Below are 72,089 nucleotides of genomic sequence, written 5' to 3'. Positions count from 1 at the left end.
ACTAAATTCCTGAATTACCATGGTTGACTGCTACTGTAGATATTTTCAAAAGTGATGGTCACCTTTACTTGGTGTTAGTAGACTTTGACTCAAATTGGTTTCAAATTGGCCTACTTCCTAACTTGACGTCCAGCACAGTCATTACAAAATTGAAGAGACATTTTTCTGTCCATGGTAGTTCGCACAAAGTCATGTCTGACATAGTTTACTAGTCAGAAGTTCAAGACCTTTGCTGAGTCTTGGTACTTTGTTTATGTTGCCAGTAATCCTGAGTATCTACTAGCCGATGGTTTAGCTGAACATGTAGCTTGGAATGTAAAGCACTTGTTGGAGAAATCCAAATGAGATGGTACTGATATTTTCTTTAACTTACTCAATCTCAGAAATATACCTCAATATACTCTAGAGAACTTGCTTGGCTCATCTGCTCAAAGATTAATGTCTAGACAAACATGAACAACTTTTCCAATCAGTAAACAATTCTTAGTACCAAATGCAAGGAATAACGGAGTGGTCAAGGCTCAGCTTACAAGGAAACGTTAGTCACAAAAGTTGTACTATGATAAGACCAATAAATCGCTTCAACCATTGTTACAAGGAGAAGTTGTAATAATGCAAACATTCAAAGGTTACGATCGTGATGGACATTTGGGAGGAACCGTGATCTTACATCATACAGTCTGAAGGAATGGATTACAGAAGGAATTGTAGGCATGTGTTACTCATCTCAGAACGAGTGCCACAGCAGATTGCTTGTCCCAATTACTTTAGTTTCCAGAGTGACTCATCAAAATTGTTTGAATTCAAAAGGGCAGTGCAGTTTCTTAAAAGAACTTTGATGTAAACTCGGATGTTCCAATATTTGATGAAACCCCAGAGACAGTCCCTGTTGCTAAACCCAGTCAGAATTTCTATGTAACTAGATCGGGTAGTATTTGCAAACCCAATCCTAAATACACAGCGACTTGGACTGTAAGTGTTTTGTTGAAATAATATCTAGCTCTTAAATATGCCTTTGTTCTTCTATTTTGCAATGTCAAACAAAATTAATGAGGGAGGATGTAGATCAGTGTGTATACTGAATCTATTCAGCCACTGTAGCTAGACAGCACATGCATATAAGTTACTGAGCACATGCAAGATCAGTGCCATTTTGTGTAGTCACTCAGTGTAAATGTTAGCTTGAATAGAGATGCACATGTGAGTGTGTTAGAAGTAACAAGTCAGTCAGTAAGCAAATGAAGTATATGTACAAGTTACAGCTCCTGATGTCTGTATTTATAATAAATAACTTAAACCCATACCCAACCTCACTGTCTGCTTTGAACACACAAGACATGTGACAAACATACCTCTCAACTGTACAGATTTTCTCAGAATATCCAGATTTTTGCCTCATACTTTTGGCCCATTTTTCATAAAGTTGTGGTTTTCTGACAAATCCTTGGCAAATCTTTGATGAGTAAGTTCTGAAAATAATGACAGACATTTCAGTTTTAGACTTTATACCCTTCAAAAAATGTATGCTAATGCAAAACCTGTTATTCTGTTAACATTTTAAGTTTGTAACAGCTATATTTAAAAATTGTCCCAATTTGTGGTCCTTTGTCTCCCCATTATTTATGACTTTGTCCAGATTTCTTGATCTAGAGAGGTATGGCAACAAGTACTATTCTCAAGCATTTGTTTTCTCAGTTTATTGGGAGCTACTACAGGAGTTGTGGTATTGTATGAGGAAGTCAGGAGTGTCAGAAAAGTATGTAAGAGTGGTACAGGATATGTACGAGGGTAGTGTGACAGCGGTGAGGTCTGCGGTGGGAGTGACGGATGCGTTTAAGGTGGAGGTGGGGTTACATCAAGGATTATCTCTGAGCCCTTTCTTATTTGCAGTGGTGATGGACAGGTTGACAGACGAGATCAGACAGGTGCCCCCGTGGACTATGATGTTTGCAGATGACATTGTGATCTGTAGTGAGAGTAGGGAACAGGTGGAGGAGACCCTGGAGGGATGGATATATGCTCTAGAGAGAAGAGGAATGAAGGTCAGCAGGACTAAGACAGAATATATGTGTGTGAATGAGAGGGAGGATAGAGGAATGGTGAGGATGCAAGGAGTAGAGGTGGCGAAGGTGGATGAGTTTAAATACTTGGGGTCAATAGTTCAGAGTAACGATGAGTGTGGAAGAGACGTGAAGAAGAGGGTACAGGCAGGATGGAGTGGGTGGAGAAGAGTGTCAGGAGTGATTGGTTCATAGGTTCATACTAGGCTATCTGCCCTGGGGCATTTATAAGCCTAGTCCGATTGTGTTTGGCTTACGCCACCCCTTGATTTGAGTATACTGTGCCCTTTTTAAAGTTTAGTTTACTGTGCCTCTGTCTAATAGTGACACGGAAGTAATCCCTGGGACAAACCTACGATCCCCCATCCACTCATCAAGATTCTTCTTGAAGAGAGTCAGTGAGGTGCTCTGCCTAACATGAATTGGAATTCATGCGAGTGAAGGGAGCCTCTGGGTTATGAATCTGTCCCTCCAGCATGTTCTATTTATTTCTGTGCTGAGGTTCAAGTCCCTCGAGCACGTGGCTCTAAGGGATTTAGATTTACTGAGGTGGAGCATGTCCATTAATTCTGGGTTGGACATAGCTTTATATGTCAGGCATAGACCACCTCGAAGTAGGCAGTATGCAACTGAGTAGAGCTGGAGTTTTTTTACCCGAGCAGCATATGGCATCTGTTTGAGTCCCTTGATCCTCCTGGTGAGGTACTTTTGGGGTCTTTCTAATTGCTGCAGGTGTCGGGTAAAGTACATCCCAAAGGGGGCATTGTATTCTATGATGGGTCTGATGAGGGATGAATAAAGGGGCACGATTACCTCTCTTGATCTAGATGTGAATCCTTTCATGATGAGGTGGGCTATGTAGAAGGTCTTTCTAACCACTTTGGCAATGTGGTTGTCAAAGGAGAGATTGCTATCAACTTGGGTCCCCAGATCCCTAATTACTTTCTCTGTACTTAATGGGTTACCGCCTATGTGGTAATTTGTGGGCACATTGTTTTTGCCAAAGGGTATGACTATACACTTTTTGGCATTTTGCTTTAGACCATGGCTCTGGCACCAGTTATCCGTCTCTGCGAGACCTTTTTGAAGGATGTTTGTGTCAGCTGGAGAGTCGATTATGGCGTCCAGTTTGCAGTCATCTGCGAACTTGGTGAGCCATAGTCCTCCCACGTTGGCCTGTACCTCAGAAAAGTAAATACCGAACAAGAGAGGTCCCAGGACAGAACCTTGTGGGACACCACTTGTGACCGGTTTCGAGTCTGACATGGCTCCAGCAATTCTAACCATGTGGCTTCTGTCCTTGAGCCAGTTTGCAATCCATCTAGTGACATAGGGGTTTATATTTAAGCTGGTGAGCTTATCTATAATTCCTGAGTGGGGTAATGTATCGAAGGCTTTTGCGAGGTCCAGGTAGGCTGTGTGGACCACCTTCCCCTCGTCAATGGCCTTGGTGACTGTTTCAAAGAAATCAACCAGGTTTAAGAGGCAGGATCTGCCCTTAACAAAGCCGAACTGGGTAGGATCTAGTGTCTGTAGGTCCCCAATATCTTTATTTATGAGGTCCATGATGATCCTTTCCATAGCTTTGCAGACCAAGCTAGTCAGGCTTATGGGGCGATAGTTTCCAGGATCTGTTGAGGCACCACCTTTATGGAGAGGGACCACTGTTGCTGTACGCCACTCTTTGGGCACATATCCTGTAGTAAGGCTGAGATTGAACAGTAGTTTTATGTTTGGGTTTAGCTCTTCTTGGAGTTCATGTAGGACGCAGCCCGGGACACCGTCTGGTCCCATTAATGCTGTGTTTTTTGCTTTGGAGAGGGCGGCTCTTACCCGAGCATCCGACATATCTAATGACATTAACCCAGAATACTTTCAATATGGTTGAAAACTGGCTCTCTAACCATTAACTGATATTAAACCCTAACAAAACAAAGTTGCTTCTTTTCTCCCCCACTTGTAAGTCTTTCTCACTACTCTTTAGAATAAAATCTAATAATGGAACCATTATCTCCCCAGATGCGCAAACCAAACTCTTAGGCATCACAATAGACAACACCCTCAAATTTGATATCCATGTCAATCAAACTATCAAAACCATTAACAAAAAACTTGGCTCCCTGTATAAGCTCAAACCTTTCCTTAGTCCATTTGCTAGGACTGCTATTGCTTGTTCCCATCTACTCTCCACTCTTCTCTATGCCTCCCCTCGACTTATTAATTTGAACAAATCCGCTCTTAGAAAAATCTCCAGCTGTTATAACCATATTGCTAGATTTGCAGCAGGCGTGGCCAATAGGACCCACCGTTGTCACAACCTAAATCTTCTGGGGTGGCTGGAATAGCCTAGCCTCTTCAGTACAACCAGCTTATAATTGCCCATAAAGTTCTCCAAAAGTCTTTTGGCTTTTCCCGGTTAGGGATCGCCACAGCAGAACTCTGGTCTGCTCATGATTGGCAGTGGATTTTTACAGTGCTGAGTTGCCAGCCCGACACCCAACCTTCAAAGAAGACACATAAAGTTCTCAACCACCCTAATATGCCTGCACTTAAAAATAGGGTCTTTATCATATGAGCAAATCACACAAATTGCGAACGCTTAAAATATCGAACATACCGGACCTCAAACTTCCTATTGCGGGGGGCTGTGTCCCCCACACCCCCCCACTAAATATATATTCCAACTCTGAGATCGCACTACAGTAAGGAAAGGGCAAATATCCCATTCTTCACTGTATCGCAATCTCAGAAAAAGCACTTTGAGGTCTGGTACGTTCAATATTATGAGCATTCACAATTTCTGCGATTCGCTCATATGACATAGACCCCTTAAAAATATCATCAACCCTTATAGCAATCCAAGGTCACTTCACTCTTCTAATAAACTACTGGTTCAAACATCCAAAATCAACAGCTCTGCTGGAGACACTCTGTTTGCTAACTCTGTTGGCAAAACTTGGAACTCTCTTCCTGCTGATCTTATTCTTGAACCCTCTCTTACTCAGTTAAAAAAAAAAAGCCTCAAGCTATACTTTAAAACTCACTGGCTATGTCCTTGTCCAAAACCAGACTAGATCCTCCTCTATAGTTTGTAATCGTGTTACATTCCCTAGACAGTTTGTCAACACTGTTTTAAAAATGTATGATTATATTACCTGCTTGCTCAACTGGAGCCTGTAAACTGTGTGTAACTTGTAATAATTTTATGATTTTTACTGTATGTTCTACCTTGGAGCTTTTCTCCCTGGGCCTACACTGAAAATGGACATGTATCCAGTCGGACTATCCCAGTCAACAAATGTAAAATAAAATAAATACTTCATAAGCAGTTGAATCTTATGCAAATGACCCAGATACAGTGATCCAACAAGCAGAAAGGCATCCGTGTAGACTCCATGTCAGTGTCCACAGTGTACAGGGAATTTTTCCACATACAGGAGCCTACACGGACAGAAGGGGATGTAAAAGTTCACATATATGGACATAACTCCCCAGAAAATTTTAGATCACAGATATATATGTGCAAAAGGTACATTGCGGATGCCTAAAAAAAGGAATGGAATATGTAAAATAATTTTTTTTTAATAATTTCTGCATGTTTACGCTATGCAGCGCAGTGTGCAAACATGCTTAACAGAGAAAAAAATAACATTTATAACATGGTTTTCACAAATATATTGTAGGACCTTGCATTGCATCCATACAATGGTGCATATGTGCTATCAACAAGATCATATGGCTATAAACCATGTAGTATCTAGGCTATCAGCACAATTATATATATGCAAATGAGGTAGATTTCCTGAATTGCTAAAAGGAACAACCATGTCCGGAAATCCACTTCGTGTAGGGTCCTACACAATGTTGATATTCCCAGAGGATGTGGATGACATCAGGGTGTGTGTCTCATGATATTTAGTATTTTTTCTTCCCCATGTGTATTTATGTGGCATGCCACATAGTTGAACATGTTCGCACGGACACACTACCCACATAGCAGTGACAATGTAGGCAGCAATCAATGAAAACCAGATATCTTCAATAAAATTTTTTGACTTTTGTATAAGCTATGCTGTATGCCACGGTGCATAGTGGTGCGGAGTGCACTAAAGTAGGGCCTGTAAATTATGTTAATTATATCCTGAGCAGGTGAAATGCTTCATAATTAAGCAATCCTACATGGTGGACCTGAAGGAGAACTGTATAAAATATGCATACACCCTACATTCTGATTTTCCCTCAATACTCTAGGCCATTGGAGTAAAGACTTAGGAATTTTAACTGGGATAATGCTAGGGGCTGCTGCAGGTCTGCTACATCTGCATGTGCTAGATACTGAAATCAATGCTGATGATGATAGGCCTAGACAGAGAAGAAGAGTGCTCAGGGTAACCTTCCAGGAGCTACATGAGCTGGAAATTGTAGAGCACTACAGGGTGGACAGGGACATACTACAAGAACTCACTGAGCTCTGCCGCCCTCAATTCAGAGCCAGAGCTAATGGAGGGGAACCCATTCCAGCAGAGATAAAGGTATGTGTACCGCTTAGGATACTAGCTACAGGTACTTTTCAAAGACCAACTGGGGAGATGATGTGGGTGTCACAGGCATCCGCATCTGTAATATTCCACCAATTTCTGGATGCTATGCTTCCACATGCCAGAGAACACATATATTTTCCCCTTACCCTGAAGTGAGGGCCAGCAATATGCAACAGTTCTACCACATAGCACACTACCCTGAAGTACTGGATGCCATAGATTATACTCATGTACACATCAAGGCACCACCTGGAGAGCAGGGTACACTCTACGTTAACCACAAGAGGTATCACTCCAAATACCAGGTCATGTGCAATGCCCAGGGGATTATCCTGAATGTGTGTGCTGGCAAGCCTAGCAGTTATCATGATTCCCATATCTGGCACACATCACAGCCATACCAGATGTTTGCAAGGGGGGGGGGCATCCCACAGGGCCATTTACCACGTGATGCTGGCTATGACCTGGAACCATGGATGATGACACGCATCAGAAATGCACACACACCCACAGAAGAATTTATTTATTTTTATTTATTTTATTTTACATTTGTTGACCAGGCTAGTCTAGCTGGATACATTTCCATTTTCAGTAGAGGCCCGGGGAGAAAAGCTCCACACAAATTTAACAAAAAGTCAAAAATAAACAAGCAAATAGACAAATCATCATAGATGAAAAGACAAAATAAAAAAAATAGTACCCAATAACAGGTATACACATGAAGAGTATCACATTTCTAAGAATAACATTATTAGCTGTAGTAACATCAAGAACAAGGCACAAAACAGAGAGCAAAATTGACTTATAATATTATATAGAACTAATCTTAGTAACAAAAGGAGAAAGAGAAACACTATAGTAGGAGAGGAGGAAGGGAAGTAGTTTAAGAAAAGTGAAGGAAAAGTTAAAAAGAGAAAAAAATGGATGAGAGAGATTAACATAGGGGAAAGAAGAAACAAAAAACTCTGAAAGGAGATAGCCTGATGCAGACTCAAAAAAGAGAGAGAGAAAGTAAAGTAATCGGAAAGTGCAGAAGAGGTTAAGAATTAGTCAGGTTTTGTACAGGAACAGAGCCAGTGGCTTTGGAAGTAATCTTTGATTTTATGTTTGAAGAGAGGCAGAGATGTGGTAAGTGTTATATCGCTGGGAAGTAGATTCCAGTTCCTTCCTACAGTATTATTGAATAGAGAGTCACCAGCAGAATTATTAGTCTTTGTTATGGTAGCCATAAGTTTACTGGAAGAGCGAAGGGAGTTTAGGTTGTTATAAGGGATTAAAAGTTTAGAGAGTGTAGGGGTTTTATTGGGTTGGTATAGAATTTTATGGGCTATAGTGAGTGGAGGGATTAACAGAAGGTTTTGTAGTTCTAGCCAGCCTAAAAGTTTCAGGTTAATACAGTGATGAGTTCTAAAAGGGTTACTAGTGGCAAAACGGGCAATGTTGTTGTAGCAAGTAGCCAGTTTGTTAAGGTGGGCTTTTTTAAGGTTAGTAAAAATTGGTGAGGCATAAAGAAGAGTTGACAAAAGATGGGAGTGGGCAATCTTGGCTCTGGATGAAGAGGTTAGGAAAGGTTTGATTCTATATAAGCTTCCTATTTTTCTATTGACTATTTTAATGGTGTTGTTGATATGCTGATCAAAGGAGAGGTTATTATCAATCGTTATTCCTAAAAGTTTTGTTGTTGGATCAGGAGTAATGAGAGTGGCATTATTTGAGGAGATGGTGAAGTCCAAGGGAGTGGACCGTGTGCTAGGAGAGAAAAGGAGAAGTTTAGTTTTTTTGGCATTGAGGAGGAGGTTACGTCTGGTGAACCAAGTTTCTACTGTGTTGAAGACAGTTTGAGTAATAGATGAAAGTTCATTAGTAGATTAAGCAGAGCAGATAAGGGTGGAGTCATCTGCATATTGAATGCAGGTTACTTGAGGGATGGCTGAGTGGAGATCATTGATGAACAGGGAGAAGAGAAGAGGTCCTAGAATGGAGCCTTGAGGTACACCGATGGAAACGGGTGTGAGTGAGGAAATTTGGTTTTCCCAACAAACTGCTTGATGTCTATTGCTAAGGTAGGATGTAAACCATTTTGTGGCAAGATTATCAAAGGAGAGGGATGTAAGAGTGTTAATTAAAATGGAGTGGTTGACCATATCAAAAGCTTTAGAGAGGTCGATGAAGAGCGCAGAAGAGAGAAGGTTGTCGTTGTGGTTCCTATTGATGGTATCTACAAATGATAGGAGAGCAGTGGTAGTACTATGATGTGGTCTAAAACCGTGCTGACAGTTTGCTATTATGTTATTTTGAGAGAGATACTGTAAAAGTTGTTGGTGAATACATTTTTCCATTATTTTTGCTAATGGAGAAAGAAGGGCAATTGGTCTATAGTTTGAGTACTCAATGGAATTCCCACCTTTATGTAGTGGGATAATATGGGATATTTTCCAGATGTCTGGGATGGTTCCCTCTTGGATTGTCCTGTTTATAAGTATAGATACTGGATATGCAATTTCTTTGGCAGCTTTTGGAGAAAAGTGAAGGAGATTGTCAGCAGAAGGGTACAAGGCTTCAGTTTGTGAATAAGTCTAGAGATGAAAGAGGTAGGAATAGGTTGTAGTTTAAAGTTATTAGAAAAGTGTCTTTGGTTTATTGGTGGGCAGGAGTTATTAGTGCTAAGTTGTCTGGCTAGCGATAGAATAGTGTCAGTAAAAAAAGAGTTGAAAGCATTTGCAGTAAGGTGGGGAGTGTCTGGGTCAGCATTAAGAGGGGTGGGAGTTTTGGATGTTCCTGGGGAAAGGAGTCTATTAATAGATGACCAAAACTGTTTGGGATTGTTATGATGAGTTTGTTGAAGTTTGCAGTAGAAGTTTTTTTTGTCAGTAATTATTGCTTTTTTAGTTGAGTTTCTAAGTTGGCGGAAATGAAGAAGATCGAGGGAATTTCTATGGCATCTCCATTTGGCCCAGACTTTATTTCTGGAGAGAATTTGCTTTTTAGTTTCCTTAGAGAGCCATGGGGCAATATTGGGTTTCATTTTGATGGTGCGTTCAAGAGCATGTTCGTCAAGAATGGATAAAAAAGTGGTATTAAAGTAAGATACTGCATTTTCAAGAGGAAGAGATTTTAAGGGGTTCCAGTTGCAATTGCTGAGTTCATTTTGAAATAGGTCTATATTGAAAAGTTTTGTAGAGCGTATTTTTTGAATGTTAGGGAGGTTTGGGAAATCATTTTTTTCTCTAGTGATATAGGTTAAAGAGTGATCACTTATATCATCAGGCAGGGTTCCTGCTTTGTAGGCCTGTTTGACTTTGTTTATGAGTATCCAGTCTAAAATACTCTCTTTATTGTTAGGCTTGTTGATTCTAGTGGTTGAAGTGATAGTCTGGGTGAAACCATATAGGTTCATATGAGAGGAAGGATAATCAGCATTGATAGTATTCCAGTCAACATTAATGTCACCTAGAATTATAGTTTCTTGGGGGTAAGTAGTAGATACCCAGCTAAGAAAGGGTTCTAGTATGGGTATATTGTTTCCTGGTGGTAAGTAGATGCAGATAATGTAAAGGGATTTTTTGGTGTTTATTTGGAGTTTTGTTATGATGGCTTCTACTTTGCAATCCAGGGTAGGATAAGCTGGAAGGATAGAAATATTTAGTTGATTCTTAAAAAGAATTGCTACTCCACCACCTTTACGTTTTGGTCGGTCAAGTCTTACTATATTATAGCCTTGGGGTATGATCTCAGTGTCTTTTGTATCTGGTTTGAGCCAGGTCTCTGTGAGGCAGAGAATGTCAAAAGAATGGATATCTAGGAGGGCATGTAATTGAGCTATGAATGTTAAGGTGTCCTATAAGAAGGGAGTCATTAATTTTAGGTCTATTGGTTTTGGGAGAGGGATAAGTTGGCCCAGGATTAGGGTGGATGTCTCCATCTTGTAATGTGGGAAGATTTGGTTTGGTTATTAAATGGTTCTTTGGAAAGATTTGTAGTTTTAGTTTCTTATTGGTAGGATGGATATACTTAAGGTGGGAGAGTCTGTGGTATTTAGGTAAGAGATAGTTGGGGTTAAAAGTAATGTTGGAGTGTAAAATAGGAGAAGTATGTGTGAGCGTTGAGGTGTGTTTGTTGGTGTAGATGGAGTGGACAGAAAGAGGATTTTCAAAGAAGGTAAGAAGGTGTGCAGAGAACAGAATGGTAAGGAGTAGAACTGTGAGTGTGAGCATAGTAAGGAAAGTGGGAGGCATAATTAGAGAGTATTAGAGTAGGAGTTAAGGAAGGCACTAGAAGTGGATAAGATGGGAGAAAGGATGTAAAACCTATAAGAGAGGGAGGAGTGGAAGAGGGTCAGTAAGAGGTAGTAAGAGGGTACAAAAGGGTAGTGTAAGTGGAAAAAATAAAAATGAAGTAGAAGACAAGTAGAGAGCTGTGAGGTCAGATATAAGGGAGGGAGATAGGATGGAAGAGGTAAGAGGGAAGGGGGGTGGTAAGGGGTGTGGTTAACAGTGGAGCGGGAAAAGCAGGGATAAGATAATTGGAAGGAAGAAATAGGGGGTGTGTTCAGAGAGGTATAAGATTAGGACCCCTGGGGGTGGGTGGGAATTGGGAGTAGGGAGAGGAGCAGAGTGAGCCAGGCAGCAGTAGAAACAACTGAAGGAGAGATGGGAAAGGAGACAATCAAAAATGCAGGTAAGTAAGGTAGGAGAGGTATATAATGAGAAGAAGAGGTAAAGTAGAGATCAGTGTCTCAGGGAGATGATATAAGTTTAGACAGGTTAAAATCAGTATTTGAACATACAGTGAATATAGAGGAGGAGCAGGTCTAAGTTAAGAAGGAAAGTAGGCAGTTAACAAGGATAGAACAAATCAGAGAGATAGGGGACAGACAGAGAGTGAGGCTAGGATAGAGGTTAAAGGGGAATAGGAAGTCAGAGTACTAATTTAACAGAAGAAAATGGCTAGTTTGAGCCAAAGGGGAACAGCAGAGGAAAAAAGAAACAGAGGGGAGGGAGCCACCTGTTAGATAGCACAGATAAAAATGAGGGAGAAGCAGAGAAAAATAAAATAAGACCAAGAAGGGGTGAGAGGGAAGGAGAGAAATTAATTAAAAGGAGGAGAGTATAGGATACAAAGGGTGGGAGAGGGGAGGCTAAGAAGGAGAGGTATTGGCTGCTAGACACTCGGTGACACAGGCGAACTATAAGACCCTTTTAGGAATACCAGAACAGGAGCCTGATCTACCAACAAAATCTATGCCCATAACCTACTTTCTTTCCTTGGTAGAGGGTACAGTATAGGACAGGCAGTTTCAAACACAGGAGGGTTGGCCAGGTTCTTCAGGCACCAGGAGGACTTAGAAGAAGACTGGATACAGTATAGTTGAGCTGGTAACTTTGGGGACAGGCAGAGAAAAATGAGAAAAAAAGATCAGAGTTAGCACAGGTATTAGCATGAGAGAAAATAAGCTCCAACAAAACAAGCAGTTAAAGGAACAAAATAATTACCAATCTAATACATTTACTCTACTTAACAGGTGAAAGAAGGTAGCACATTAATAAGCTTTAGCTCATTGCATTAATACAGTGATGTCAGTACATATAACAAAACAATATGCTGTAGAGTACATTGTATGAGATTTGTAAACCAGCTTCTCAGTTGTCCTTCATCATAAAAATAAACTCTAAAGTTTCAGTAAGTCAATAATGAGAAAAATAAAAACTAGTATAGTAGATAGAGCAGTAATTACAAACTATATTGTAAAAATACTAGGGTAGATAATGACAAAAAAGTGGCATTTAAAGGGGCATCAGCTGCATGTAAATAGTTACCGCTAAGAAGCCTTTAAAATCAGGGGTCTTCAGGTGCTATTTAACCCACCAAGAGATAAGCTGTTAATGTCGCTTAATTCCCCATATCTATTACTACAGTGCATCAGCGCGAGTGAATGGTGAGGGATAGTTAACATGACATTAGAGGTTTAAGGAAGCCAGAAGATGAGGGTATTTAAAGCCCTCCAAGAGATAAGCCGTTACTATCCATAGCCATAACGAGGCACATACACAAACTAGGAAAATCATAGAGCATGTGGGGTTTGGGCTTCTGAAGTCACTGTTCTGGTGCCTTGATATATCTGATGGTGCCCTACTTCAGCCACATATGCACAGATATTCACAGTATGTGCTATGCTACACAATCTGAACCTGCAGAAACAGGTATGATTATGTGTAGTGAGCTTGCGTTTGGGTTTCTGAGGTGTCTGGTGTTTACTTATGTGTCTGGAAAGACCTCCACACATGTAGGTATGTGTGTTGTTGGCTTGGGTGGGGGCAGGAGGTGCTCCTTCTAGAGATTTACTTCTCTGCAGTCAGAAGCCACTGTCTTTGGCCTCTGACTAAATTTGAGGAAGATTGCAAATAAGGAGCTGTCATTGAATCCCACACTGACTCAACAATTATCCAGGATGAGCTGACACAGACATTCACTTGCCATCAGATGCATGGACTAAAAATAAATGCCATGGAATGCACAATACTATCCCTTGGGAAGTCAGCCATCCCTGGTAACTAACATACTGACTGCACACCTCCAACAGTAGACCCAGTGGTCAGGGACTTAGACACTAGATGATGATCTAGCCTCTGACTGTCATGGGTTGGTAATATTTGGGGATGCATTCTATGTTACACAACCTATGAACAAAGGTATGGCATGTAAATCTAAGGCAGTCATTGTTCCACTGTATTCAGCATTCATCACACCTACCAATGAATGAAATGGCACCTTTGGTATGCAACTAACCAGGCATATCTGACAAATGTCACATCTACAGAGGTTCCACAGTAAACTGATACACAGTGTACATAACATGTCCTATTCAGGTAGCATCAAGCCCTTAACTGTGTATTCTGTCTCTGACATGCTTTAGAGGGGAGGTCTATGCCTTGTTAAGCAGGGAGGTGTCAGACCCGACTATGTACCTCCTGCATATCCAAGAAAGGACTAGCACAAGACTTACCTCTCCTACCCACCTACACCTTGAATGTGGCATAAACAGGACATGGTGGACAGACAAGGTATATAGCCCAGACACTACACCCAATATGAAATATGCTCCACATGCATGGGAAGCACAGTTCCCCCTAATGCAAATCATGTGCAAGTTACACGTCAGGATGAGGAACATGACAATTACAACTGCTTTAGGACAAATGACTCTAATGGACAAAAGGAAACTGTGGATGGTTCATCTTGTACACCCCGGCTTGTCCATGTGTCAGCTCCCAAAACCCTGCTTACACCTATCAAGGGTATCAGACCTTGTCAGAGTTTAGGGATGCATGGCTAGGATGTAAGACACCCTTGTTTTTGTTAGCCTATTGTACACATATGAACCCATGAAGCCATGCAACTACACTGTTTTACCTTTCTGATGACATTTTTCTTCTGTGTTGTCATTCCATCCTGTGCTCTGATGTTTATGGGTTCATTGTAGATGTGAACCCATAGGTGTGTCCTACACAATCCTGAAAATGAAACATAAATAGTGCCATGAGACACCTTTCATTGTGTGACTACACAACCATTACAATAGCATCCGACAATGTGCTCAACATAATGTGGTTTACACATCACAAATGGCAGCATTCAAACTGTGTGACTGACAAGTACAAATAACATGTCAAAGGCAACAATAGATGAAACAAATACATAGTAAAATAGATAGTCACCCTGTGCATCAGACATGGAGCTTCATTTCCCTGCATCAATGAGAATGATGACAGGGATGTGGTACATGTATCATCACATGCACAGGGTGCTGTATGGGGTGCAGGAGGCTTAGGCTGACCCAACAGGTTGTCAAGCATCTGTGTGAGGCAGAAAGGGAGCAGGCAAGATGGACTATGTAAATGTGGCATGTGTGTCTGTAGGTGACCTGAAGGTTACAGTGGTGTGTGAGTGTCTGTGTGCACACAGTCAAGCTCAGTGCTAGCCCTATGTGAATGTTTATTGGACAGCTTTGAGCCATGCATGGTAGGGCTGACAGTTAATCTCAGGCCCCGAACATGAGAACGGTCTCTGCCAAGATGTGCACTGGCACCTTCATGCCCAAGGTCCAGATGCTATGCTATTACCTGAGGGTGACTGCTGTCTACTGGGACCATGTCCTCCATGGGACCATCCAGGACCATGAGCCCATGGCCTGCCATGTCTTGCTGTGGACAGCATACTCTCCTCTGGAGAACTGTATGTACTGCCACTATGTAGGATTGTGCATGGCCACATGGACTCTCAGCAGATGTAGTTGCTGACCTACGTCCATGAGTCCGACACTCAACTCCAACCAGATGTTCCATCAAAGACGTGTATTCCAAAGGAGATAGTGTGTGATCTGTCTCAGGCCAACGTCTTTCCACTGCATCAGTCAACCGATCCAGGGTATCAGTAACATAGTAGACAGTCAATAATGTCAGACTGTTCTGCACCCATAACCCTGAGTACTTGTCTGGGGTTCCTTTTGGAATGTCTGTGCCTCCATGATGACCCTAAACATATGCCAAGTGACACGTGATGAGACACCTACAACAGGTGGTGGAGGGACAACAAGCCTCCTGTAAACACCACTATCAAGCCACCTGTGTGGAACCTCGCCAACTGTTTGGCTATGGCCAGTGTTGACAGTCACTGCAGCCACAGCAGCCACACTTCCCTGTTCAATGTCCCCACCCTCTGTCTAATATCTGTGGCCTCAGGGGACTGGGAATGCATAGGCATACTGACTGTGTGCAGTGATAATGAGGGTGGATGAAGGCTGTAAACCTCTATGACAGATTGAGTGCCTGCAACCCCCAGCTTCTCTCACTTTGGCCACCATAATGAGAGTCTGAAGAGATACTGACTTCCCACCTCCCAGGTTACCTGTGATATAAGGAAAAGCATCACATTAATATGATTTGCAGTCCTATGTTTCAATATATGTTAAGCTGTATACACTGCTGTCACTATTACATAGTTGTAAAAGTATACAATCTGAGATAGTATACCTGAGGTCATTAATTTCTAACCCATTTAGTAAGAATTTCAAAATAACAGCTCTTTAAACTGGACTCTCATGAGCAATACATAAAATATGTACACTGTTCTGCAGAACTCTGCACAGTTTACAGCTATGGCCATCTGAAAAGTCATGTCAATACTGTGAAATTAATCATTGTGGCACATTTACAATATGTAGGTATATCCCTAAAATGTGTACAGTCATAACATATCTCTGCATTTTTCAATCATGCAGACAGTACATCGCTCTAGCCAGCAAGCCCGGGATGACACTTTAGCTAATACCTTGAAGTAAATCTACATCTGCAACAAAAATGTTTTGTGCTTACCAATGGTAGGAGCATGGCCTCTTCCTATTCCTGACTGTTCTGGAAAACATATGAGGGACAGGTAATGTAAATAGCACCACGTTACAGCATAATACTGGTACTATGTCCAAATATCCCCCATTTACATTAGCCACTATGTTAACAGGTATGCAGGTTACAATCTCTGCATGAGCTTAAACTGCAGGTAACCTAGTTCCCCCCATCCCATAAAATACCTGATACCCACATAAATCTATGTACACCCTGACAAGCTAAAGTATTCTTATGCTGATTCAACTAAACATACTTGGTCGATCCTCTTGACTGGAAATGGTGACACCCACATAGGTTCATAGGTTCATAGGTTCATAGGTTCATAGGTTCATAGGTTGGTACTAGGCTATCAGCCCTAGGGCCTATAGAAGCCTAGCCATAACAATTCCCTGGCTATTTCTTCCCACATTATTTACTTTCCTGGACCCCTGTCTAGCAGGGTGACTGACGTGATCCCTGGGGTGAATTTCCTTTCTCCCATCCAATCGTCAAGGTTCCTCTTGAAGAGGTCCAAAGAGGCACTCTGCTTGACATGTATGGGCAATCTATTCCAGAGTCTGGGGAGTCTCTGGGTCAGGAACCTATCCCTCCAGCATGTTTTGTTTATTGTGATGACAAGGTTTAGATCTCTGGAGCGTGTAGCTCTGAGGGATTGGGATTTCTTTGTGTAGCATGTCCAACAGCTCTGGGTTTGACATGGCCTTGTATGTTAAGCAGAGATCGCCTCTGAGTAGACGATATGCAACAGAGTATAGCTGAGTTTTAAGGCGGGTCAGCGAGGGCATCTGCTTTAGGCCTGTGATTCTTTTAGTGAGGTATTTCTGCGGCCTTTCCAGTTGTTGCAGATGTCTTGAGAGGTACATACCAAATGGGGTATTCTATAATGGGTCTAATGAGGGATGAGTACAGTGGGACAATGACCTCCTTTTTTCTGGATGAAAAGCCCTTCATGATGAGGTGTGCCACATAGAAGGATTTCCTGACTGTTGTGGTGAGACCACTGTCCACCTGTGTCCCTAGGTCTCTTATCACACTTTCTGTGTTTAGTGTACTGCCACCTATATGGTAATTCATGGATACATGTTTTTTCCCAAAGGGGATAACAATACATTTCTTGGCATTGAGCTTGAGCCCATGGCTCTGGCACCAAGCATCTGTTTCTGTAAGGCCCTTTGTAGAGTATCCACATCATTTGGGATTCAATAATGGCTCCCAGTTTGCAGTCATCTGCAAACTTTGTTAGCCAGAGTCCCTTAGTGTTGACCTGTACTTCAGAGAAGTAGATGCCAAACAAGAGCGCCCCAGGACTGAACCCTGAGGTACTCCACTTGTCACTTGTCTGGAGCTGGATTTGGAGTCGGCTACTTTTACAGTGTGGGTTCTATCAGTAAGCCATTTAGCAACCCATTGGGTGACATAGGGATTAATGCCCAACTTAGTAAGTTTATCTATGATTCCAGAGTGGGGATGGTATCAAAGGCCTTGGCAAGGTCTAGATAGGCTGTGTGGACCACCTTACCCTTGTCCATGGCTCTGGAGACTGATTCAAAGAAGTCAATCAGGTTCAGGAGACAAGATCGGCCCTTCACAAACCCAAACTGGGTGGGGTCCAGTGTTTGAAGGTTGCCAATGTCTTTGTTTATAAGTTCCATGATAATACGCTCCATGGCCTTGCAGATAAGGCTTGTCAGACTGATGGACGACGGTTTCTCGGGATCAAAGGTGATCCCCCCTGTGGATTGGGATAACTGTAGCTCTGCGCCACTCAGTGGGCACGAAACCTGAGGTGAGGCTATGATTAAACATGACACTTAGGTGAGGTGCCAGTTCATATTGTAGTTCATGTAGTACACAGCCTGGGATGTCATCTGGTCCCATGGATGCTGTATTCTTGGCTTTAGAGAGTGCGTTTTGTACCTGTGTGGCCGTTATTACTGGAATTTGGCAATCTTCCGGTATTGAGATGGGCCATTTATCCATATCCATGACATATGGTGTGATGGTAGCCTAAGAGTTGTCCTGTGTTGCAAGTTTCACCAGGAATTTTCTCAGTGGCTGACATAGTTTGTTCTGCTGCAGGCCCACCACCAATGACCTGATGATCCCTGGCCATGTCTGCTGCCTGTCTGCATGCTGATTGGATTGTGTCTGTGACATGGTGTCACACCTGCTTATATGTGCAATTCTAATGGCCACAGCATTTATGTTATGGACTATTTCATCCCACAAGGCTTGTCGCTCTTACCTATTTGCCCTCCCTGTAGACATCAGGCCTTGGTAGTGTTGTCTTAATGCTTCAATTATGAGGTAGTTTTCCACTTCAGTGAAAGGTGGGTGATGTCTGGGGTGCATGTTATCACCTGAAATACAAAATAATGAGAACACATGTCCGGATCACATACATGGCTGTACCGTATGTACAGATACAACCATTAAGAAAGGCTATCAGCATTCCCCACATGTACCAAACATACAAAGGGTGTGGAACCTAGGATAGTAGCAATAATGACATGGCAGATACTCACATATGATCAGACACCCAACATAGGAGTCCACTTGTAGTGTGGCCCATAGCAGGAAAGCCCCCCCATAACGTATGTATATAGTACAATGCCAAAGATTAGCTGTGTTGCATTACACCTGCCAACAAAAGCAGTATCTAGATCACCTGTGTCCCTAGTTAACAGCATTAAATCCTTGCTATAGTCTACATCCTCTGTAGGTGTTACACAGCTGCAGATCAATGGCATGTCACCTGTACAGTTCTAAGAAAGGCTTACTAATGCAATCCCCATTTTCCCTAATTACAATAAATCATATGCATCATGTTGAAAACAAAATGGTTACATACCTGATGGAATATATTATTCCTCTTTTGAAAGACAGAGATATATGTGTTGTGACAATGTGATCTCCATAGAAAGTAACTATCATACACAATGGTTTCTCTAGCTAGGAGTTTGCCATATTAAGATGGTTCTCATTAGCAGGTGATTGCCTCTGAACCAATCTGTGGTTGAGTAATGCTAATTGAAGCATGCACAGGTGACTTGCAGTGTATTCAGGCAATCCCATGCCACTATTGGAGATACAAGGCCTCAATGTAGAATCCATCCCCTTTCTCATATGATGGGGTAGAGATACTACATCAGCACAGAGATGATGTTTGTAGTAGATACTAATTACATACACATGCGGGTGCTGCAGGCAATAAGCATAGTGATAAGAGGCTAGAGGATGTGAAGGACAACACTTGTAACGGTGTGACCAGTGGCAACTCTGATGTACAGCCAGAGCCTGATTGGGGGATCCCATCACACAAGATATTGAGGTATGTGTTTAAAATAAGCATGTTAGCCAAAGGTATCATTAATAGAGTAAAAGGCAACATGGTTGTTGTGTCCTTGAACAAGGTAGGTGATACATTTACCATTATGTCAACCATTTGGACAACTGCTGAGCCATGTGTTATGTTATGGTAGTCTTCTGGAACATGTGCTGGCAATCCTTGTCACTAGCATGACCTCCATATGTGGTATGTTAGTTGTGCAGCTGTCCTTATCTGTAATATCAGTAGCAAATGACTGTGTGCTGCAGTCTGATATTACTGGGCCTCCTTTGTATTACATAACTTAAAATCCTCTGTCAATGCAGAGAAATGCATGACCTGACACACTATGCACTTTCTAGTGTTGCAATAAGAATATGTCAACTGTGTTCCTATGGGTCTATATCAGAACATCGAAGTATTAAAACTTCAAATGTTCTGATATCGAATACTATTCAGAGAATGCTAAGAATAGCAAAGCTGCAGAACAGCAAATTCTTTCCTCTGGAAAGAATTTGGTTGGCCGTTTCTGTGGCTTTGCTATTCTTAGCGCTGTGGTAGAAAGTTATGGGTTGGGTTCAGACAAGTGTGCGATTGTATGTTAGGGTTAGCGGCAGGTTAAACGAGTTAGGGCGCAGGTTAGGCATGTGTGCGATAGCGATAGACCTTAGGGTTAAGGTAATTGGGTAGATAGTGTAGGTTTAGTTTAGTGTAGCATTAGATGTAGGAATTTAAGTGTATATGTGTGATTGCTGTTTGATGTGCTTGTGTTGTGTGTGTTTCGGAGCAGAAAATGTTTTCCATGGGAAGCAATTCACGGTTCTGAATGTTCGATATTTTCATGTTTAGATGTTTTGGGGCCGATGAAATAGCATTTGCTAGTTTCATCTTTCGATAACATGATATAAACATGTTCCTATCTGCAGGCCTTTGACTTCCATCATTGGTCAGCAGACATTCCATCTGAAATGCATTTGGAGGATAAATAGTTGAAGAAACAGTCATTCATTCCAAAATTCACACTGGTGATTTACACATACATGTATTATCAGAATGGTGATTTACACATGCATGTATTTTAAATACATGACTGGATTTGAACACAGGACCATATCCACCAAAAATAATATTTTAAAGCATGTAACTAGCTACAGTAACTAGTAAAAGAGCTACTGAGTCACTTTTATAATTAGTTTATTTTTCAAATATAATCGCACACTTACATACCTCATTTACATCCATTATCTCTATTATGTGAATGGCTTTATAGGGATGTATTTCTCCACCAGAATCCCAGTTAAACACCTATTTTGCCATTATGTTTTAGCAGGTGTATTTTAAATGTATACAGAAGTGCACATTTACCTGCTGTTAGAGACCACACTTACAGCCATTATTCTGTGTCTGGCTTTCTAGTAATGTATTCTTGTACCAGACTCCCAAGTTACACTCCCATTTTTTTCCATTACTCTAAGCAAATTTGAGTGACAGCGCAAAGCTCAGCCCTGCTTAAACACGCTTAATGACAGTAACTTGGCAAATGGTATGTTTTACTTAAACCACCTGTGTTAACCAACAGCTGTGTGGCTTGGCAGGTTGATGCATTGGTCTGCAGGTGGGATGGTTGTGGGTTCAAAATAGGGCACAGGTGTGCATTTTGAATAAGATTATTATTTCACACAGATATATCAATATAGTGCCATTTAGCTGAGCTTAGCGATGGTGCGCATCTCTCAGCATTGCACAAAAATCTTTAAAGAAATGAAAAATAGGGAGATACAAGTGTTGAAATGGGGTGCAAGCAGGGTGAAAACATTGAAAGGCATGTAGGTATGTGCAGGAAGGGTGTAGGAAATAATTTCTATCCATTTCTTGTACAGCAACAACTCTGCACTTTAACATATGTTTTAGTGGAATTTGGACAGTCACCACCAAAGAGAGGGGTGAGGATAACATAAATGTGTTGTCAAGCCAATTGGACCAAATTAAGTATGTCCAGTGGACACGTGCAAAATGGAGAGCTATGAATGGGATGATTTGTTTTGGGACAAGTGCCCATTTTTTTTTAAGGTGAGAGTGGAATGTTGAGGAAGGGACATGGGTACATGTGGAGGTGGTAAGTTGAGGAGGTGAGGAAGCTTTTGCAGACAGACAAGACAGCAGACAGGGTTGGTGTGTGACAAACACCTTGGTTGGGGAGGGTGTTGTGGAATCCCAGACCCATGGATGTCTGGCACGATAGCAGTGACTGAAGTTCTCACCCATGGAACTGTCAGCACTGTACCTTCACTGCTCCTGTGGAGGCAGTGGTTGACACTGGCATGTAGAGTAAGGCTGCCCCACCAGGATGGACAGCATGCTCTCCATCTGGCATAGGTGTGCACTGAGAATTTGGAGCAGCAGCTCACACACCATACCTGGCAGTTTCTCATGGATGACAATCACCCCTTCCACTTCCACTCACAAGGCTGTGACTCATACGTGCTGGGCCCCAGTGCCACGGCCATGGGAGCCATAGGTGGATCACCTGGAACCAGCCTACCTTGTCTCGGTGTAGTAAATGAAATATAAACATAAGGTAAAAATAAACATAACCAAACAAATGTTAATATTAACATAATAGAAGATAATGATTAATTGAAAAAATATAAAAGGAATAATGAGGAACACAATAATGTAAATGAAAGTATATTAACAGCAAAGCAAGTCCAACATGAGGTAGTTACAAATATATTAATACCAAATCATAATAAATATAATTAAAGAGATGAAGAGGAGGGGTGAGAAAAAAATTAGTAATTTTGCAGGTAATATTACTACACAGATTACTACTACATACTTGTTCAATATCTAAAATTTCAGTTGTAAGTACAGTGACTGCAAATATTGTACAGATGATGTTGCACATACATAACTTTCAACCTCTTAGCATGGGACATTATGGGCCATGCCCTACCAAATGGTGGTACAAAGGCACAAATACAGGGAACATTTTTACATAGTGTGCTCATACATTAATAGCAAGGTGTTCTGATAACTGATTTCCCAATAAATTGCATTCCAAGTAATATCATGCATCTGCTAATCAAGGGCAGTAGTGATTACATTCTGCAAAAACCAGTTGAGACACATGTTCATGTACACTAATTTCACTAGACAGTTGCCATGGGATTAGAACCCACAAGCAGTGATTACAGGAATAATGCGCACTTTATTTGAATATAATGAATTCTCAAAACACCATCTCCTTTAAGACTTTTATTGCAAGGTTTTGTGTGAAATCGTACATTTACACATATGCATAGCTGTGTGTGTTAACAGATTGGAAACCAAATGCAGTGACCACATGAATAATGAGCACTTTATTTGAAAACATTAGTTCTGAATGCATCTCCTTTTACACTGTAATGCTTAATGTTACATGAAATTTGGCAGTTACACACATGTATGGCTGTGTAGGACATCTGCTAACCCAACCGTATACCTCATTCATTTACTGAAGTGCTATCTGCAGCATATTGAGGAAAATTATCAGAACTGTAGCTTGACACAATCTGGGTATTGCACTACATTTCTGAAATTTGTTGCTGCATTTATTAGTTAATATGTAACAGTTGATTGCTGTCAGATTAGAACACATGCAGTGAATACAAGGATAATGAACACTTATTTGAAAAGAGTACTTATCAAAGCACAATCTCATTTTAAACTTTATTGATGTTTCTCAAAATCTGTCATTTAGACACATGGATAGCTGTCCAGGACTTCATTTAACTTACCATTATACCATGTTCGTTGACCGAGTGGAATATACAGCATTATTTTAGATAACATGAGCAGAACACAGGCTTGAACTTTACTCTGGGTATTGCACTATATTTCTGACATTTTTTTCTGCATTCTTTATTTAGTTACATACCACACTTGACTGGTGTCAGATTAGAACACACATGTAGTGAATACTATTTGAAAACATTACTTATCAAAGCACCATCACCCTTTAAAACGCATTCATTAATGTTGCTTCATCTCTGGCATGTAGTCAATGGATAGCTGTGTAGGGCCTCTTAAGTAACTCATATACCCTGTTTATTTATTGAGTGCAACCTAAAGCACATTTCAGACAATGAGCAGACCAGAACAGTGACTCAATCTGGGTAGACCCCAACATTAACTGATGTTTGGAATCTATACTATACATTACTGCATGCTTACTTGCTTTACATTTCAGGTAGGCAGTGACACATTAATAAAGATGCAAGATGTCTCAGGTATGTCATACCTGACTGTTAAAACTGCAAACTCTAATTAAATTTATTGTATAATTACATTATGCATTAAGTTACTACTTTGATGTTTTCCTACTTACCAAATGATTGCCTCATCCTGGCCAGGCACCCTGCATGGGACTGGAAATTGTGAGCCCTCTCTTCTGCAGCTGTGGGAAGAGAAGCAAACCATTATACATAACAGTTTTGCAAAGATTCAGCTTGTATGTTTCTAAATTACTGGCAAACCTACTTAATATATGTGGGGTTCGCCCAGCCCTAGCCTCTTGAGCCAGGTATCCAAGGTTGCCCTCTTTCTACACTTCAGGTGTCATAGTGGTAACGGCACTCCTCAGCAGTGTGGGGAATACCAGTATCACTGGTAAGTTGCCTGGCCAACTAATATCAGGTTTCAGACTTGCAGTCTTGAGCCCTAGTAATCGCCCTGCAGCAACTGGGGTTAATTCTGAACCAGAAGTCCAACAAACACTCTGGACTCCTGCACTCCCCACTTCTGCACATGAAAGCTCACTCTTTCTCCTGCATCACCAGGCATATCCACAGCCAAGTTAGAATTCCAACAAATTATGTGATATCCCTCCCTACTGGCCTTTAAATAGGCTGCATTCCTGCCCTTAAACTTCATGCTGTAACTTTCAAAAAACCACTTGCATACCTCTCAACCTGGAAATATCAAAAATCTGGACAAAGCCCATGAAAAATAGGTACAAATCTCTATGATAAACAAAATTTGCATACATAATTACACAACCCCACCCACTCCAATGGAATTGTGGGATACCAACTTTTAAACACAAGCTGAACAGACAACCAAAACATGGCACCAGAGTCCCACCTGCAGCCATTCCAATGTCCCATTACCTGGCTATTTCACCCCATTTACCAAAAACACTAATATGCATACTGCTTTACTTCTACAATGATTATTTGGATTTTATTTTTACATTTTATAGCACAAACACTAATAGACACTTGCTAAATAAAGCAATACTGTCTCACAATGAAAATCATTAAAACCTCTCTGCCCTTGAAACTCATTCATTGAAATCCACACTACATCCAAAGAAAATGCATCTGGCCAGTGGTGGATAAAGATTACATTTGGGCTGTTTTCAAATCATAGGCCACTTGCACAAAACAAGAATTTCTTTGATAAACCTTCCCGACTATTAAATATTATTTGTATAATACAGCACACTTGTTAAGACTTAAGAGCTCATTTTAAATTTGTTTGAACATTTTTCCAGTAGGCAATGAAACAAAATGCATGAACCAATAATGAAATGTTCTGAATTGGGCAGTTCTATCATGAGTCTACTTCACACACACAGCATAACCTTCTCCTTCTCATACAAACATAGAAATGGTTGACAATGTTGTGGGATAATGCATGTACATTGATCTCTATACTCTCACATGTATGTAAACATCCCAAAAAGAGTTTACTTCTATGGATATCCAGAGTATTGTTATCCTACATCCCTGAAATAATTACATTTGAAATCTTCCATAAGGGGTGATTATAGTTTTCCTTAAATGAATGTAGTTAGTTAATTGAAGTTATAACATTTGGCCAATTACTATAAGATGCACAGGCTAATTTATTAAAGAATTTTACTGGTGTCTGGACTTCAATAAGTTTGAAGCATATCATAATCAGAGACATACCCAGCTTTTTTGACATTCTGTGCAATTCTCCAATCTGGCATTCCCTTCAAATTTATGAGAAGCTAAAAAAAATGCAGTATTAGCATTCATTTTTATGTACCAGCACTCTACTATACCAATCACATTCACTAACATCTTACACATGGAGCAACTGACCTTTCATCCCACCCTATGCCTCTGATCATAAGCTTATTTGCTAGAGGTTGGAGAAGTGATTCCTAGAGTACTCTGAAAATCAGCATAGCCCATATGCTAACAGGTAACCTATTTGCATTTTGAATGGTTTTAAAAATGATTCTATTATTGTCAAGCTGCATAAATATTAGAATTTTATTTTCTGCAGCCTTTAACAGTGAATTATGTGCAGACAGTGGGGCAATAATAGATAACACATCATTTCTAGGTGTTAATACATTAATTGCTAAAGCTCAACATTTTAATATTCAGCATTTTATTAGCATCTGTTTGAGGCTTTACATTTAAGAGGCTGTGGCAGAAATTCTAAGCCTTTTCATTGTAGATAGTCACAGACTACAGAAAAAAGAAAATGTTGAACACACTAGAATTTGGGAGTGTGGTCTGTAGAGAAACGTGTACAACCAACAATAATGAACTTTGATTTTCTGTTTTCAGTGATTATCTGGACTCCAGTTAGCAGCATAATTAACCATAAAACTTACAACAGTGACAGTATAACCATAATGTCCCCTTCTCATAAACAGCATAATGTACCTCAGCTGCTGCATAATATTCCCTCCAGCAAATACTCCTTGCAGGCAGCACAGCATAATGTTCCATTCCTGCCTGGAACCATCATTCTCTTGTGGCTGGAAGTAATGCACGCATGAGCTAGACAGCTAGCTCAATTACGACAGGCTGGCAAGCCATTTCATGGAGCTGAAGTCCTCACGCACGTGATGTCAGCTCAAAAAACAATTAAATAAAATGCCGGGAGGTTGAGGGTTGCCACAAGAATCATGGCACTCCATTATTTGGACCCCAAAACTCAGTAAAACAGAGTAATTCAGGGTGGTTGGGAGGTATGCCCACTTAGCATTGTGCAAAGCAGCACAAATCATGTGTATGCGAAGCTTAGCAACACGCAAACAGGAACAGACAGTTAATGTTTAAGCTCTGCTTAGCAGAGCACAGCTTTTCTAAATGTGACTTTTTAAACTAAACTGACATTTCCATCACATGACATTTTCACAGCAATAAATGTAAAAAGGACTGCTCAGGACTTGAACCCAGGACCTACTACAATTTAGGTTATGACTCAGTCTATCTAGCCACTGGGATAGTAAAGGGAACTCATATCTTCAGATATACTACAAAGCTGCCTCCAAATGTAGCTTCACTGTGTGGGTTTGTGCATTGCATAGCAGAACAGCAACAATTCTATTTTTAAATGTCTAGCATATTGTCTGCTGTATATGTAAGCATAGTTATGCTATGCAATGTGCTGCACCGCGCAAACAAGCACATGAAGAAAGACATTCATTACAAATAAATACATAGTTTCTAATTTTAGATGTCTAGCAGATGTGCACTGTATATATGTGAGCAATGCTAAGTATAGCTGCACCACACAAGCACAATCAAAAAAAATTAAATTGTAATTTCATGTAATGCTATTTCACCTTTCAGTCCAGGTTAACAGGCTGAAAGGTATTGTGGCGTGCTCACCAGATGTCCAAAAATTTTCTGGGTAGTCCACAAGTACAGCACAACCTCTACAGTGCTGCTTGCATGGATTCAAAATCCATGTTACTATGTTCTCCCTCGGCAGCATGCCATAGATGTATGGCACGCTGCTGAGAAAGAACCATGGCAGTGTACACGGGTACATTCCATATAGGCTCTTCATTGAGCCTACACAGATTTTTTTGAATCCTGGGAATATTCATTTCGAAAGATAATTGAAAATGTAAAATGAAAATTTTTAATGTTTAGTATTTTGAGACACTAGTAGCTTAAATTGGGTCTTGGGGCTAGAGTTGCTGTTAATGTTATGAGAACAGGACTGTAATTAGTGTTAGGGCTGTAATTCGTGATACAGTTACATTCAGAGTTCAAGTTAAGGGAAAAGTTAGTTATGGCTGCAACTGCTTTAAGGATCGACAAAGTAGGGTTGCTAGGTAAACAAAATCTGGGGTTTTATGAATGGGCTTTGGTGAAAAAATAGTATCCATTTTAACATCTTAACCAGCAGGTCAAAACAACATTATAGTAAAACTCACCTGTAAAATGCAAGGTTGCTGTTTTGCTCTCATTTGATTAAAATGCAAAGCAAAATATTTTGATTTAGTCTTAACATTGACTGTCACATTACACCAAATGATCCTTTACTGACTGATTTCTTGGAGTGAGTTTATTACACTTAAGAGCAAGTTGTTGTGCCCTGGCATCACAGTGCAATTATGTACACATTTTGAAAGTCTTGTTATACAAACTCATTTTTATGCTATTTTTTATATTTCCCTCGTGCCACCATTTACTATTCTCTCTTGCTCGGTAAAGGGTTCCTTCATGCCTGCAGCCCACAATGTCAAGTTCCAGCCAATCAACACTGCTTTTTAAATACAGATTGATTGGGTCAAGTCATCTATGAGCAATATGTGCTAGCCACCATTTGTCCTGGTATTTCACAATTATATGTTAAATCTACAAAGACCAGAGCTGTAAATTACTGCAAATATAGCTCATTGTATTTGCTCAGAGGACATACCCAGTCATGATCAATCAATTGTACGAAGAAAATTTCTTCATGATTATCATGCATAAGCTATGTTGCAGTTATTATAAACTCAAAACAGACTATGTACAAAATATGCTGTCACTTGAGACCAACAAGGAATGCTATTTGTTGGTGTGAGGTATCACTATCCACTGAGGATAGGCTTAATGATACATTTCCATACTTTGGCATTCCATCTGCTATGCTGACCAAATTTATCCCCACAGACATCATTGGCTGCTATTTGAATATTTACATATGCAATAAGGCACAAGGTGGTAGAGATATTACTGCATGCGCAGCAGTGTTGTGCCTTACAGTAACAAGGTGGTGGTTCTATAGGTATTCAAATGTTATTTGCCCATGACACACTCGTGTGCTACCACTGCCTTGAATAAGCAAGTGCTTCAACTTCTACAATTTCCCATACTTACTTGACCCTCCCAACAAAACTGTATAAGCTCCAACCCTAGCCTTCTCACTTCCCTAACTCAAACTCCCTTCTCTGCTCCCTAAACCTGCCCACCCTTTCCTGACTATTGCCCTGATCTACACTCCCACATCACAGCTGCTGCATTTACCTCACATAAACATGAATATGAGCTCATACTGGAAATAAGGTAAGCAACAGCCTACCTGAGCTACAAGACAATCTAAGCCCATCTTTGAGCACGTTGAAATCAAAGGGTTGTACAGCACCCTCTCCAGCCATGTGGTAATATCTGTTCCATGCACACCTCCAACTGCTTTGGGCATCTGTAGGGTTTGTAGTTTGAATTTTACATTTAGCAGTGTATGTGGTAATTTCATTTTACTGTAAAATAGTTTCTCTGCCTATTTTAACTAATTGGCAAGATGTGCACAGCTATAAAACTTAACTAGGTGGAATTCTGGTCAGAAGTTTTCATTACAGCTATTTAAGGGACTCTGTCAAACTGTTATATTCTATTAGTCAGTCTAGCTTATAACTAGGTTCTAAACCATACCTCATGATTTCTGGCATGTGAAGGAGTCCAGATCAACATCAGTAGCACTATTTCATAAACATGCCAGTTTCCCAGGTAATACAAACTCAAAAATATCCACAAGAGTAACCATTTTGGTGGCAACTACAAACAGTAATACAAATACCAGGGTCAGCCGTAGGCCACTTGAACCTATTTGGCCCAAAAGGACCCCACACTAGGCTACAATAAGGTCATTAAGACTTATGCAGCCTGTTAGACACCATAGCAAAGTGCAAGGAATTATCCTACTTTCAATGTTTCTCCTGAATTAAGCTACAAATCCTGTTGGTGGAACAGACTACACTTCCTGTTATAATAGTAGAATAGCTATTGTTGCAATGTATAACAACGTAACACCATTTGCATAGTCAAATGTTAGCACCTTATGTTGCCATAGAAGACAGTTGAGTTTTCAGCCAAAAACTGAGGTCCGATTAGCAATCTTGTTTTATGTATCAAGCCAGTTATTGTAGCAGAAGATACAACCTGGCATAATTTGCAAGCTGACAGAGGTAGTGTTTTTATTTGCTTTTTTGCCAACATGGGGCATACGATTGGTTGCTAATAATTAAAAAAAATGGAATACTAATTTTTAGCCAGTATAAAAACATGTGCAAATATAGGTCACCAGTTAATAGTATCAAACACATGCAGCAGTCACAGGTAGGAGGAAAGTAATTCGAGTGAAGTGAAACATGAGGTAGGTGTCTTGAATGGTGAGTAGTTAGTTTTGGAGCATTTTTTTAATCCAACTCAAATAAAATGTAGGTGTACCACAGCTCCAGAATTGTATGCTAAATGGGGGGTTGAGCAGAAACTTTTTGGGGTATACATTATAGAAAGCTGAGCAAATTGTGTATTTTTGCATACTCGCTGTATATCCATGGAAGTCTGTTTTAAGGCACTCTGACACCTGCTAAAGTATCATTCTTGCAGACTACTCACTCAATCATGCCAGCATGTAATCTTCACTGTTGCCCTTGTGGCCTTGGATATGGATGGAAAAGTTCTACAAGCAGATCACTTACAAATAATCAAGTAGTGCATCAATAAAAGGCTGAAGAGGACTGCTGTTATTCAGCATCTTAAATAAGTTCAGGAGTTTTTTTTTTTTTTTTTTGAAAGCAGCTCTCGGACTAACAAGATGACTGGACAGGGGACTAACAGTTTAAAGCAGGTACAGGAGAAGATTGGAAGGTCATGGGATAAAAATCAGACTATATAAACTCGGCAGTTTTTCAGCATCCCTAATCTCGCCACAACCCTGAATCTTACAGACTGAATTGTATCCTTTGCACTTCCTAGCATTAAAGGAAATTGGTGGCATAAAACAAACACTGATGAGCCAGAATATTCTACCATGTTTCAAATGGTGTTACTTCACAGTAGTATGGTCTGCTGTTTTCTATAGCACCTCAAGATGATGTGCATATAGTACTTAACTTACCAAGATATATAGTCAAAAACATACGGGGGTAGAGGTGCAAGTTAAAGGCATCATTTTGTTTTAATGCACAAAGTTCTCCTGCTTATCCAGTATGAAATAAGATTAGGTTCAGAAGAGTTGGGATGGCACATGGCAAGGCCCATCATAATGGTCCAAATTGCACCCTACAATTAGTAAGGCCAGTCCTGGCTTATACAATCATTACTTTTTAATTTGATTTAGCTGATATGCTTAATGTCCAGACTAGAAAACATTTTGGTGGCAACTGCCAAGAACTGAAAAAATAAATGAGACATGATCAACACCCCCCCAATCAAAGCCTGGTGACTGGTGCTTGACTGGCAGATGAGAGGTGTTTAGGGAAGGACTGAGTGCTACTTCTGGTTCTCTTTATGGGTGGAGTTTTTCGGTCATGTTGCACCTCTGCGTAGAAACTGGGGCTTCTATGTCAGGTAAAACATTGCATTGGAATGCAAGAGTTCTCCACAGTATTCAGTACATGTGTAGGAGAACTGACATTGCATGCATGGGTGAGAGGGGTAAGAACAGTAAAGCTTTTGTCAACAAGTACTGTATGGAACCAGTGACAAAAGTAACTACTGTAAGTTCATTGGTTTTGATTGCCAACAGACATCTTACTCTCATTGCTGGTTAAGGCCTTTAGCAAGGTCAGTAGCAATGTAAAGGCATCTCTGTATTGCAGTAGCTCCACTTAATTTCTTGTGCATTTTGCTTTAATAGTCAAGACTACTTACTCACTACTGCAGCATGCACTGTTTATGCCAGATTAAAAAAAAAAAGTTGCTCAGAGTAAGTGACTTAGTTCGGTGCAAGGCCCATCTATAAACAGACTTACACTGGGGGGCCAAATTCAAAAAGATCTGCTTTCAGTGTAAGCAAGCATTTAGGAATGGAGCCCTTTGTCTTTTAATCATTAGCTGAAAGTTGTATTTTTTAGACTTCTGCTCCTCTTTCTTATTGCAACCATTAGTGTGTGCAGAACTTCTCCCCAGGCCTCCGCTAAAAAAAAAAAAAGAAAGGTCTTGTGCCCAAGTTGGACTACTTGATTAAACAGCAATGGTGTCCCAATTTTGTCACATGCTACAATAAAAGTATGTCAGCCATCCAGGCAAGCAGTGACCCTGAGTTGTGGGGGGATCTGGTAGGTCATGACAAGTTACCCAAGAAATCAAGGAGGGATCAGTGGTATACACACATACTAAAAAATTGGTCAACCTCCACTGCCAGAAATATTGACGCCATTAAATGTTTAATATCAGAAACAATGCTGCATTCATTAATGTTAATTTTCATGTTTAATAAACATTTTCTAATTTTTATGGTTAGTGCCACTCAGATGGAACCAGCAATCTAGACATTGTAAAAGTTATTGATAGAAATCCTCCTGAAGTGTTCAGGGAAGGCTAGAAGGCATGCCCCCTCCCCCCAAAAAATAAAATAAAATCAGTAGAGAAAAGCAGTCAAAGGAAAGAAATGCTATGTGAAGTGGTTGGGAAGAAAAATCAGCACCCCAAGTCAGAGTTCGTGGCTGTCATCAGGAAGACAGTGGCTTGCTTTCTGCAGGTACAGGATGAGGGACATTTATTGCCCGAGTGTAGAGAAGAAACTGGCAATCCATTAAACTGCTGAAGCTGTTGAAGTACTGCAAGTAATCAGGTACAGTCAGGACAGTTCAGCAAGTCCACATGTAACCTGCATGCAATTTCTACAGCAAGCATGGGAGTGCCTGTTCTGGAGACAGCGACTAGCATTATCCTTCCCCTGCAAGACTCAAAGTACCCATTTCAGAGACTCCATTTAGGACTTCAATTGGCATTATCAACAAGCAACACTGATCAATAAAATAGTTATACCACAGTGCAGTGAAAAGCAACCCAGCACTGTTCCCACCTTTGTACTTCAGCAGGATTGGGGTTCTGGACAGAAGCCACAGTAAGGGTTCCTTTGCAGCCACTGGTACTACTGCCACAGGTTGAGATAATTCAGTGGCTGCTGCCACAAGTTGAGATAATTCAGATGTAGTTTATGCATTTATCAAGTATACCATGTCAGTGACTTCCATTGGTGATATAGTATGGATTTAAGGACAGACCCTTATATATCTCTTGTATGTTGAAGTGCTTTCACATGAATGTTTGGGAAGCAGGAAAAAAAAACACAGATGTGGCTACAAATCTGAAGTTCTAATCTACCCATTGCATCTTGCAACCACTGTAACCCCAACCATGGCATGGACTGTAGAAAAGGGATTCAGAATGACATGATCATGGGTGCATAAAACAGCTTCCTTTACTATTACAGATAGCACTGTAATGTCAGAATGGTTTGTGTAGTGCAGTGCATTTATTATTACAAGTATAGTTTGGCTTAGGAAGTGGCAAAATATAACAAGTCAATCCACTGGCAGCCAAATGTTTCACAGGAAAATATTAACCACCAGGGATATCTGGTTTTCTTCTAATGGTACAGAAGCTAAATTGCAGTGGGAGGGGAAATAAACCACAAGACGGCCCCATCACAAGTTATTTTTTTCAGCAAACCATCTTCATGCAAAAAGCAATATACATTTAACTGTCGGAAGCTATACATCAGAACTAACAAACTGAAATTAACAAAAGCAAAGTCGAAAGTGAGACAAAGTACCTGCTTTTGCATGTGGTTTGAACAGTTAATGGAAATTTAGACAGCATAAACACTGACCTATAAACCGAAGCAATGGTTCTGCCATGTCCACAGTGCTCATGCAGGAGAAAATCTGATCATGTACAGAGTTTGACTATATTAACTAAATGCAAGACATTTGCCAGATTTTAAAATATAAATGAGTTTGGGAGTTGCAGTGAAAACATTCTTCCTGTGGCGGAGGCCCCTCCACCAGCAATGTCGAGCCCCACAGCACATTGGAGATAAACTGACACCCTTTTGGGCATTGCTTCCTTGTACTTTGCCATTTGAGGAAGCTTCTCTTGTAGCTTTCTTTCAATAATTTCTTCCCTTTTCTTATTGTGTATGTGACAATGTGTCACAGGTGTACAAAGCACAGCGAAATATTATAATACAAGAAATATAGGGGGCAGGCAGCAACCCTGAGTAGCACCAGCTAGTGCGCAAACATATTGCTCCTTCACGTGCATAAACCAACTGGTAGTACCCATGGTAGGGTTTTCTGCTGTTCTTGTGCTTAGAGAAGACAGACTTCAGGCAACACACAGATGCTTAAAATTTGCTGGTAATTCCTGCTATGGAGTTAGCTTTAAGTTTGTAGAATTCAAGTCAACCTTGGGAAATCTGGTTAACATTTTCATAAGAGACCTACTAGTTTGTAGTCGCTCACTACCAATACCTAGGTCTCTGTTAGACCCCACTCTTGTCATTTATGAACACAGAAATAGAAAGCATTCTCAGCTAAGGCTGCTCTTTTCAGTGGCAAGACAAGCCATTGTAAGAACTTGTAAATAAGCTAGAATATGTACTGCCTACTGTATTCCAGCAGCAACTCCTGCATAAAAAAAAAAAAAAATTAACTGAGGCTTCTTAACACACATTTAAGCTTTCAGCTTCACTTGGGCCAGAAGGTAGCAGAACCAGTCTCCTGCTGAATACAAAAGTATAAAATGGTGTAATGTCCACCCACCCACTACAAAGTAGAAACTGTTCACTCATTAGTAGCAAAATGAAGCACTCATTAAATATTGTTTTCAATAATCATGTTGTGGATATTTTAATCTTTTGCAATGTCAATACTTTCCCAGGGTATAATTTGGTTACATGCGAGTATTTCCGGTTGTTGCTAAAAAGGGTCACCTTGATCAGCCTAACAAAAAGGGCAGAAGATTGTATTAACACCATGCTAATATGTGGCAGAACTATGGAAAGGTAGTATTGGAATGCAGGGTACTTACCAAGTCACAGGGTACAGTGTCCCATGTACATAATGGAGAAGTAATCATGTCCATGCACAAAAAACAGAATAAGGAAGAGGAGAGCCAGGTTCAACTACCCTGGTCATCAGAAAGTATTTGGCAGTGTCACACTAATTCCAAATGCTATACTTGCACGTTTTGCCATCCTCTCCCTATGACCACCTTGTAATTACGTAGTGTACAGTTTTAGCTACACTTGCCCCAGTGACCAAGAAATGGGTGGTAAATCAAGTTATGATGACCAGCTATTCCAGAAGACCAGTCACTAGCAGTATGCCCCAGGGTTTAGTCCTTGGGTCACTCAATTTTACATTTACTTCTTGGAGAAGAAAGCCAACGTGAAGGGTGCCATCAAACTCCATAAAGGGCTCCAAAATACTCAGCCTGTTCCAAACAATTAGCCTGGGGTCAAAACCATGCATTAAAACTAAATGTCCATTGTATACTCAAATCCTTTAGCAAGCATGACTTTCCTTGTTACTATCACATTGCAAATTGATCCTGCAAATTGATCCTATAGCTAGGGATCTGGAAACATATGTCAACAATGAGTTGCCCTTCCACTCCTGTTAAGTGCTTTTTCTATATCTGATTGCATATCTAAAGGTATTCCATCCAGACCCAGGGATGCAATTGTTCCACTATACCTAATTACCGATTAGGTATAGTATAATACTCCTTTTTAGGTATGTACAATCACTTGTTACAGGTGAGCACTCAAAGGAAAAACAGGCCTAAATCATATGCAAACACTCAAACCTTTATCCCTCTTCTCAGTATCGTACAAGCTACTGAGTGGTGACCACTGCTTAGAGTGTTTCAACAGACCCTATTATATTTGATTAAAGAGGGTGTAGATCAAACACCTACTCTCAAGGGCTCAGAGTTTTGCAAAACATGTTGCAGACATAGGTTTGTATCGGGTAAAACCACTTCTATAGAACATTTGGATGAATGGATGGGCTAACTAAATTCACTTCTGTCTGGCAAGAGGAGTTGTGCAAAATCCCAACATATCCTTGTTCAGGCCATCTCAGAGTTATATGAATACAAAATAACAGCTAGAAACTACCATGAGAATGTAAGACTAGGCTGCTTATCCTCACAGATCAATAGTCAATGAAACTGCAAAGTGCAGGTGTATGACTGCACAGCCCTTCCACTGTTGCATTCCTCAGTGGCATCTGAATGGAGACTCAGGAATGTTAATAGCACAGTATGGACACAGTCCTGAATGGAGACTCAGGAATGTTAATAGCACATGTATGGATGCAGACAATACTTGGGAGAACAAACCATCATATGCCAAGTACACACTTGGTGTCTCTACCCATGAAAAAAAAATCAACACACAATTACTGAAATGCAAGATACCAGTAATATGAGATTACTGCCAAAAAATGATTCTCAATAGTGATGCTTTACATCATGTAACGTTCTCCTACAGGCTTCATAAGAATCGCTGTAAAATTCACTTTTCACAAGGCTGCTGCCATGTCACAAACACTATGAGAACGATTTCTCACAAATGACACCACTTCTACAGCATGAAAGCCACTAGTCAGCCTGAAATCTGCTTGTTTTGAGGAAATGTCCCTATAGTAGTTGCCGTAAGCAATGTTTCTAAGTCAATTGTAATGCACATCTCATAAAACCACACATTCTACATACTTTCATTCATGCCATGGGTAAAATAAGTAGGCACTGAATTGGTCTATGCATTTCAACTACCAAATCTACATTGGAATTTAATTGATTAGGTCTGATGAAGCATACACTTGTATGTGAAAGCACTAACCTTGTACTATAACCAAAGTTATTAAAACTGATGTGCTTTAGCCTCGTTTCCAAGCAGTTCAGTTATTGTTTTAAAATGCCAATTATAAATGTTATACTTATTCAAAGCAACCTTCTCAAATTCTAAGGTACATTGTTAAGAACACATTCAAACTGATGCACATACTTAAAGTTGCAGCACAGCCCTAGAGTGACCCCATGAACAGCCACTGCTATCCACAGATTTTACAAGGCAAGGGGAAAATGGAAGCCTTCTATACCGTATACACACAGACAATTCAGTCTCCAATCCAGGTCTTTGGAATACAGGAGGAAACTGTAGCACCACAGAAACCCACACAAACAGTGAGAACATGCCGACTTTAGACAGAAGGCAACAGAGGGACCTCTTGCTGACCAGTAGCACTGCTACAGAGCAGGAGGGACCTCTTGCTGACTGGTAGCACTGCTACAGAGCAGGAGAGACCTCTTGCTGACCGGTAGCACTGCTACTTATTTCACCACTGTAACATACTGTTTTTCACCACTGTAACATACTGGTGAGAACTACAATGGAAGGATTTTCTACTCAATACAAACCAATGACAAACATCAAATAAAGCTGCATAACACTACTGTTCGTACTAGTAGGTGAACAGTACTGGTCCAACTATCATCCCCATCTCAAACCACATTTCCCTTTACAAATTTAACACTTGCATCTACAAATGGACACATATTAAAGGACAGTCTTATTCAATATACCACAAGATACTATCAACCTCTGATTCTGCTTAGTATGTCATAACTACAGACCAGTAATAAGCCAGGGTGGTGGGGTTCTTCTGTAAACTTCCCCATCTCTTACTGCACAAATACTGTTGATACAGGTTCAGATTTTTCTCCTGCAGAGTAAGCTCAAACCTTCAAAATTGCTCATCTTTACCTCCCACTGAACCACCACTCCCCGCCCTTAAAGGATCTTCTGATCATACACCAATGAATAAATATGCTCACTTCCTTTAATATGACCCAAACCTGATGTTCTAATGACCAATTTAGCACAGTAAACTCAATCTTTATTTTTCCCAGATTCTTTAGTGACTAACCAACCAACCACAGTCAACCTTGTAATTCAAAACCATAAGCTTTCTATAGTATTTCTGAAGAGAATATAAATCCTCTGAAGTATTGACTGACTAATCCAACATTTGCATTGAACAAACTACTGTGTGAAAGATAAACCCCTCCCTTAAACAAAGCTTAACAGAGTGCACAACAGCAAATATCAGAAAAAGTGTACACTTCAAGAACTTAAAATTAGCAGACTGCAAAACAGTCAGGCACCATATAAAGACAGCGTTATACTTTAGGGCTGAGGATCCCTACACAACAGTCCATTCACACAAAACATAAATCAAAAAGCTAAAAAATCTGTTTTCAATTTTAATACTTACTATCTTACTATCTCTAAAAAACAAAAAAAAACAACAAAAAAAAAAAAAAAATCCCCCCCCCCCTTTCAGCCTTTTTCAGCCTCTATCAGCAGCTAGTTTACATTCCACCACATCACCAACTGAAATAGTAGTAACCACCTACAACATTTTTTGAAACAAATTAATTAACCTAATATAAAAAAGCTAGTGAAATAAATATACGACGACCTATCACTTGCCACTCCTTCAATAATCCACCACTAACAAAAGAACCTATTATCCAATGATCCCACTGCTATCCTTTAAGACCTGAACTAGAAGCATTTCTAATACGTGAAAATGATGAGTACTCAGAGTAATAAGGTGAGTTCAGTATTCTATAACTTTACTAAGAAAAAAGTATGCCTTACATGATTTGAAAAATAAAATTATACACAGAGGCTGATAAAGGGAATGGAGCAGTGGTCACTGGTTAAACTTTTATTGTAAATAATGAAAATTTTAGATCATGAAAAATTACAAAAAAGCGACTGCCAGAGGTAAAAAATAGGTCTTAGTATCATACATGCACATATTGAAGAATGTTGGACAGAAGGGCCAATTACTGTGAATACTGCTGAGTGTTTTAGAATTTGGAAGCCAAAACTTGGAAGATTTGCCCAAAGTACACACATTTGGATGAGAACCTCTAGACAGATAAGGACCAGTCAAGGCAATAAAAGTCTATAGCCATTTTTTGTAGATAACTATTCATACAAGTAGATATGTAAAGTATTCATTTCAGTTTAGCAGTGAAATTAACTATTCATACTGATTAGATATGTAAAGGATTCATTTACAGCAAAACAAGTGAGGTTGTCTACCAGCGATGGCAAACCTTAAATTAACATTAATATAGATTCTGAAGTAACAAGTCTATAAATAAAATTATCAAGTGTAAATAATGCCGCCAGTTTTAGGAGATTAAAGCAGCACATGCTGAGAATGCACATGCCGAGAAATGCAGACTACTTGTCCTTTGCAGAAGTGTAACCACGAAAAGAAAACTGTCAGCACTGCCCTCTGCAGACTCTCAAGACAGTCTACAGAAATAGCCTTTGAGGTTAACTTTCTTACCTCTGCAGAAGTGTTGTTGAACTGGCTCCTGGCACAAAATTCAATGCACTTCACATAAGCAATGAATACAAAAGCATTTCAAACACTCATTTGGAGACTGCAGTGGAAGATATCTGCTTGTGCCTTGAAAATGAGCTTCCAGTGTAGTGGTTAGAAGTAAACGGAACTGTGCGGCTGCCATGACAGATTATGTGCTGATATGGATGCCAGGAATCTCTGGGTTGTGCAGGGTCTCATATTATATTTTTGCATTACCAAAGAAAATGAACAAAGAAAAAGTAAACTGTCATTCAGATCAGCACATGCAATACATCACTGGATGAAATTTTGTTGCTTCAGGCTCGTGTGCATTGAAACACGTTTTCAGAAGAGGGTGAAGGAAGCACATCACAGAAGAAATTCTAGATTGTGTATATACACAGATAACTTGCCCACCATCACTTTTAAGATAATTCTGAAATCAGTTACTGTACTTGTGCAAGTATTTAGTTCAGATTGCGCAACTTTAATTTTACAACAGTAAAGACCATCATTGCACTAATGGTGTTCACGGACTGAGGGAGGGTTGACATTGTTGAGGTTAGTTCGGTCCAATTGCTTATGGAAAAAATATTCCCGAATCTTGATGTTCTACATCTGATATTTCCTTGAAGAAAAGAGGTGGAACAGTCCCAACTCAGGTGAATGCTGACATAACCCAAAACATCATGGCATGCCACCTTTGACAAGTGTCATAGGTTTGCCATCACGGTTTTATACAGAGTTATTTCAATCTTTTTATGACTGGTTGAGGATTTTATAAGTACATTATACAAACAATGTATGATTTATTATATGGAAGGGCTTTAAAGGCATACTTTAATATGCCTGATTTGCAATTCAATTATAAAAATACAAAACAAAGTATTAAACTTTGTATTTAATGATTTATAAATCTGCCAATATGTTAAATGAGAATTTAAGAAAGATGTACAGAGTAATTCTCTATTTTAACAGTTTGCATAAAGCGAGTCTTAAATGTAGTAAAAGGGCAACTTAAGGTTAATTAAAAGAAACATTTTAATTTAGAATGTGAAGCATCAAAAACAAGATTTTATGAAAAGTTACCATGCAAGAATGAAGTAGAACAAAGAATGTTAAAAGGGAAAGAGACCAAATAGGAATAGGTTTTGATCCAAAAGGAGAAAAAAAATTGAGCAAGATAAGGTGGAAAAAGATTATTCTCTAGCCTGTGTAGTGGAAAAACTCAGTGGAGAAAAATATCAAAAAAAGGGAAAGAACTTTGTTTCTTATAAATTTTCCTAATCTAAAAAGGTATTAAAGGTGAATCATTTTTTTAGTTTTTTGTATCCAACAGAGGCGATTTTATAAGGAGAGTCTGAATAAACAAACATTTCTTAAATTCTTCCTAAGTGTAGAAATTGTAATTTTTGTAGACATAAATGAGGGAGATTATCTCTTCCTCCTATCCAGACTTTATGAAATTAGATTACAAGAAAATCAGTCTGCTTATATGGCCTTATGTGCACTTTTTCTGTTATATAGTTAGAACCGAGGGAGTTTCACGTGAGAATTTATGAACATCTAAGAGCTGTAGAAAAAAATGGATTTAAGTAATGGTTTAGCAAGGCAAACAGCAGTGGGTTTAAATTTCCAGTTATTGATCAGATTAATTATAAGGCTAGATGCCAAATACTAACTGGACTGGAAAGAGTACTGTTGGCAATTGAGATAAAGTGCTTACAGCTCACCAGGGATGAATGACCAAGAGAACTATAAAATTGTTCTCAAAAGGAAAGGGTTAACATTAGCGGCAAATAGTAATTTTGAAGTGCATTTAAATGGTTTGAGTGTTACAACATACAAACTTCAGACCAAGGAATGATAGCACTTACCAGTTGTGATTTGTGATGCATTGTAATTAAAAAAAAAATTTTAAACAGTTTGTCAAGATGTCAAATTATCCATAAAGTAGGTTCATGGCTTTTAAAATGTTCCTGCAGCTAGACTTCCAAGTAGGAGTCCTCATAACTGGTGTTTCACAGGAGTCTATCTTAGAAGCCTTCATTTCTCCCTTTATGTTGTTCACGGAAATATTGATGCAACTGTTTTACAATTTACAGCATCAGCTGTGTGTAGTATGAAGACTAGTAAATCTTTACACAAGACTGCTCACCAAGACTTGGCTTCAGAAAAATAAACAAAGAAATCCAACATCTTGATTTTTATACCACCCAAGGAAAGCAATCCACACAGGCTGACTAGAGTTAACTCAATATCTTGGAAATAACCCAAAACCTGGGGTTCAGAACACACCCCTGAAAAGAATTCACTTTACTGTTTTTAAAAATCAGTTGAAAGCAAGCTATAAAATTCTCATCTCTTTATACCAGAAGCTACAAGGGGCATTGTTATCAGTGGTCTTGCCATGTCTAGACTATATGATTCCATTGTTTATCCTGTTACAGCATGGGTAAATCTTAAATATTGGGCCACATTTCATTATAGTCATTCATGAAACAGCATCCCCGGTGTGTGCTTTTTTTTTTTGGCAGGGTAAAGAATTTCCAACAGCCTACAGCAATTACATTTTTTTTTTTTTTTTTTTTTAAAGAGCATTTGGTTAAGGCAATAAGATCAATAACAGCCTCATGCTGTGAACACCTTCTAGAGACGTTTATGTTATGGGTCTTGTGGATGTATATTGCACAATTAACAGTCTTGCTGTACTACAACATTGCTACTGTACATTTTTGTTCACTACTAAACATGTTCAATAAATAATCCAGTTACCATGTAGTCTGCTTCAATCCCCATCCATGCAAGATACTGAAAGCATACCATCTGCTTTTAGATCCTAGACAGACTCAAAATGAGCCCTTTGGATCAGTCCACTACTCTGGTTAAAAATAAAGTAAACCTTTATTCCAGAAATATGCACATCAAATTATATAAATATGTACATTGCTTCCTCTGGACCACAATTTGCTTTTGAAACGTGTAGATCCAACACTATGTAAATCAAAGGTACAGGCGTTACTATGTAAATCAATGGTACAGGAGTTAAATGCGTTAGTGGCCTATGGTCTATTTTCCACAGTTCATGGCATACGATAGAGCACCATTAAAAAAAACAAGCCACTGCACAAAAAGTAGCATTTAATACCAATATACTGTCGTTCAAACTAGTTTAACTCTCCTTGAAAATACCAGTTTCCTCTGTTAAGCTGGGTGCCATGGATCATATTCATCAAGAATCATTATTTACATATACAACTGAACAGAAGACTGAAGCCACCTATATAGTGTAGTTATGGGGGAACAATACCCACAAGTAGTGCCACTTTGTCAGTGGATTACCCATCTAGTTTGCATACAACACACAAATCAAGCAAATAATTGGAAGAGGGGTCTGGTGACAGTTCCTCAGAGAGGAATAGGAGGGGCTATTTTAAATGAAACGAGGCACTCTTTAAAATAGGGGGGGAAAGCAAAAACATTGTCAGGTCATGCAGTCTAAATTTTGTCCATTACAGCAACAATGTCAATACCAAGCAGCTTTCCTACAATAAGATCGGTCAACGTAGAGTGCATCAGAATAGGAAAAGAGTCTGCTCTCAAAAGCATATGTTGAGATCCAAGAAACCATTTTCTAAGGATGTATTTATTACATGAATCAAACCTACTGGCCAACATTAAATGCAAATATAAATGTTTTAATGCAGAGTTTTGCTCATATTAGGTTTCAAATATTTACAGCTATTTACATTTTTGTAATGCATTAATCAAGAGGGTTAAAATTAATGAATTTCAAACTAAAATTACTACCCCATACACTCTTACATGGAACCATTTGTTAGTGCATTGAATACATTTTTGCATTAGCTCCCTAGTGCACATTTAAAGGGCAAGAACCTTATTTTGCTTTACGTGGATTATGTAGTTACACATATGCAAGCCCCTTTAAAAAGGGCTCATGTGCTTCTCCCACCACCGACAATGTTTCATCTGCCCACATTTTAATATGGTGAGGTCAGACATACAAATTGTGAGTTTCCAGTCTACTGGTGTGCATGTAAGTGGATGCATCTGCATTCTGAATCCCAAGTAGGTTTCAGGTCCACCACGCATATAATTTAAAACCCACCTAACAGTTCAAAGACTACACAGCTAATTGAACCCTGTCTAAGTGAGCAATTCTCCATTAAACCCTGTAATCAAAATAGAAGCACCAACTTATTTCTAACACCATTTTAGACTATCTGTACAAGATACCATATCTGCACTGCACACACAGCACAATTGTAAATATTCAATAAATAAATAGTAAAAAAAATGTAGGTATACAAACTCCCTGTGCACTCCTCTTAAATGAGCGTTGACATTTACACACTGTCCTTTCACTTAAACAGCAGCTTGGAAGCTTTGGCTCTTTTCAGAGAATTGCACACGTGTCATTTCAAGACAGAAGACTAGTGTCTTTTTGGCACTCAGTTTCAAACAGATTAGTTTGAAAAGTATTAATTTTAAGGACTTTCAAGGACTTGTATAAAATGCATAATAGCCCAGGGCTTTTGAAGGGTCTTTCCCATAGTCATCTGAGCCAATGTCCTCACATTTAATTGTTGGGGAATTTTCAGTGCTTGAACTACTAGGCGATATCCTTCTCCTCTTGCAGTCATTGGTATATATGCCAGAATCTGTAGAATCTAGAGATTTTATTGAAGGAGGGGTTTCAATCCATGTGGAGGTGGCTTCCTCCTTAACCTTGTCTTTATTTGGCAAATGGTCCTCTGGAAAAACAGGAGGGCTTGTTCTTGAAGGCCAAGTCAAACCAGGTGTCATTTTTCTCTGGTAGGGAGATCCCCGGGTTCCCCAGCCAGTCACAGATGCAAAAGCAGGGTCTGAATAATATCCTAAGGCATGGGACGGCTGGAGTGGTAGAGACTTGATACTGTACTGTAGCAGGGGGCTAGAAGAGTAATCTGCCTCGTAAGATGTCAGGTCTAATTTGCTTGACCCAGATTGTTGAACAGGAGTAACAAACCATCGCTGTGGAGACGGATTAGGTACTTCTTCAAGCTGTTGTGGGGAAAGGAGACCATTTGTCTGCGGAACTGTTCTTTCTCCATTGTAGAACCGGGCTGGTGGCAAATTGTTGAACTGATCTTGGAAGAAAGGCTGGACACTATAACGGGTGCCAGGCACAATCTGGTGAGATCTGGGAGAGTCTGTAGGTGATGGAGTCAGTCTGTCACTCTCAGGTGCAGTATACATTCTGGGGGAAAAAAATTAAAATATGTAATATTCACATATACATAACCACTGTGACTACTCATGGAGTACTACTATTACTATGAAACTTGCATTTTGCATTTAGTTTTAAGCCAGTTCAGTAGTTTGGTTAATCTAACAAAAACTTGCTCCCTGAATCAAAGTGTGTCCATTACATAGAACTAAACTATCACTAAAGCAAAATAATCAAACAGTAACAAAAATGCAAACTGCTACAGACTTTGTACAATCAAGGTCAGGGTGGGAGACCATGGCAATTTTCAGCAAGACAGTTTTGAGGAAGCCTTTCTGAAACAGGCACAGTCCTTTTTCTACAGTGCTTTGAATCCATAGCACCATCTCAGACCCATTGAATACAGAAGCGCCAAATGCTTAATTTTGCTTTGTATAAAAGCAGGTCAGTTCATAATTTGTGAGTGGGGCTACATACATTAGCCACTCGTTTGTCAAAATAGGCTTGACAGAATTTACAGTAAACATCATTCCAATAGACACCAATGAGACAACTGACAAAAGAACACAACTGACAGGAAAATGCTACACTTTTCGGAAAAGGAGGAAAGAACATCAAAAGAGACACCACTTTGTGGAAGAACAAAGTAATAATGCAGTTAGCAAATAATCCAAAGCAACCCAGAATACCCAGCATTCCAGAATAAGCTAGTACTGGAATGAAACCACATGTAAATACACATGCATGCAGAACACTGGATAACTGAATGAATATTGTGGCTTCCCAATAGGTACTCCAAAGCAGCTGAACCACAACATTACAATACTAGAAAAAACTATTACAATACTAGAAAAAAACTATATTCTTAACCACACAATGCAATACTTGTCTATGCAGTTTGAGTGCTACAGATACCACTACACAAATTCTCACACATGGAACAGTTTTAGATGCTTCTACTGGAAAGGATGAAACATTATTTGGGATGCAGATATGGTGCAGTAGTAGATTCATCCTTTGTTATGCAAATAACATGCTTCAGGATGACTATTTGTGCCTCGACTCTTGACTTGATGTAGTACTCTGACCAGCTTTCCTGCTTTGACTCAAATTGAGTCTGTAGAGGTCCTTGGACCAATCAGCTAACAAAGTCTACAGAAATCTGTAAAAGTTCCCAAAACACAGTTTCTGCACAGGTGTGTGCATTTATAATATACACACATACATTGGCAATTTCATGTGAGATGCAAGCTAATGGCAGTTTTTAGAGCAAAATCAGATTTAGCCTAACTTTGTGCCAGAGGGACAAGCCCAGCTATGACCTCTGACCAGAAATTAATGGCGCGGTTACTGGAGGAGTTTGACAAGGTAAATGACAAATGCAGACTAGCCTATTCTGGAAGGAGGGACTGGATTGTTCACTGGCCCTTTTACCACATGTAAGCACAGGATTGCAGACGAACATTTAAATCTGAGTTGGGCTTAAAGTCCTCAAATGAGAAGTCAGTGTGGTTGACTGCAGCAATACTGTGGTATATATTAGTTGTTTTGTGGGCTTTGCTTCCCAAACCAATGAAAGGAGCCCTCCTTAGCAGATGGGTAGGGGGCACATTGGGGTCTCACAGTGGGGTTAGAACCAAAGAAATTCATCAGGAGCCGTCTCCCCCCTATGGGTAGCAAATAGACCAGTACTGGAGGACTGAAAAAAACATCTGAACAGATGGGTAAAAAAGACAGCTGGTGAGACTATTCCATTGGAGGGAATACTTCCAGAAGGCACGAGGATGATTGATGTACAGTTAATATCCCACTACTGCCACCCAGTGTGATGTCTCCCACTATCCGGGGTCAGTAACTAATGAGTATTCAATCCTCACTACAGACTCCAATAGAGTAATACAGTGGATAAAAAAGTACACGCCTGTTAAAATGGCAGGTTTTTGCAATATAAAAAAGTGAAACCACAATAAAGAATTTCAAAACTTTTCCCACTTAAGGTAACTTGTGCAATTCAATTGAAAAAAATGTTAGGGGAAAAAATATAAAAAATTTACAATACGCTGGTTGCATAAGTGTGCACACCCTTAAATGAATATGTTGAAGTACCTTTTCCTTTAATTACAGCATTCAGTCTTCTTGGGTAGGAGTCTATCAGCATGACACATCTTGGCTTGGCAATATTTGCCCACTCTTCCTTGCAGCAGCACTCCAAATCTGTCAGATTGCAAGGGCATTTTTTGTGCCCAAACCTCTTCAGGTCACCCCACAGATCTTTTGGATTTAGGTCTGGGCTCTGGCTGGGCAGTTTTAATTTTCTTCTGGTGAAGCCATGGCTCTGGCTGGGCAGTTTTAATTTTCTTCTGGTGAAGCCACTTTTGTTGATTTGATGTATGCTTGGGGCCATTGTGTTGAAAGGTGAAATCTTCAGCTTCCTAGCTGATGCCTGAAGGTTTTGGGCCAAGTGACTGGTATTTGAACTGTTCATAATTCCTTCCACCTTGACTAAACCCCAGTTCCAGCTGAGGAAAAGCGACCCCGAAGCAGGATACTGCCACCACCATGCTTCACCATGGAGATGGTGTTCTTTTGGTGGTGTTTTTGTGCCAAATGTACCTTTTGGAATCGTGGCCAAAAAGTTCCTTGGTCTCAGACCACAGCACATTTTCCTTCATGCTTTTGGGAGACTATGTATTGTTTTGCAAATTTTAGCCAGGCCTAGATGTTTGTGCGAGTAAGAAAAGGCTTTAGAGTCTTGCAACCCTACCCCACAGGCCAGACATATGGAGAATACAGAAGATTGTTGTCACATGTAGTACACCAGTACTTGCCAGAAATTCCTACAGCTCCTTTGGTGTTGCTGTAGGCCTCTTGGCAGCCTCCCTGACCAGTTTTCATATTGTCTTTTCATCCGTTTTGGAGGACGTCCAATTCTTTGCAACATCACTGTTATCCCACATTTTGATGACAGTCTTCAGTGTTCCATGGTACATTTAATGCTGTGGAAATTGTTTTGTACCCTTCTCCTGACTGATAATGAGATCCCCTTTGCTTTGCAAGCTGTCTGCGAACCATGGATTTTGCTATTGCAGGCAACTGAGTAAATGTCAGGAAAATTTAGTTGATGGCAGATGTGTACCCAAAAAGACTGAATACTGTCATTAAAGCAAAAGGTGCTTCAAAGTATTAGCTTAAGGGTGTGCAGACTTGTGCAACCAGCTTTTTGTACTTTTATTTTTCCCCCCAATAGATTTGTTTTTCATTTGAATTGATATCACAAAAACCTGGCTATTTTAACAGGGGTGCATACACTTTTTATATCCACTGTATTTCATAATTTTCCCCCAAGACAATAGGATCACACTGATACTGGAATGTACACATCTGTCCACCCCTAATGTAACTGTACCCTTCAGAGCAATATGTCCTAGTTTAAGATCTCCGATACACACACCTCTCAAACTTTTGGGAAAGCCTTACAGATTTCCAACTGCGTCTATCCCCAAAATGCAGTATTGCTGCGACCAATACGAGCGTCTATGCCTTTTAAAGGGGTGCCCAATTAAATATCAAAACAAATGACAGAATATGACCTAACCAGCCAGACTTTCAGCGTAGCCTGAGAATATAAAGGCAAGTATAAGCACCATCACACACAAAAAAACATCGCACACATGGACCACAATGCAAGTTAATAAGAATATTTAATGAACAAACTGATTAAATATAAAATAGTAATTCCCAATAAACAAAACTCAATCACTATGTAAATGAAATTAGTACTGAAGGATAGAAATCCATCATTTAGAAAAACTGATCTAATTGATTAGTCAGTCAGTTAAGAAATAACTGAACACAGTCTCTGATCTAAACTAAATTACTACAGAGGAAAGGGAGGCTTGGGTATTGAGTGCCTACTGTAACTGACAAAACTTCAGCAGGCTCTTTATAGGACTATCCTGTCACACTTGTTCCAATTCTAATTTTCATATTTTGAAAATCAAAAGCTCCTTCCTGTCTTTCAGCTTCTGACAGTAACACATCAGAATGTTGACAGTTGCTATCTGCAAATCAGCTGAATGTGAGACAGCTTGCCTTTAGAATCTTTCTTCACAAGCATGCGCAGTTAGAAATCAGTGTCCTTACAAGTCTTTAATTCCCTACAAACAAAATAACTTATTTAAAATATTGCTACTAATCACATAATACACAGATTAAACCGAAACCTTAGTCAGACATACTACCACAATGACAATTGAGATGAAAAAGCATATACCTTTAGGCATTCGAGGGTGGTAGATCTATGTATTTCCGAGTACCATTTCCACTTAACTTTTCCACAGCATTTCAAACGCTGCAGTGCAAGCTGCCTCATTGTGAATAACCATGCCCCATTTTAATGCCCTACCTTTTACTGCAAGTCTCAAGATACATAGAATTAAATGTAAGCAAAACGTTGATATGAACACTGAAAAATACTTGTTTATAGAAAAACTAATAACAGTATGGTTTGCAAATATTTACACAAGCTCAGTGTATTTTAATAAAAAAAACTGTCCCAAGTCTTTCAAAAAATTGCACTAATAAAAAGTAGCATTTTCCTGATCATATCCAACCCTGGCATGAGCAAATACTGTTTAGCTGCAGAAAACTGTTCATTTTATACATTTTCTTCAAATGAGAAAATTAGTACATATGCAGTATTTTTGGAAAAGACAACCGAAACATGTAACCAGCTACACAGAAGATATGCAAGCATCACTTTCTGTAATCTACCACAGAGCTTGTGAAATAACCTATTCTGAACAGACATTTCCTACATTGATGTAAAGCACTTTACCTCAAGCACATAATTACCAGTGTTATCACTTTCCAATTAACTTAAATCTCATCTCAAGAGATGATCTTTCAAATCATTAAGGCTGCCACTGAGATCCGGTTTACAAGACGGAACATTGCAGTTCCAGAAAGATTAACAGTTCTCATCTCAGATGTTTTCAGCCAGTAAAGCTTGTATCAGAATTTGCATAAATGCACATTTCCCCATAAAGCGTGATCCCAGTCATATGGGGTAGAGGAAGTCGAATCATGCACAGACTAGTTCACATGCACAAGCACTTCTACCAGGAGGTAGAGCACCAGAGGAGCCCCCACCCCAACCTCCACTCCCAACTTGACCATTTAGATGAAAAAAATAGCAGCGAGATTAGTTCTACAGTGACATTCAGAGCAAATGCCAGGTTACCTGCCATTAGAGAGGTTGCAGTGAGTTGGGGGCACAATGCAATTATGATCCCTCAAGTTCAGGTATGTCAAAAACTATTAGACTAAGAGCCCCAGTCAGCAAAGGAGCACTCCTCATTAAAGTTATACAAGCCATGACAGGTGTACAGTGCAGATACTATGCGAGATATACAACACATGGCAGAAAGTGTCTCTTACAAATACAGAAACTTTCACTTAACTAAATGGTGGCATCCCTGGATGGTCACTATATTTTCAGCAGCAGACAAGTGAAACTACAAGGCAAAAGAAGCATCACACATGCAAGTGTCCTGCAGTTCATAAATTCACCACAAGTAATGTACAGGTGATGCACAGTTCTAATGAACTACATGTATGTGCACATTCAACAGCAGGGCCAGCAAATGACAGTTCAGCAGACATTCAATTTTTCATTCTACTGCCCATTTGTAAATAAGTGTTAACATGTCTCATATCTGCTTGCATTTCACAGCAGCCTTAACTGGAGGCCTATTAATTGCCACAAATTCTGATACTTGCAAACTCTCTGCAGTGTACAAAAGTTTATTTAAATCCTCCATGAATATTTTCATGTGAACATTTTCAACTTCCTTTACATACATTTTTTCCATTGCCTTTTTATTCATATATTCTCGGAACAGTAACAAGATGTCTGAACCCCCCAGTTCATATGTTATCCATGGAATAGATGAGACCCAAAGTAAAACAGCCATTCCAAGAAAAATCCTATTACATACAGAAATGCTTCTTCCAAAAACTGATTTGTGAAATATTAAATCCTAAAGGCTCGTTTTATCCCATATAAATTGCATTTGTTAAACAATCCTTACAATAGATTATTTTATCTTTCTATTATCAGCCACCACCATTGCACAACACTTCCCCTTTAGGGTGTACATCAGCATTTGCTCCTCTACAACTTCTAGGCATTGCATTCCATTTTCTTCATCCTGACATAGCTACTTAACAGCTCGCTAGGAGGAGGTACTGAAGTCACCTTCCAATAACCTATGCAATGTATTCTCCAGCTCTCCTTTAAAAAACACAGGAACTATTGGAGAATCCTTCAACTCCATAATATAGACTCACATTTAGGCAAGCCCAATGTCACATTCTCAGCAATTTTTGCAATTCCAAATATCTTCATTCAAATTAAGATCTTACTTTTGCAACCTTCAAGACTCCATTTACTACTCCACTGCACTCCTTATCAAAAACTGGAAAAAGACTAAAGTTCCCATCTGGCCAAGCTTCCCCTACTCAGTATGAATACTTCAGATCTCCGCTGTAGAAGCCATTGCTTAACGAGGCTAAGATATATAGACTTATGAGAATAGCACCACCACAAGGGACTACAACACTTCTTTAAATTGCAACTAGTATCTGTTATAAGAGGATGTGAGAAAGGTTGGATGATGTGGGGATAGTAAATCAGGAAGTGCTTAGCAAGGAGGAAGTAAGGACAGCTATGAAAGGATGAAGGACAGAGACTGTTGGTCCAGATGACTTACCTGTGAAGCATGGAGGTGTTTAGGAGCAATGACAGTAGAGTTTAACCAGATTGTTTAATGAAATCTTAGAGAGAAAGGATGCCCAAGTAGTGCAGTGTTTTGGTACAGATTTATTTAAGAATAAGGGTGATGTGCAGAGCTATAGTAACTACAGAGGGATAAAATAGATCAGTCGCAGCATGAAGTTATGGGAAACAGTGAAGTGAGGTGAGGTGAGGCGATTAGTGAGCATCAGTATGGTTTCATGACAAAGAGCACTACACATGCTATCTTTGCTCTGTGTTGGAGAAGCACAGAAAAGGTCAGGGGTTGTATAGTGTCTTTGTAGACTTGGAGAAAGCATATGACAGGATACTAGAGATGAGTTGCAGTATTGTAGGAGGCAGTTGGGAGTTGCAGCGAAGTATGCAAGAGGATATGTACTAGGGTTGCGACAGTGGTGAAGTCTGCAGTAGGAGTGACTGATGCATTTAAGGTGGAGGTGGGATTACATCAAGTATCAACTGAGCCCTTTATTTGCAATGGTGATGGACAGGTTGACAGATGAGTGCAGACTGGAGTCCCCGTGGACTTTGATGTTTTCAGATGACATTGTGATCTGTAGCAAGAGTAAGGAACAGGTGGAGACTACCCTGGAGAGATGGAGATGTGCTCTAGAGAGGAGAGGATGAAGGTCAGCAGGACTAAGAATGTGTGCATGTGTGAATGAGAGGGAGGATAGAAGAATGGCAAGGATGCAGGGAGTAGAGTGGGAGAAGGTGGACATTTAAATACTTGTTATCAACAGTTCAGAGTCCAGAGTAATGGTGGGTGTGGAAGAGAAGGTGTGTGTACAGGCAGGGTGCATTGGGTGGAGAAGAGTGTCAGGAGTTGTGACAAACTGATACCAGTAAGAGTGAAAGGCAAGGTCTACAAAAGCGAGACCAGCTATGTTATATGGGTTGAAAACTGTGGCATTGACAAAGGCAGGAGTCCGAGTTAAAAGATGTTTGCATTGGGTGTGACAAGGATGGACAGGATTATGAATCCTTATATTAAGAGGGTCAGCTCAGGTTGGACAGTTTTGAGACAAAGCCAGAGGCATAAGATTGTGCTGGTTTGGATATGTGCTGAGGATGGATGCTGGGTATATTGGGAAAAGGATGCCAAGGATGGAGCTGCCAGGTAAGAGTAAGGCCTAAGATGGGGTTTATGGATGTGGTGAGAGGACATGAAGGTGTTGTGAGAGCAAAATGCTGAGGACAGGGAAGAAATGAAACAGATGATCAGTTGTGGCGACCCCTAATGGGAACAGCCAAAAGAGGATTCATTATATCCATTTCAAATGTCTCTTCCCCACTATTTGGCAAAAGGATTATACAAAGGTCTGAAGTTATACACTTAAAATTAGAGCAGTTAATCGATATACAATTGAAATGCAGGTTTGGTCATTGGACCTTTTCATAGCCCCCTTAATTCTCACATGCATGCAGGACTCTATTGAAAGCCAAATCAAAAGGGAGAATTTTTAGACTAAATCATGACACTGTACACTTGCTCATAAATGACACTGTACTTATCATTTGAGAACCAGCCCAGCCCTTCTAAATTTAGCACACTGTCAAGTGCAGCCTGAGCCAGAAGGCTTAGATTGAGGCCAAAAACATTTTCCAACCATAAGTAATCCTACCAATACCAATTATTCTGTTAGTACAAATGAAACAAGAAACCCTCAAACAAGCAAAGTACCAGAACATGCAAATACCCATTTTCAACAGTAAAACAGGAGAAGCCAGCAATGAAAAAGTAACCCTAAGTCGATAGATTATAAATAAATGCTGGTAACTAGATATTTAGTAAACACCACTGAATAGGAAAAAGGGCAAAAAGCAAGGCCATAAGTCAAATTCCCCAACTTGGGGTGCAATACCCTTGTGCTCCACACTCACTAGGAAAACATCTTGTTGCAGGAATGGTTAAGAGTGTCTGTATGGTCAGAAATAAAACTTTTATTGCAGATGCATTCTGATTTGACCAACCCCCACACACACACACAAAACAAAGTTCAGCCTGCCTTTTACAGTACTGGAAGAACTCCCAAAGCACCCCTATACTGTTAAACCTTAGACAGCTTCTTCAAACATTGTTTTGAAATTGGATTATCAAAACTACAACCAAGTTTCTGTCACTTCCTGTGAGCTGTTAAGTAAATACACAGTCCCTTTTGGGAATTACGCCTACAGATTTCGGATAAGGTTGTTAATCCTAAGAGGAGCTTACGACAGCTGCACCAAGTTGTGCAGCACTCTCCCTGCCTTTCCTACTTGCGTGCCCTTCTACACAGCACTTAATACCAGCCCAAGTCCCCTAATGTTCCTGGTGTTAAATAACCCAGCTCTGAACCACCACACAAAGACCAGTCCCTACTCCAGTACAGTTAAAATTCTAAAGGTTCCATTTGATGCGAGTCTGCTAAACTCCTTTCCTTAGTGTTCACTAATAGGACTATTCATGCCATTTTCTCACCAATAGTTGTAAACGTGATCCTGCTTGAGTCTTGTGTAGCACCATTAGTATCACTACACTAATAGCAACACACTTTGTCATGGCTGTTCCAATTTGTAATCTCTGCCAGTGGGCATCCATATTACAACTGTTAGGGGAGACGAGTTATCAGGAAAATCCCACTTTACATTTACTCATTCTACAATGTTCTGTATATCAAACAGTCCCAAAATGCAGAAAACGTGGATTTGTTCTGCATTTTGGGAACAGCTCAAAAGGCTTCCTGCCATAAAAGACCTATGGTAAAAATGTCATTATGCACCACTACTCTTTCCATGAACAGCATCATCTACAAGCCATAATGATGTTCCGGCATTTAGCTGGATAACATACAATATATACAACAGCATCTTCAAGGTTAGAGCAATTAATAGTATACTGCCATTGTCGACTAAACATATCCTACCAGTACAAAAAATATGGCTACATTGCTAAAGTGTAATCACTACAGACACTTTCACTTTTAAAACTTCAATATGATGCACCAACAGGAGGCACATTATACTTGTATTATCAGAAATTTCAGAAAATCAACTGTTTTTAGATTTGAATTTGGTCAGAAGAAAATTAATTGGCACAGTTGAAATGGGGATATCAGCTTATACTACAAATAATGGACTTGGCATTAAAATTACTCAAGAAAACATGGTATTACCAAAATAAACTAAATATTTGCTGCAAAACCCACTGTATACCAAAACAAAGGGCTAAGTTTTGAGTTAACTACCTTCCAACAACAGCATGAGGTTGTTCAAATATCTAGAGTTAATGTGTAGCGGGGTACAAATGAGGAGGATCAGTTATATTAGTGTTCCTGAAATGTACAAGAATTATGTGGTGCAGGCAAGCAGTTAACTGCTACTATTGCAGGGAAGGTATACTGAAAATTTAAATGCCGAAAAAACAATTCTTGGATCTTTTTGTGCTACATGCACCAAAATTACCAATTTGTACCATACATGTTGCATTACTTGGTTGACAGTGTAGGGGGTCAAATGTACAGGATTTTTTTTAAAAGCATCTCCAGGCAAAGAGTGATGAATCAAACCTAGGAGTTCGAACTTTTATTCTTAGCTCAAAACTTGATATTCTCCACTAATAAGAGCAATAATTACTTCATGATTTTTATATCATATGCTGTATTAAATTTCCCCAAAAATATAGCCAACATAATGGCACTTCTCAAATGGACTTGCCCAAGACAAAGGCACAAGGCATTGCCACCCTGTAAAAGTGGATTTAGAGAAAACTGTGTGTGGGACACAAACATCACCTATGAATAAAACTGCAAACTGAAAACAGATGGAAATTCATAATGTTGGAAAGAGAAAGATGTAGTCTTAACTGGAATACTTGCCAATAAGATTCTGCACTGAAATCATTCTAATCTAGACAAGAGTTGTGCCTTAAATTTTAATGGAAAGGATCCAGTGCTATTAACTACTAGTAGTGTATTCTTAATGGATTAACCTGGTTTTAAAAAGATGTCTAAGTTCATCCATTAAACTCCATTACAGACTAGAAATATCATTATCTGTACCATAATCTGCTCAGGTCATTGCTTTCTTATAAATGGGTTCCAACAGCATCAGCCACCTTATGTTTGTATTTCTATGCAACAAATGCCCGCCACACTCAAGTTTCAAAACATGGACCAACCTCTTTAGTGAGCGTGAGGAAGTAATTTGTTAAAAAGTGTGTGTGTATGTGGGGGGTGTCTTTGCATCTGCAGCTGGAGAAAGCACTCTTTACAGCAGGTCTGCTGGAATGACATACCGCTGGACATGAGAAAGTAATTTTATTCTGGTTGATAAGAGTTTCAAGTTAAAACTTTCATTACATCACTACAATTAAAGTTTCTTTACTAACAAGCCTCAATTTCTATAACTAGAATACTAGTATATATTGTAATGTGTTGAAATTTTGTACTGTACAGCTCTACATTTGCTAGAGATATTTTCTGCTGCACTTCAAATTAAGGCATACAAATCTTAAGAATGAGGGACATTGTGCTATTAACCTGTAGCATTGACAGAATGACAATTGCGAATCATAGCTCTCAAAAAGACCAATCCAGAAATAAATCAGACACAAATACTATTAAAGACTGACAGAAGGTAACGTGAATATACATTTTCTGAAGTAAAATCTAAAAGTATTGTACCACCCATTTCTCCAAGGGATTAAACAGAGCTAAATTTGAGTAAAAAAACAGGGACACTAAACGTACAAATTCAGGTGGTGGCAAACAGTCTCCTGGACCAACATCAAAACCGTAAAATAAAAAGCAAAGATTTTTTTATCTTAAGGGTACTTACGAATCATAGTTGTCTCTGAAGCCTTTGGCAAACGGGTTATGATCGATTTTGAGCTGTGTGATCTAGACGTCAAAGAATAAAAAACCGGTTAAGAGGGAGAACTATACACAGATGTAATTGCTGTATGTAAAATAGCTGCTGACTCCAACACTAAGACTTCATTCTGTCTAAGATTTCCAAATTTCCCAGAGCCCTCATTTACGGATGTCTTCACACTCCAGCTTCTCTATTTTAAAATCCTCCAACAAAAGCCCCTCTTTCTGGACAATCCCACACCATATTAAGATTTACTTATTTCACCCAAGAAAACATTCCCTGCCTATTCACGTTCGTCTTTTATCTGTTCGTTCCGTTTTAAACATCTGTATTGCCAATTTTATTATACTGTTTTCATACCTCCACCTCAAAGGGGAAAAAATGGACTGGCATTTAATGGAGGGACAAAAGCCCAAACAAAGGGACAATGTTTAAATATAGCTCTTACTTTATTCCCCGTACTCCACTAAAGGATATGCATGACCTTGCCGGACCATCTCGGTAAACAAACACAAACAAGTAAATAATGTAGAAGCTTAAGAGCAGGAGAAACTTACGTCTGTGTTTTGATATGCTGTAACTGCTATAAACTGAGTTTCGGGGAATGTGAAGCTTTGTGTTTTCGAAGAGTCGCTTATATCTTCCACACCATCTTCGGTTACCTCTACGATATGGAGCCGCGGTTGATACTTGTGCAGGGACTGCAGCACAATCATCTAGGTAAATTGAAAACGGTATGTTATCATCCAAGTCAGCGAGGAATACAAACTATTAGCTTGGAGAATATTGTGCTCAAGTTAAATGGGACGAGTTTTAGCTGGGCTACAGTAGCACAACTGCACGCAGTACCGCCTTCCATTTAATTATTGGGGGAAATATGGTCCTTGGTGAAGTCACTTATCAGGGTCGCTAGTAATGCTCAGAGAGCCTTCCCTTACCTGTGTGTTGTTGTTGTTCGCACCCTTGTTGTTGGTGAGCTTCAGTTTACCGAAGGAAATTTCCTGTCTCATCCAGTGTGTCCCTGTATTAGGGGACTCCGGGTGAACGTACACTTTGTTACCTAAAGACAATGAAAAAAAAATAAACTTAAGTATGTCAAAATGGGTAATTTGCAAAGGGATTAATCCGCTTTTATTAAAGTTAAACAGATATAAATACAAAGATCAAAACAGTAATTAGTCCTAAAGAAATTGTACATAATTTTAAAGCATATGTTAATTCAATCACTCCATTCTGAATGCTACGAAGTTTCGTCAACCCCATCTATTCGCCAAGTATCTTCCCAGTATGATACACTATGCAATCGTTGAACTTAAATGTCATAGCAAATCCGCATTCATATCTTAGGATATTTGAAACAAATCATAAAACACTACTTTAAAATCCAGGCGGTACAGACAGCATAGCAGTCTGTTGTCCCAAGTAGTCAGCTTTCGTTTTAGTTCGTTTAGCTAGACTTAGCCCCAACAATTACGTTCATCCTTCTCAACCTTGTAAGCATTACTAATCAGAGTGGAGGGTCAAACAGGAGCACCAGTTTTTTTCAAAAAAAAAACGCCTCCTTATTAATGGCCCTTCGCACTACTCAAAAAACGATTAGTTATGGTTTTCATGGCCAAATAGTGTTTTGCACAAATCAAAGCGACTGAGAGCAATAACCTTCTTTCTATGCCCATTGTTCTCGTAATTTAAATTATAGTTGCATCATACAGTTTGTCCAAACCGATTACACATTGTCAGACTACTGACGTACTTCAGGTATTCTTTTCAATTTCTAAAAGGTGATTGCCGGCCAAAGCACTGGCTAAATACAACAATTCGAGTTTCCACGGTCATCCAGTTCATACCATACAGACTTCACAGTAGCTCTTAAGGATAAATCTCAACAGAATCAGGGACACAAACATACCTCTTAACCTCTAAGAAATCTGGACAAAGCCAACAATAATGATGGGACAAAGACCCTAAAAATAGGGGCAGATTTTAAATATTTCTCTTTACTTAAAAATGAGAGAATAAATGTTTTGATTTTAAATATTTCTCTTATAAACTTAAAAATGTTAGAATAAATGTTTTTGGGTTAGTATGCATTTTCTGAAAGATATGAAGAAACTCAGATGTCTCATTTAGTAACTTAAATCCACAATGGTTTACCAGAAAACCACACATTTTATTGTAAACACACCAAAATATGAGGCTAAAATCTGTACAGTTGAGGGGTTATGTCCAGAAATAGTCAGGGACACTATCTTGTTTTGTTAACATCTTAACAGTACTAAATATATAGTTTGAACTAAAGTCAATAAATTGTCACCACGTCTCAAAGTCACCGATTAAGGAGGAGACAGCTAAAATCTGCGTAAAAAAAAATCAGGTACAATTGGGAGATGGACTACATTGTTAAATTTTCACAACTTACAACACTAGGCACAAAAAAACTTCCAACAGCCCTTAAATAAACCCAGGTCGATTCACTGCAGTTAAGGGACAATCAGGACACAAATGTATTAAACTTGGGAGTCTGAATTAATACATTTTCAGAAGTCAAATAAAAGTATACAACACTATGCATTGCCATCATTCACTTAATTGTAACACATTGCCTGCAAAGGAAACGCGTTTTATATGAGGAGGGTCAGAGCTAAACTAGAGTAAAAAAAAACTAAAAAAAAATCAGGGACAGTTGACACGTATGGATCTTAAAAAGAAAGGTCCTTGTAATAGTTGCCAAAGGTCCCACACTTTGGCTATCTGAAAACGTGGCAGCCCTAGAAAACGTGGCAGCCCTAGAAGCGATATTAGCTGTGCATATGCAATAACATTTTCTCAGGAAGGGAGAAGTGTCAGCATACATGCCATAGTCTTGAGAGAATAAGCCATCTGCTCACTCCTTTATTTCCCTTATTATTTTATTTATTTATTTCAGTTTGATTACCGGGGAAGTCCACTGGCGACATCCACAAATAAAACTGAGGAATTTATTTGAAATTTTGTTGCATAAGATTTGCGTCGACATGGATCATCGAGCCAAAATCATGGATGCTCATTATCATACCTGTGAACCTGGTAGCACAAGAAATATGTACAAAGCAAACCAGTGGGGAGACGAGCCCCAAATATGGGCAAGTTTGAATAACTCTTAAAACTTAGGCTGGTAGAGGGTTTTCGCATTAGCATGCATTTTCTTATATTAAGTTTGAAATTCAAATGTTTAGACTTCAGTCCTGCATAATTTGCACTAAACACATTTTATGAACATACTGAAAATGAGGCAAAAATATGGGCATTTGAGAAGTTATGTCCCTGACAATCAGATCCAGTTGAAATGCATTATGGATGGCTTTTGCGATGAGTAGGACTAACAGCAAGTTGCACGGTTCCCAACCTTACACTTCCAGAATGCGGAAGCTACCTATCAGTGTGGAAAAGTGGCAAAACGTGGAACACTAACATCTAACAAACTCAAATGATAGAGTAACACATTTAACCAAGTCTGCTCTTGATGTAAGGAACGAAACCCACATTAATGGAGTATTCTGTTCTTGATGTAAAGAACGAAAGCCACATTAATGGAGTCCTATCTTCACAATCACCGAAAAGATAAAGGGGAGGATTCGCAAAACAGCTACGTGCAATATCCAAGTACCTTGCATATTGTTATCTGCCTTGCCGCAGGTCACCCATTTGCCTCCTTGAAATCTCCAGTGGTTGGGATCTGCCAGAACAACTTCCACAAAAACATTGTAGTGAGCTGTAGGATTCAGACCAGTGATGCTGAAGCTCAAGAAAGGAAACATTCGCCTAAAACGAAAGATAAAGAGTTCTTAGTTACACTGTGAAAGTATGCACCGCTAGTTAGTGCACATTGTTTTGCTCTTGTTAAACCTCTAACTCTATAAACATTTTTTACAACTGGAAAAAGTTAAAGTAAATATATCCAAATTGAGAGTTGTAGTGCAAACCACACAATTTACATACAAAATTAGGAGACAGCAAGACTTACTGAAGATATCTTCTTTATGATAATGGAAACAAATTAGGAGTAATTTAAACAACTAGCATGTATTTTTTTTATCCAACTGACTTCAAGCATCTCGCATGCTCGTTTCCTGTAGCTCTTGGTCCCTACAATTCCTAAGCATTGTCAGGGTCCTATAGCTAGACTTGGGGAGAGTGGATGGGGACGGTGCAAACATATTACCAGTTGTGCCTGTTCAGCTGCACAAACTCGCTTGGCCTACGAGGCTTAAAATCAGGGGCAAGTGATTAAATCAACTTTGAATACCAGCTGCTTAGAAATTAAGTATTTGCGATACACCTCCGTCAACCTCAGTGTGCAAAGATTTTAAAATGGATCTTGTACAGCTGATGCATACATCTCAGCTGTCCAGATTTTGGTAGAATGTCCAGCGCATCTTTTTTTTGCTAATTCCATCAAAGTTTGCAATCTGGCAAATCAGGGTCATTAAAGATGACGAACATTAATTTCGGACTTCACGTCCTTTATAAAATGCATGCTAATGCAAAATCCGTTATTCTAGCAACTTTAAAATGCCCCGAAACAACATTTTTGATTTGCTCATATTTATTCTGCAAAGTTGTATGAGATGATGGAATGCACAATAGTGTGCCGTTTCAGAATCATATGCAGGCTGAAACTTATAAGATCGGTCATTTAGTGATTGCAATGTTCAGTGACCCCCCCCCCCCAGAAAAAAAATCAAATCATGCAAAAACGAGATGTATGGTGTGTGCAGATTGTAGGCCTGCCACCTTTTCAAATGGCCAAAGTGGGACATTTTCGGGACACAGATTTTACATACCATCACATACCCACGGTCAGTACAACGGATATATATTTTTCCTAAATAAAAGCTTATTATTGTAGCATTTTAGTTGCTTATTCTGTTTCTTGCAATATTTAGGTATTTTATATGCAGAATAACTGTTTTATGCAACTATTACATAAAATATGGGACAATTTTGTCCTACAATCTCAGGACATTTGCCATTTCTAATTTTTTTGTCAGGACACAACTGCCCAAAGAGGGACTGTCCCTCGCAAAGTGGGACAGGTGGTAACCCTAGCAGACGGGGAATCAACGCTTATGGCCACACTAACGTTCGGGCAGGTTAAAGAATGTGAAGATAAATGCTAGATCAGACAGCAGACAGTGTTGAATTAGAAAAAGCAACCGTCCTGCGAAGTTGTCGGGGTTCCCGTACAAGCCTTAAATCACCTAATTCTGCACTAAACGTTCTTCAAGTGAAGTACTTCCGTTTGGCGGATATTTCCTATGCACCGGTTCCAGACTGGCCAGTCCTTTTATTGCAAAAGGTTTGTGTCTTACGTGTGCACGCATACACACACAGTGTTACTAGAATGCAGCGAATTCCAGCCTAAATTTGAAAAGAAACTTCTTGTGTGTGTAAAATAGTTAGAAAACGTGGGGGAAGCCTAATACTCGCATGATTTGCGAAAACAATCAATAGTTTCAATTAGCGGTCCAATGCTGTGCTATTATGGAACAGTAGTAGTACGTAAAAAGCATTTCACTGCACAGTGCAGGTTATTGCACTAGTTACAAGAGGTTGTTGCATCATCTCGTGTAAGAGATTTAGGGACAATATTTTACTGCTTTTGCACGTTTCTTGGTGCAAATTGAAAAGGAAAAACTGTGCTATGCAATGCAAATGACACTCCAAACAGTTAATCCCATCACAACAAACGTATGCAATGCGCGTCTATCGTGGCATTTGAGCAGTAGGGTGCAATAGTGGCCAATGAGGAGCCCCACCACATGTTCAACTTCAAGAGGGCAAAACGTGATGAAACAGATTCCATGCCCCTACTTGAATCAGAAGGTATTTCCCTATTTTTAGGGCGGGTGGGAAAATACGTTTGCTATTTATGTAGTAATTTTTAGTCTTAATTTTGACTACAACTTGTCAATAAAAAGCGTTATAGCGTTCAACTTTTTTATTCCTTATAAAATTTGGGACACGCCTTGCATTGCAAGTCATTAAGATATTGTGCGTCTCAGACTCCTATGCAGAAAGTGTTTATGTAAATTTTGCATGCAATATTTCGCAACTATCACCCTTCTGTTGTGCTCCGTTATTAGAATGGGGACAAACTGACAGCTACGGACATACCTTACATCAGTCTGGTGACGTGGAACAGGTAAACAGAGGGTATAACAGACGAGAGTTGCAACAGAAATGGGTATAATTCGTACAGCATCTTTAAATAGGTTGCAACACATCAAATACAGTATGTGCATCGGTAAGAGACGGATCCCACCAAATTTCCTTCTATCGCGACCTTGACTGGTTGCCGTAGTGAGCTGCAAACTCGAGGCTTTACATCTTTTTTCAGGTAAGAGACGCAGTTATTCATAGCACCCCTACAGTCTAATAAAGTAAAGCATAACTCTCAATGCTTTAGAGTGGCCTTTGTAGATAATTACTAAAAAATGCATTTGAAAATAGTTTTGAACCATTTTTCAGAATTAAGGGACCGGAAAGTCCGACGTGGATGCTCTTTTCAGGGGGAAGCTCGGGAAAAAAGTTTACACACGACTTGCAATTTTTCGACAATATATTACCAAACCGCTATTTTACAATAAAGCGGTGACAATGTTATTTATATCAATACTTTTTCGATAAGCAAATTCTAATAAAACAGGACCTACTTTTCATATTATACATAACAACTGGCCAGATTTTCGCAGAATGTCCAGATGGTCTCAAAATTCACTTTAAGTTTATAAAAGCTATAATTAAAAATTGTCCCTATCTGTGCATGATTTCGCAGAGACGATGTGCTAGTTAGCATCAAATTTTGTTAAATTCTGCTGCTAAAAAATCTGAAAACTGCAAAAATGCATAACGGCATCATGAAGATAACTACAGAAAAAATGATGAGATCTTGCAACAGATTTACAGAAAATTAAAATACTTCCTTGGCAAGATTGCATTAGCACCTCAAGTTTGGTTGTAGCTCTAATAAACCTTCAAACCCTTATCAAAATAACGAGCCAATTAAAATTTCCAGCCAGAAATAAATGGTCATTTCTGGTTTCCGGATAAGTTATCCATTAACGCGTCCTGCAGACCCACTTATGGTTAGACGACTAAGTTTACTATACTATTTTTACTGTAGTACCAGTCCGTGGTATCAGATACCTAGATCTAAATTTTTGCTTCATTTTGTCCCTTTTCTCACAACGTGTTTTATCTGGGAAATCATTGAAGGTTGAAGACAGTGAGAAATGCAATGCATTTCAGTTTCAGACTCTAGAAACTTTCTAAGTTTATAGATGTGGAGAGCTAGGGAGAATATTCCTGTTTCTATAGTATACATTCACATACAGCCAATTATTTGGCGACACTTGCATTAGACAGCACTAAAAGACAAAGTTAAAAAATATATATATTTTATTTATATTAATACATGAGCAAGAGAGTTTAAAGCAGCAACTGTCTACAATTCGGGGGCGGGGGGCGTTGACCTAACCCCCTTAAGAACTGAATGAGATTAAAACATTTAGTACGTAATAGTACCAACTCTTGTTACGCAGGGTAAGCGATTTTGACTCGCCTATCTGGGAAATTTCGGAAGTAGATAGTTAGCCTACACATCATGAGAAGCACTCAAAAAAAAAAAAAAAACAGTTCTGAGCAGACAGTATATTAAAAACATTGATAATTGCTACACATCTCACCTGCGCATCGCCAATAATAGTTACAGTTCCTTAAATTAACTTAAAGGGATCGTACCTGCCCTGCTTTGTGATTATCATCTCAGTTTGATGGCGGTGAAACTTGAGCCAAAGTGGTCTGTTGCACAGGAACACCTGAGCTCGAATCCCAGCTCCTACTGGTCCAGGTACAGCCAAGGAAGCCAGCGCGGCACCAGGAGTTTGATAAGGCGAATAAAGCGCAGCGGCTGGGCCTCCAGCCCCTGTTAAACTGGGTCCGCTCATTGACCCATGCTGTCCATACGGCGCGTACCCAGTCGGGAATTGCCCCCGCCCAGGGCACACAGAAGATGCAAAGGCGGCCGGTGGCAACATAGAGCTGTACGATATTGTAGAATGGTAACGGGGGCCGTTGGGGCTCGCATATACAGAGCCAGCGGCAGTAGTCCCATAAGGGAAGAGGGCGCTACAGGGCCCCGCAGCATCACTTGTGGCCCCAGCAGCCGTTCCCGCAGTCAGAAAATAACGTTCAGGACATACTGCTGTCCCCGCCCCCACAACAGGTGGGATACCTTCCAGGTTATAACGCCCATCGCCAGCCAAGGAGTGGTCCTCCCCAAGAGCACTGGGAGAGCTACCCTTGTTGCGGGGTCCATCTACAGCCGTTTTGGTAAACGTTTCTGGTTCTCCTTCACTTAACATACTGCTGCCCAATAAGAATTTCTTGGCTCCTCCCGGTATAGCGACAGACGAAGATCTGTCTTGCTCCATGGACTGTTCACTGTCCTCTTGGTACTCTGTAACGGAGCCGGTTTCTGCTGAATTAGTAGAACGATAAAATGCTTTAGACAGACCGTGATGGGGGTGTTGATGAGTTACAACACTCGACAATACAGTGCCCCCCAACTGCATTCTTGAGTCCTCTAAACAGCCAAAGACACACTGAACACAGCAAACAAGCGGGCATTTACCCAGAATCCCAGCTTTGTAACTACAAGAAGGAAGAAAACCAATGTCAAAAGTCACGACCACCAGGAAAGTCTGTACCGAAATGAAAACCCACGCCCCCTTTCTTCCCCCACGAATGAATCAAGGCCAAGTTAAACAGCACAAAGCGAGCTACTTGCTCTGAGCCCCTTTTATCTAGTCGGCTCCTTGACTCTCCTGGGGCAGTGCAGGCTCAGGGGGAGGGGCTTGTGGGCAGCTTAACTGGGAAGAAGCACCAGCAGGGTGACGCACCGAAGGGGACTGCACAACCTCCTGCTAATATTATTACTATACCCAGTATTTGTGCTTAACTAGAACGTGTGGCAAGCTAAAGCTTTCTGTAGATAATGAATATGTTAGAAGTGATGTACTTTACGTTTAAAGGGTGAAAGGTCTATTGCTTATAACTAGTGCGGAAAATATCCCATATAAATCTATTCTAAACAGGTAACTAGCAACCACAAAGACGTATAAATTCCAGAAACATAAATATTTGGAGAATCTGAATTACATAAACATTTACCCAATGTCTGCGTATTAAAATAAGTCACTGTCATAACTGTACTGCTATATTTTTAAAATTGTGGCCTGCATTTTTCAAAGGATGCGCCAATGTCCAAGATATATATAAAAGTGCTGAAACTACTTCCTTCTCCATTTTCATCCTACTGTTTAATGAGAAGCCTAACACCATAAGATATTTCTACCCTGTGGCTTAACATCATAAGTATATAGTAAGCTGTTCTAGCACCTATACTTGAAGTCTTAGGAAATGCAGAAAAAAAGCAAGTCGTCCTGTAGCCCTATAAAACGTAAATGGGGACTCTTGTTTTTTTGCGCTGTCTCTAAACAATGTATGGAATGCGTAAATGAGGCGCTAGTCATCCTTTGAGGCTTGTGGATTCCTCCTAGACACGTTCACTTGACCCCCTCCGATTTGCATATGGAATCAGCAGCATATTAGCAAGTAAGCACCTCTGTTTAGCAACTTGTTAAGTTCAGCTAGCACCCGTACAATTAAGCTCAATAGTGCAAAGGGTGTGTAGCTGGTCAGCAGTGACAGCAATTGTTGTAGGAAGAGTGAAGATTGATATCAATCAAGGTCATTATAATGTGACAAGTTAAAACAACTGTTTCTGTAAAGCTGTTTAGTTGCAATCACACTTCAGAAAAGGGCGGCATACGTGCATAAGCAAGGATTTGCTTTCTGTTGTAATACAACCGGAGATTGATATGTGTGCGAACCTGCACAATTAAAATGTAGAACCTGCTACTGTTATAACGGTGATGCAGTGTTTTTTATTTAAAGCTGCGTATGGTAGTAACCGTTGTATAATTTACTGTTTCATTATATCCATGTTTTTCAACAAATTAAAAACATTTCCAACATTTTTGGTAATCTGTGAAATAAACGTTTTATTTATTAAGCCATTTTTCTTAAATCTCCGTTAAAATTAAATCGTGTTATGGAAGTGTTGTGATTACCCAGAGACGCGCTTTCCGTTTAAATACTTTCCAAGTTAAATTGCTGGTGCTTACTAACCTAAATAATTTATAGTAGCCATTGCCTAGGGTGGATTTGTTTTAGGTGCTGCACTTTCTCAAGAAATCAAAGTGATCCATCTTGCAGGTAAACTGGCAGCTCGCGGAGAAACTTGCTCACTGACAATAAATTCTATTAAAATAGTTCTGTTTCCCAATCCCCAGACAGTACATTTTATTGTCTTTAAGGTTAAATAACCTCTTCGTTCTAGGACCGCCTGTGATTAATTGGCCTGATTGGAGCAGCAAATCAAAATAAATATCTATAATCGGGGTAATATATTCTAAAACGTATATAGCATGCTGATAATGGAGGAGACAGGGTCCCTTAATGTTTGGGGATGGGGTCGTAATGGTGTAATACTGTGGCCTTTGCTGACAAATCCAGTTCAGCCGCTAATTAACTGTACCTTAATTAGATCATTCCAAATTCTAGACAACGTCTGCAAAACGACTCATTCTTTTTTAATTTGTTACCTACGACTTAGCAAAGACTGAAGAATGCGGAATGGGATACATTATCTAAACGCAACAGTATTACCTGCCATTGTATCTTCAAACTTAGGCAGTATTTTTCTAACAGTTTGCCTTTGTGTGAGTTTTACTTATTTTGCTCACCGATTGCACTTGCTTTTGTTTAGTAGTGTGTGTAATTTATACCTATCAACTGTCCAGAATTTTGTAGAGCGTCAAGATTTTAGCTTCATATTTTGTTCCGTTTCTCATGCATTTTTAATAAATGAGGAGTGAAGTAAACGTAGGCAAAAACCAACCATTTATTGTCAACTTTCTAAATGTATAACCGCAACGTAGTATGTATGTGTATATATATATATATAACCAGCTGAAGTCTGAAGAACAAAGTTAGCATTCGATCCTGTATACACAAACTAGCAGGTTATCCTGTTTACCACATTAATGGTGTATTATGTGTTGTAATAATGCTGTACTGGTCAACCCAGTATGAAACTCGAGTCCAAGTTAGATTTGTACCATTAATTACAGATTAGTACCCCTGATAGGTACACTATCTAGCAGTAGTCTGCACCACTGGATGCAGTTGGCTGGAACAGGGTCATAGCTGCAGATGATGAACAGCAACGGCGGGGGCGGGTAGGTGTTGAGGTACTGCATATAAAGCTATACTACTGTCTGGCAAAGATGGGTTACTTAACCTTGTAATACTTTACTTTGTGTTGGTAGGTCTGTGTGCTGTTATAAGATCGACCCAAATGTTTTAGCAAACATATGCTTGGCAACTCAAAGAATATCTGAATAACAACAACAGAGTGCTTTCAGCTCTGATCTTACTAATGTTTAAAAAAAAAGATGGGGGTCACTTTTATAACTCCATCCATAAAACGTGTAGCCGTTTAATGTTGGAAGGAAGCGATGCTGTACAAATCCTTACAGTACTTGAGTTCTCAGGCTTCTGGTGTGAAATGAGGAAAGTTATAACAGACAAAAAGACAACGAGAAGACCACTTTAAAATATTTTTAGGCCTATATACCCATTTAAAGTAAAACTTCGTGTGTCTGTAAAGTTTTCAGGAAAAGCAAAACGAATGTGTCCACACATACTATTTACCACATTTTTTTTAATTCTGAGTGTAAAAGCATAATTAAATTGAACGATAAAAGGCGACATTAGTTCTCTTGTCCGGCCCGTTATTTTCAAGGCAGATGCACCCAAATTTGTAAATATAATTCACTCCTACACACCATGGTACTTCGAAAAATTCTAAATCCACTGCACAAACAAAACGCGTAATATTCAACTTTCATTAGACTATGCAAATATATATATCACATCCATTGTTATAGTGTGTGCAATTACACTTCATAACCCAGCGTTCTTGAACTATAACATAAAAGCATAACAAGCTGTTTAGTTCTGCGAGTTCTTGTCTCATTTATGCTGTTTAAGCCGAGGCAAATACTGTTTCAATTTGATCGAGATTTGGCACTTTTAAGGAATTTTACCTTTTCTTTTTCTTCCTTTTTAACTTTTAGCCGTTCCTTCAGACTTACCCAAGATCGTGAAAGGTGGGTTGGAATCCAAAAGAATAAATGCCCATGCTTGATGGGATCGGGGGGAAATCACTCGGCTGAATGTACTAAAAAGTTGACATCGAGTAGCTACATTACTTCCTTCTCGCAGACATCGAAGGACAAGTTTTAAACTATTTGATAATTCTTGAATAAACGTCTGTTCTGTTATAACTCGAAAGTGAGATGCTTCCATATAAACATTTTTATAGCTTTATAAAGCATTTCGGGTTGGTGCTAACCTGAATCTGACACCTAGACATCCCATCACTGTAAGTGCACTATTCTAACTGCCTTCGTTAACTTTGATGATGTGTTTTTTATGGGTACTACACATAACAGATTACATAGCACATGGTGTTGTGAGTGAGACTTGTGAAATAACTCTTGAAAAGTTATGGGGAAGGTTATCCAAGTGTGAACTTGCATTACTTAGCAAGTCTCAAGTAGCCACAGTGGCACTCCCGCCTAATACAGTGAAAGTCCATTCTGCACACCTTTAACATTGGGGTTAGGAAGGCACAGCAATACTATAAACGAATCCGAACATTAAGAAGACAGTCCTGATTTGATCTCAGGTCAGGAAGGGTTAATAATTTCATATGACGTGAATTTAGACCGACACAAGCCTATAAATAAATTGCAAATTGACTTTGCAGACCTGGAGACCTTCTTAAAGGTGTCAATTGACCATTTTATGAAGAAGGCATGTTACTTGGATATTCCTCTGTTTCACTAGGGGGTTAGACAAATGGCCTTTAAATATTACAAGGGAATAAAAAAAAAAGAGCAGGACTATTTGAAAATCAATACTTTCCTTTTAAACTGTTAAGAAGAGACTCAAGAGAGCTGCTGCTTTCTGTAGCAGCCTGCATGTTGTCCTTCGAGGGTAAACTGAAAAGTGAGAAGACCACTCTGCTCTCAAAAAAGGACATACCTGGCACAGTACATACGCCCCCTGCTTGCTTCTCTGGTGGACACGTCTGTCATGTGGCAATTTGCTCAACCTAGATAGAGTTGTTAGAGCTGACAACATTTAAAATATAGCAGGAAATACAAACATTTGTTTGTGAGGAAATGGCTGTGCTTCAGAGAGATGCAAAGATTAGTGCAACGACGAGTCCGAATTACTTATCAGCATCATAGAAACGTCAGATTTTCAGTTTGTATCAGGCTGTACTTCCACCCCAGTTTTCACTTTTCTTCTTTTTTTATTTTCTGGCATGCATTTTGCACCGTAATTTTAGTCCCTGCTTCCAATACACGTGTTATGTATTCTATTACACAGAGTCATGGCCATCAGAATAATTCTTATTGCTGCTGTCGTGCCCATCATCATAGGGTACAGATAAAACGATGCGTGAATTTGTTTCTGCTTGGTTTTACATAGCTAGGTTGATTGTAGCTCTCAACCGTTGGTCTCTCACACCTGGAAACCTGGATCCAAGGGGCACAACGTGAGCAGCTCCAAGCACTTGAATTGGATAACGTACTAGTAATAGAAAAGCACATCTCTCTCATATATATATATATATATATATATATATATATATATATATATATATATATATATATACACACACACACATATGTAATTATTTTACTTGAAATGACGTTAATGTGGACCAAACTCTGAATACAGAATGAGGAATTTCTGTGAAGCAAAAAATAGGTGATTCAGATGTGACTGCAACATAGTCAGCTTTCGGGGGTAAGAAGCTATTGTGTGTTTGGAGCCCTCAAGAATTCACTGTCTCATTGTATTATCTTTTTTGAGATCGCATGATTTACTTCAAAAAAAAAAGGAAGGAAGTGGGAATCTAGACCATTGTTGCAGGATTCACAGATACGATTGAGAATCCTGCAGCGGATGGGAAGGTCATCAAGTAGATATTCGGTAGTACTTAGAATTGCACCCTAAGCCCAATTACAGAAGACATCCGCTCATGATACTCTCTTCTGTTGCTTTACGCTGCCCAAAGTAACCGTTACTTTGCAGTGACCTTCTGTCGATTGGGCCTCACCCAGCAATCTTAAATTTTCTACAGCGTTTCATTTCAAAATCGGGGAAAAAGCAAAATGCTATTGTAGCCGTCCAAGTTTTCCTAAAGTTATTCACTTTTGACTTTTGTGCGTATGGGTGTAGAGCTTTATTTTAAATGTGTACATGATGCTTCATAAAAGCTTTGGTAAGGAGGACTAAACATTTAATGTGTAGCAGCATTCATTACATTCTACTAAACTGTACTTGTTTCTAAGTAAGCAAAAATATAAAACAAAGGAAAACATCGGTCTCAGCAAAAGTCAAGAAATATAATTAGTAGGTGCTTACCTGAGCCTGTTGAAAGACAGGCTATGGTTACTCTTGGAACTGAAAGTTTGAGTAGCACTATTTCATTGTTCAACACTGGGGACTAATTTAGTCCTCAGGCTCACTGGGTTGATAATGCACTCTTTCTCATGCTCTCCTATCTAGTTGCATTGATTCTAGGGAATTTACTTTTTTTTCCGCTTCTGCCATCCCTGCTAGAGGAAAATGGAAGTATGCATACAGGTTTAGAAAGAGATTGTTTAATTTATTAAAGAGAGCAACATGTGGAAATAGTTTTTTGTTTCTAGCATGTTTGCCTCTCCCCTGGGACAGCTACTGGGATTCCTATACCACTTGTGTTTCTCCAGATCTTTGTCAAACTTTCTTTTCAACTGTTTTGGTGGGATGCCAAGGGGACAGTCATCAAAGGTGAGATACCAGAGCAAGAACCATCTTTTTAGAGAGTAGACAGCCAGTCCTAGCCATCAGAAATGAAAATGTCTCAGGTTTAGTCACCAGAGACGATTGCATAAGTAAATGACAAGCTCACAGCTCGAGTACTTTAAAAATGATTGGATCCAATGTTAAGGCAAGACCAAACATTTCTCTCATGGAACAGCAACTGAAGAGAAAAGCAGAGCTCCACATCCAAATCACCAGAAACTGATGAAGAAAAAAAAAAGACTATGATTTCATACTGTGACCAGATGTGTCTTTTCCTGGTTATGGATTGCAGTGGTGAGACCTTTTTAGCTTCTAGTTCCACTCCAGAGGACATGTATTATTATTATTATTATTATTATTATTATTATTATTGGCAATTTAAGTGGTCAGCTAAAAACCTTCTTCCATTAAGTGTGTAAACTTTTTAAAACTGGATCAGATTAAGCCACTATTCACAGTTTGTACCTTTATTCTGTGACTGAACCATGATCTGCTACTAGAAGTGAGGTAGGAACCTGATAATGTGCTAGCTGCCCTGAAAAAAAGAAGAGGTTTTATAGAATGCTTGGAGAACACAGCTTACTTCATAAAAGGTTTATCCCCGACGGAGCAACAGCTGAACTCACTGACATAAAGGGTCAGGCATCACTCCTTCATTAAGCCCGACAGACAAAGACAGCAAACATTTGATTGTTTAGAATATCTATACTTGCATATATTTATTTACTTACTATTAACCAGGTAGTGGACTGGCCATTTACATGGAGCTCAGCAACACTTGCCAACCCCTCCATTTGAAAGCTTCAAGCCAGTTAAATAGTTTACTTTTCTTGATTGCACTGGATCTTGACATTCTAAAATGCTGTTGGTATTTTTACAGTGTTTTTGTTGAGATTCTGCACTTTCAGCTTATGTAAGTTGACAAACTTTGGCCTGCACTCTAGTGGGAGTAGAGGGTATCCTGGTATCTTCTGCTTAAGATTCACTAAAGAAACCAGAGAGTGTGCTGTTGTGATTGGCCAGAGGGCTATTTTGCTTTGTTTGTTGATTTTCTCAATCTGTATAAAGTTGTAGTGATGGTATCATGCAGTGGTGATTAGCAGTGCTTTGTACAGACACGGGTATTTAGAATCTGAATTTCCCTTATAGAATCAACCTCTGAAATTTCTTCTTGTGAGATAAACAACTGGTTTGCGTGTAGACGAGCACTGTTCCATGAGTTTAGACCTAGAGTCTAGTCTTACCGATATAGCACCCAAAGCAAGTCAGTTGTAAACCCCTCCTTTACATCTCCTCACCTGTTAATCATGCAATAAGCATCTAGAACAATAGATATGCACTTTCCTACTATCTGTGTCGTCAGCTCAGTGGAAATAGGCAT

General features: G+C 39.5%; 1 protein-coding gene across 2 annotated transcripts; it reads right to left on the bottom strand.

Moving 5' to 3' along the window:
* Window positions 1-42,398: 42,398 nt before the first annotated feature.
* EOMES (eomesodermin) lies at window positions 42,399-65,107 on the bottom strand. 2 transcript variants are annotated; one of them, XM_044064759.1, is made up of 6 exons: window positions 64,886-65,107; window positions 59,319-59,473; window positions 56,611-56,732; window positions 56,230-56,388; window positions 55,637-55,698; window positions 42,399-44,031 (listed from the first exon to the last, which is right to left on the bottom strand). In XM_044064759.1, the coding sequence occupies exons 2-6, from the start codon at window positions 59,467-59,469 to the stop codon at window positions 43,290-43,292; spliced, it is 1,236 nt and encodes a 411-aa protein (XP_043920694.1). In that variant the 5' UTR covers window positions 59,470-59,473; window positions 64,886-65,107; the 3' UTR covers window positions 42,399-43,289. The 2 variants fall into 2 exon arrangements, with proteins under 2 accessions (XP_043920694.1, XP_043920693.1); XM_044064758.1 differs by lacking the exon at window positions 64,886-65,107 and adding an exon at window positions 63,455-64,875.
* Between the last annotated feature and the right edge of the window lie 6,982 nt (window positions 65,108-72,089).

The sequence above is a fragment of the Protopterus annectens genome, chromosome 3.part0 (assembly GCF_019279795.1).
Source record: "Protopterus annectens isolate FY-2018-M chromosome 3.part0, PAN1.0, whole genome shotgun sequence".
Classification (NCBI taxonomy): domain Eukaryota; kingdom Metazoa; phylum Chordata; order Ceratodontiformes; family Protopteridae; genus Protopterus; species Protopterus annectens.
Note: the sequence above shows the minus strand (reverse complement) of the source record. Positions and strands in the feature narration are given on the sequence as shown.

Coding starts and splice junctions, on each gene's coding strand:
- EOMES (XM_044064758.1), bottom strand. CDS start 64,287: ATGCAGTTGGGGGGCACTGTATTGTCGAGTGTTGTAACTCATCAACAC. Junction 56,733..59,318: donor GGCAGATAACAATATGCAAG/GTACTTGGATAT, acceptor CATTGTCTTTAG/GTAACAAAGTGTACGTTCAC. Junction 55,699..56,229: donor CAGCATATCAAAACACAGAC/GTAAGTTTCTCC, acceptor TTTGACGTCTAG/ATCACACAGCTCAAAATCGA.